The sequence below is a fragment of the Hordeum vulgare genome, chromosome 1H (assembly GCF_904849725.1).
Source record: "Hordeum vulgare subsp. vulgare chromosome 1H, MorexV3_pseudomolecules_assembly, whole genome shotgun sequence".
Lineage (NCBI taxonomy): Eukaryota > Viridiplantae > Streptophyta > Magnoliopsida > Poales > Poaceae > Hordeum > Hordeum vulgare.
This window is the reverse complement of record NC_058518.1, coordinates 219055255-219127343: the sequence shown is the minus strand read 5'-3', so window position 1 is coordinate 219127343 and position 72089 is coordinate 219055255.

The window sequence follows — 72089 nt, the reverse complement described above, 5'->3', positions numbered from 1 at the left end:
GCGGTGGCCGGAATCAACGCCGGCGACGAGCTTGGCGGCGACCAAGTTCGGCCATCGTCGAAGCCATCGAATACGGGGTCAAAACGCTCGGGCTGGGCACCTAACGCATCTACATGACGTCCTGAGGCTGTTGGTAGCCTCAGACGGAACAAAACATCACCGGAGGGCTACCGGCGACGAGCTGCAGCGGCGGTCCTCGACGGGCTCCGATGGAACTAAGCCTAGAGGAGGGGATCGACAGGGAGAGCTTAGGGGAGATGAGCGCATGCTCACAGGGAGTGCAGAGCAGGGCTTAGACGGCTTGGGGAAGGGCTGAGGGCGACGAATCGAGCAAAGCTCGCCGGCGGCCGAAGGTTGAAGACGACGGTGCTGTGGGCGTTGCAGGGCTCGGTGAGGCTTCGGCTTCTGCAGGGAGGACCAGATCGACGAGGCGGAGCTAACGGTGCACTCAGAGAGGGGATCCTATGGCTAGGGGCACGGGCAGCTCGAGCTTTGCTCGGGCTCCAATGGCGGCAGAAGGAGGGAGGAGAGATCCGAGAGGAGGGGGGATCTGGCGCTGGGAATGGACAGCCACGAGCTCGGGGAGCTTATCCCCGGCCTTGCCAGCGCGAGGCGGCGGCCAGGCAGGCGCACAGGTGCGTGGCCGCGCCGGAGTACGCGGCGGCCACCTCCTGCTCCTACTCGCGAGGTGGGAGACGACTGGAGGAGATGGGCTGGGCCGGCTAGGCGACGGGTAACTTCTTTTCTCTTTTTTTTTCTGTTTTTGTTTCTGTTTTGCTATTTCACTGATTTTCTATTTATTTCAACTCCCAAATAAATTGTAAAAACTATGTTGAGCACCCTAGAATATTTGTTGGAATAATTCCAACCATTCCTAAAGTTTTCAACATTTTTGAAAGTTTAAAGTTTCTGTTTTCAAATTTAAAACTTGAAACCAGTAGCTTTTTGCATTTATTTGAAATGCTTAAAGTGTCAAGAAAAAGGTTTTCTTCATTGCTTATATACTTTCATGATTTACCAGAAAGTTTGAACTTTTCTTGAGGCGATTTTGGATTCATTGATTTTAACTAGTTTGAGATTTCCTTTATTTAAACAAGTGGCTAGGGTTTTGAGTTTTCCTTCACCACTTTCTTTGTTCTTGTTGAAAATTTCTTAGATGCAATGCAATAGAACACATGAGCACAAGACTAACTTGCTTAAGGTGTCAGGGATGTGACAACTCACCCCCACTCAAAAGAATGTCGTCCCGAGATTTAGAAGTCGTCGGGAATAACGCAGGATACTCAAGTCGGAGACGATCCTCTCTTTCCCAAGTTGCCTCCTTTTCAGAATGATTTGACCATTGAACTTTAAGAAACTTGAGGTTTCGACGTCGAGTGGTACGCTCAGCTTGATCAAGAATACGCACGGGGTATTCTCGGTATGAAAGGTTATCTTGGAGATCAAGCGTTTCGTGGTCCACTTCACGGATAGGATCCGAAAAGCAACGCCTGAGTTGCGAGACGTGGAAAACATCATGAACCTTGGAAATATGTGGAGGAAGTTCTAACTGGTAGGCAACTTCTCTTCGTTTGGCAAGAATGTGAAAAGGACCAATGTAACGAGGAGCCAACTTGCCCTTGATACCGAATCGATGGGTACCCTTCAAAGGTGTAACCCGAAGGTAATCCTTCTCGTCAACTTCAAAGGTCACAGCCTTATGATGACGATCATATTGGCTCTTTTGACGAGACTGGGCTGTTTTCAACTTTTCACGAATAATACGAACCTGCTCTTCTGCATCCTGGATCATATCCGTCCAAAGAGTTGCCTCTCTCCGGTTTCTGACCAATTAAGAGGTGTTCGACATCTTCGTCCATAGAGAACTTCAAAAGGGGCTTTGCCGAAGCTTGATTGATAACTATTGTTATAAGCGAATTCGGCGAATGGAAGGCACTTCTCCCAATTCATACCGAACGATATAACACAAGCTCGGAGCATATCTTCTAGGATTTGATTCACTCTTTCTACTTGACCACTTGATTGGGGATGGAAAGCAGTGCTAAAAGATAAGTGAGTCCCCATGGCATTCTGAAAACTTTCCCAGAAGCGAGAAGTAAAGATACTTCCACGGTCTGAGTTAATCTCCAAGGGGACACCATGAAGAGACACTATTCGGGAGATATATAACTCTGCTAGCTGGCTAGCTATTATACTCTCACGAACAGGAAGAAAATGAGCCACTTTAGAAAGACGGTCAATGACCACAAAGATAGCATTATTTCCTTTCTTGGTCTTGGGAAATCCAGTAATGAAATCCATGCTAACTTTATCCCATTTCCATTCAGTAATAGCTAGAGGTTGAAGGGTGCGAGCAAGCCTTTGATTATCTGCCTTAACCCGACGACAGACGTCGAAGTGGGCAACGAACTCAGCAATTTCTCTCTTCATCCTAGTCCACCAGAACCTCTGGCGTAGGTCCTGATACATCTTAGTACTACCGGGATGAATGGTGAGAGGAGAATCATGAGCCTCCTTAAGGATCAATGCCGCAGACGTTTGGTCTTGGGAACCACTAAACGGTTCTGAAAGAACACAACACCTTTCTCATTGATGGAGAAATCCCTAGCGTTGCCGCTAGCGATATTCTCCTTGATCCGGGATATACCCTTATCATAGGCCTGCACGGCTATAATTTTATCCCTAAGAGCAGGCTTCGCCACCAGGGTAGAAAGGAATCCTTGAGGAACAATATGAAGATTCAACTTCCGAAAGTCCTCATGGAGATGTGGTTGACTTTGTTGTAGCATCAAATTGTTACAATAAGATTTACGACTTAGTGCATCGGCCATAACATTGGCCTTCCCCGGGGTGTAAGTTATCCCTAAGTCGTAATACGAGATCAACTCAACCCACCGTCTTTGCCTGAGAGTAAAATCCGGCTGGGTGAAGATATATTTCAGACTTTGGTGATTAGTGAATATTTCGCAACGATTACCCAGAAGGTAATGTCATCAGGTTTTTAGTGCATGGACCACAGCTGCAAGCTCAAGGTCATGTGTGGGATAATTATCCTCATGTGGACGCAACTTTCGAGATGCGTATGCGATCACATGACGATGTTGCATGAGAATGCAACCTAATCCTTGTCGCGAGGCGTCGCAATAGATAACAAAGTCCTTAGAAAAATCTGGTGGTAGGAACACAGGTGCGGAAGTCAGGCGTCTTTTCAGTTCGTGAAAACTATGCTCACACTGTGGTGTCCACTCGAACTTTTTATCCTTCTTGAGGAGTTCAGTTAGAGGCTTTGCAACCTTGGAGAAATTCTCGACAAAGCGGCGACAATAGCTCGCTAGACCAAGAAAACTCCTAACTTGCTTAACCGATTCAGGTTGAGTCCAATCAAGGACAGCTTGAACTCTCTCGAGATTGACAGCAATACCCTTACCAGAGATTACGTGTCCTAGATAGGTCACTTCTGGTAACCAGAATTCACATTTTGAAAACTTGGCATAAAGGCGATGCTCTCGAAGTTTCATCAATACCAGCCTTAGATTCTCGGCATGTTCTTGTTTGTTCTTCGAGTAGATGAGAATATCATCGAGGTATACCACGACGAATTTATCCAAATACTCCATGAAGATTGAATTCATCAGATGAGAGAAGGTGGCTGGGGCATTGGTTAACCCGAAGGACATGACGGTGTACTCGTATTGGCCATAACGAGTAACAAAAGCCGTTTTTGGAATGTCCCCATTCTTGATCTTGATTTGATGGTATCCCAACCTAAATCCATTTTGGAGAAGATTGAGGATCCAGCGAGCTGATCATACAGGTCGTTGATCCTGGGGAGCGGATACTTCTTCTTTATGGTGACCAGATTAACTGGTCGGTAATCTACAACCATCCGATCCGTTCCGTCTTTCTTCTTGACGAAGAGGACGGGACAAGCCCAAGGGGAAGAGCTAGGACGAATGAAACCGTTATTCAAGGCCTCATCTAGTTGCTTCTTAAGTTCGGCTAGCTCCAGGGGTGCCATCTTATAAGGTCTTTTGGCTATTGGGACAGTTCCTGGAAAAAGATCTATCACGAACTCTACATCTCCGTCAGGTGGAAATCCTAGCAGTTCCTCTGGAAAGACATCCGGGAAGTCACGGACTACTGGAATGTCTTCAAGTTCCGGAAGAGAGTTGGCATTTAAGGAATAGAGTTGGCATTTGGCAACTCGAGTAGAGACATTTACTATCTCACCCGAGGGATGGGTAAGCTGGACATTTCTGGAATGAGTATCGATCTTGGCATAGTGAGCTGACATCCAGTCCATGCCCAAGATGATATTAATATCTGAAGATTTCAATGCTATCAATGAGGCTAGAAAAACTAGCCTGTCTACTAAAATTTCATCGTCATAGGTTATCCTAGAGGTTTGCCATTTACTACCAGGAGTTTGGACAACCAATGGGATTGGCATATCACAAAAAGACATGTTATGCAACTGTGCATAACTTTCTGAAATGAAAGAATGAGAAGACCCAGTGTCATTGAGAATGGACGCTGGGTGATGATTAACAAGAAGCGTACCCAGCATGACGTCGGGATCCTCTGCAGCTTCTTCTGCCGACACATAGTTCACACGGCCACGTGCAGGAGTTGGCTTCACATAGTAAGGTTTGCCCGACTTGGCTTGCCCGACGGACTTTCCGGTTTGCTTGGCACCCACATTCTGAGGACACTCACGGGAATAGTGCCCTGGTTCTCCACACTTGTAGCATATCACTTGGTTGGCACGTGGTGCAGCATTGCTAGCTGGACCACCATAAGCTTTTGCTGGAGGGTTGGCCTGATTCGTCTGAGGCACCACGTAGGATGGCCTCGGAGTGTATCTTGGCGGCAGAGAACTGTTTGGAACCCACAGCTTGCGTTTTGGAAACGCGGAACCAGAAGACGATCCAAAGTCACGGGAGTGCGTCCTTGTGGCTTCGAAGTCGGTATGACCAGTCTCGGCACTGATCGCTTTGTTGACCAGGGCTTGAAAGCTTGCACACTCATGGAGGCGCAGATCACGACGAAGCTCAGGGCTCAGACCCTTACGGAATCTTGCTTGCTTCTTGGTGTCAGTAGACACCTCCTCTGTTGCATAGCGAGCGAGATTACCGAACTCGCGGCTATAGGCATCCACAGTCAATTTGCCCTGAGTGAAGGCACAGAACTCTTCTCTCTTTCTGTCCATCAGGCCCTCTGGAAATGGTGCAGACGAAAGGCTGCACTGAAGTCTGCCCATGTGGCTGCTGGTTCAGCGGGACGCATAGCTTCAAAGTTCTCCCACCACAGGTTGGTGGGTCCTTCTAGGAAATACGCCGCAAAGGTCACCTTGTCGGCCTGAGACACATTCGCAAAGCGAATCTTGCGTGAGATGCTGCACAGCCAGTCATCAGCGTCGAGGGGATCGATGGAATGATGAAACTTTGGAGGATTCAGCTTCACAAAGTCGTTGAGGGACATTGCAGCATTCCTAGGCTAACGAGCCGTATTCTGCTCAATACGCTCTAACAGTCGGTTGGTATCCCTTTTGTTTCTCTCTGCCTCAAGCATCACTTCCGCCAGAGAGGGCGGGTGAGGCAGGTCTTCCTGTGATGCTTGACTACCCTCACCTTGCTCATGACCAGGGGCACGGTTCAACCTGGTGAGCACCATCCTGACAAACAAACTCACAGCTTAGACCAATATCATATCAATACTAGCTATGGATTAAGAATGTATTGAACATACGGAATGCGGAAATGAATATCCGAACAGCATGGTAACAAGCAACTGCTATATATACACCATGGTTCATACACACCCTTACATAGTTCAGTACAACCTTATCCGAAGAGCAAACTACTGAAATTATGAAACTACTCATCAGAGGCTTACAAGCTTCCTATACATTATTTATCTAGGCCTCCGAAATTCATTTCACATTACAGGCATACTTCACAAGTCACGCAGGACTGTGAACGTACGGCTACTACCATACTATCCTTCCGCTCACAGCTCAGGCATCCGCATAGAATATCTCATAGAGATTACCTCCATGACCTCGAAGCTCAACCCGCGGATGAGGAAACACTCTAGCCTGAGATCCCTGGGATCCATAAGGACACGGATGTGGCCTTGGTCCCCTGACTGGTGGTAAGAGGGGTCCCCGAAGAGGTGTGACTCCTCCTATAGCTGGCCAGTCAACATGGGCCGGAAGATGGGTCCTAACAGGGTTCAGCATCTCCATATCTCCGTACCCTGTCTGGACTACCGGTGCCAGCTGCGTCAAAGCCATCCACAGACGGGCACGGGTAGCATAAAGCTCCATGCGGAGAGCACGAGCATCCCTGTCTCTGTTCTCTAGCATCTCAACAGTGGACTGCAGTAGTGGATCCTCCATAGAAGAATCAAAATAGACTCCCCTGAGGTATCCCTCTTCACCAGGCTGAGAGGCCGGAACATAGCAGAACTCTGAATTCTGTAGTAGTGCATGTCTCGCTCTCATAATGGTCAGCATTGAATAGGCAGCATCTTGTACTGCCATGTCAATAGTGACTCCCAACCCATAGGACCAATGGATTGGCTCCTCAGCTCCAGGGTAGTCTGGAAATACCCTAACAGTGCAGATATACTGGCTCTGGTTGAAGTCTCGGTACTGTTCCTCCACTGTGTACTCGGGGTACCAGCGGTAACCGCACACCGACATCACCCTGACCAGCATTGCCGTATGACCCGGTACATCAATGCACCTGGTCAGACGTACCACCTGACGAGAAGGACGGCCAGGCATCTATAAATAGAGAGTAATGCAAAAGCATTAGAGCTCTGAATGCAAAATTGGGCAGCATAACGGCTGTAAATGCTCAAAAACAAATTTTGAGACAACCCAAAATGGAATAGCGTAACCACTCAACTATCAAGTTCAACTCTCTGATCATCAGACTTACTTCCTTTTTCCTAGGAATGAAAGAAACCCAATATCTCTTGACCCGTAGTCCTATAATCGACCGATCAGAAACACGAGCCTAGAAGAAGATGAGTAACCTAGTCCTTAATTCCCGCAGAAAAGACGAGGATGACCAGAATAGAATAACTTGAGAAGAGAACAAGAGTCTTACGTTCCCTTCCACAAACAATTCCCTTATGTATAACTAAAGCAATTCTAGACTCAACTTCGACTAGTTTGGCTTAGTAATCCTACAGTCAGTCAGGCTCTGATACCAACGCTGTCGGGACCCCGATCCTAAGCCATAGGAATCCAGCCTATAACACATCGCATCCCTTTGCGGTCTCACACACGGTTAACTCCACGGCTGCAGCCTTACCTTAGCCGGGACCGTTTGCGTCTTTTGACTCACGTTTGCAATAGTGTCGCTAGCATTCCAATGTCAAAGAACCCGGATTGACATGTCTAGTCATAAACCAAAGTGGCAGTACCGCACAAGGACAGGCATACATGACCCAACAAAGCAGGTGTCGGTCACCAGCGAGTGTAGACGAGTCGTAGCAAGCTACAAGGACTCCATTACATCGCGTGACATTTCCCCAAAGGGGACAGACACAACAGCTAAGAAGGACACATGCCGGTCAACCAATGTGTCCGGAGCAGTAGCGAACTACCAAGGCTCGTTGGATCACAAAGGGGCATTTCCTTGTAAGGAGTGCTACTAAAGTTCACGACTAGGTAATCAAACCCCATACATATCAAGTACGACACACGTACGCATGGCATACCGATACGTATAGATACATCGATGGCATCACAACATAACCATAAACATACAAGCTTTATTTAAGAGGCTCGGAAGAGCCACACACATAATATTACACATTAAGGGTCTCACGACCCATAGTAGCAGTCATTCAGTTACAAGCCAGCGGAAGAGTTTAAACTGTCTGAGTACAGACAGGGCAACTAGAAGGCACATGGCCTGACTATACTACAGACCCAACATAGGGCCAGATCGTAGCCGGGACACAAGCTACTCGTCATCGTCGATGTCTACGAAGAACCCTCCATTAGGGTCAATAGAAACCTCTGCAACATTTATAAAGGAAACATGAGTACGAAGGTACTCAGCAAGACTTTAGGATAACTATCTACACATGCAATGTATCAATAAGGTATTGTGGGGTTTCATGCGGAAAGCCAGCATTTGACTCGTGGCTAGACAACTTGCATTTTTAAATAATTTTGACAACTTGATTTCTCGCACACGAGTCCACTAACACCACAACAATACACCATCGTGGAATCATTCCGTCTCCATTCGGAATTGCCGTCCACGACACTCACGCTTATCTTGACAATTTTATGAGTAGCCATTAATTTTATCTATGAACAACATATGTCTCCAAGTAGTCCATATCCGCGGACGCGGCTATTCGAATAGATCATAACCCTGCAGGGGTGTACTTCGTCACACACGCTCTCGCCACTTATCGCCATGTGCACGTCATGCACCTCGGCAACCTTCAAGCGGAAGCCCAGCGAGGGAGTCGGCCACGACCGTTAACCACACTAGTACCTAGTCCAGGTTTATTGCCTATTTGAGAGTAATCCGTACGAAAGTCCGGCCGGGATTTCCGCCACGGCCTCAAATGATGTGCGCAGGGTTCCCAAGCTCACCATCCGGGTGCCACTTGGTACACCGTGCCACTGCCTACCGCGTCACGGCCCACCTCTCAGGTCAGCACCATGCACGGCCTCCAGCATGACTATAAACACCAGAAACTACTTGCAACTCCTGGACCGAGTACTAAGCGATTAATAAGTCGAGAGGGTCAATTAAGTATAACAACGTGTGGTAGTATCTAGTCTTGGATTACATACACGGAACTCAGTTCCTAAGGACGGTTCCAATGAATCAACCCGCCATGTACTCCTACACGGCCTTTCACCGGTATTGTTGGGGATATTGCCTGTTAAAGTGACCCGCCGAATATGGGCCGGGTTACTGTTAAGGCGATTCATCCTTTAAGGCTAGTTGGGCCTCAGCCTGGGCGGTTCGAAGTTGCAGGATGGTTATGATTTATGGAAGGACTCTGGGTTTGGCAAGACGGCGACTTAGAGACCGCAGTGGTCACGATTTGTAAAAAGGAAGGGACTCTTGTAAACCCTAAGGCTTCGACCTATATATAAAGGCGAGTCTGGAGGGGGAGAGGTAGGTTAGAAATCATCGAGTGCTAGGTTTAGGCGAGTTACGCCTTCCTTGTAATCGAATCCACATCAATACACACAAAGCAGGACGTAGGCTATTACCTCTTCTCGAGGGGCCGAACCTGGGTAAATCGCCGTGTCTCTCCCGCTTAACCCCTTTGAGTCGCCACCAAGGTGCGATGGCTCGAGTACTAAGTCCTTTCACGAGGACATCTGCCGTGACAAAACCACGACAGTTGGCGCCCACCGTGGGGCCTGCGCACGGTGGAGTTGAGTTCTCAAAGGGAGCCCTACCAGGGTCTGGGAGTTATGCGGCGGCGCTCATGACTTGGAGCCGACGCGGCATAGCCTACATCGACAACTGGCGATGGGGACCTGAAGCAAATTCCCTCGAATCAGGCTACAGGGTCCCCTTCGGCAAGATCAACGTCTTCATTGGCATGATCGGGTCATCCGTTCCTGAGCCGGACATCTCCTCCGACATCGTCGAGCCGGCCAGGTACGTTCATCCCGTCATAACCCGGAATCTGACCCGCCCGGTCTTTGTGGGTTTCACACAGGGGTCGGAGGAGCCAGAGCACGCGGCGGCTCAGGAGGTTACCCCCATCAACTCTGACGACGAGTCATCCATGGGCGATTCCGATTCCATCCAGTCCCTCCACGGAGACGGTCTTGGGGGCTTGTCATTGGCCAGGGACCCGGAAATCCTCGATCGAACCCGCCGCCAGATTGCCATCAACATGGCTGGGGCGACTCAACCCGCACAAAACCCCGCCGGAGGCGATGGAACCGGCGGGACGTCCAAAAGTGCGTCAGCAGTCCTGGTGGATTTAGCGGCGGAAATCACAAGACTAATGTCAACCCCCCTCACGCCAGAGAACCAAAAAGAGATAAATGCGGAGTTAGCAAAACTGAGGGAGGCGGTGGCAAAGGCCCATCAGGATGCTGAGACGGAGTCCGCCAGGATGGAAACTCGACAGGCCCAGATTACGGCCGAAAGGATGCGGTCGAACACCGACAATTGGCTGCTTGAAAGACAGCAGCGCGCATCCGACGCCGTCCATCAGCGGAGGCACCAGGGACGCCTGCCCCATGACCTCAATCCGACTCGCCTGTTCGACACTCCCCAAACACCCGGGATTGGAGCCGCTCCAGCAGGAGGGATGGGCCGCCCTCCTAACCCGCCGATTCAGCCGACTGAGGGTCAAATTCCTCGTTTCCTTACCCCCCGAGGCCACTTCTCTAACCCGGTGGATAACGTGCTTACTGCAACTCGCCATCTGGAGTCTCTCCCGATCCACGGCAACACCCCAGCTGAGATCGAAGCAAGGAACGCCATCGAGATGTTGAAAACGGCGGTGGTCCAAAACGCGCAGTTCTCACACAGCCCCGAGCGATTGCACTCCACCCCCCAGGCGAGCTATACCAGGGGTTGGCCGGAGGATCAGCCAGCCGTAAACAGCGCCCCGCGACACCTCCCGCAGGACAACCCGCCCGAGCGGGACCCGCCGGGCAGAGGTCCACCCAACACTCAAGAGGCTCAGACTCCTCCCGCGGGGACCGGAGGGCGAGTTGGGGTGCCCTGCTTGTCCCTGGCCCTTCGAAACGAAAGAATGCCCAAGGATTTCAAAGGACCAAGAAAGGTGCCTAATTACACACCAGATCTCGAACCAACATCTTGGATCGAGGGCTATGAGATCGCCATGGACATGCTCGACGTAAACGAGGCGGTTTGCGCCAGATATTTCACCATGATGCTCGAGGGATCGGCACACACTTGGTTGAAAAACTTACCCCCCAATTCTATCCAGTCCTGGGCTGAGTTAAAGGAGCGTTTCATCAAAAACTTCCGGGGAACCTGTAAACGACCGATGACAATCGTCGACTTGCAACACTGCGTACAACGCCCGGATGAGTCGGCGCATCATTGGTCGCAGCGAGTCACGGAAATTATCCATTCATCGGATGGCATCACGGCAGCGCAAGCTGTGCTTATCCTCGAGCACAACTGCCACTACGAACCGCTGGTCCAGAAGCTGGGGCGACTCAAACGGAAAGTTCAGGATATGGTCGAGCTGATGGATACCCTCACTAGGTACGCCGAAGCCGATGATACCAAGGATCCCGGCGAGGATGGTAAGGGTAACTCGCCCAAGAAGGGCGATTCAACGAATAAGCATACCCGCCTCCAAGGCCGCAACCGTCATAACCAGGGGACCAACGGCAACGTAGGCCGCACGAGGAGCCCTCAGATCTGGTTGCCAACACCAACGCCAATGACGGCAAAAATAAGAATCGAGGCTTCAGTGGGAAAAGACCGCGTAACTACGAAGAGCTGCTCAAAGGCCCTTGCCCGCACCATGCCACGGCCGATGGCCCGGCGGGCCACTCCTGGAAGAACTGCTTCGTGATGCGGGAATTTCGGGCCGAGGCAATCAAGAAGAGCCAGAGCGAAGACCCGAACCGTCACCAAGACCAACTCGCCGCGCCCAACCAAAGGCACAACCCTTTCGGCGGTTTTCCCGAACAAGAGGCTCAGGGGGGGCCGCAGCCAGGCGGCGGCCAGTACCCGGTGCACCACCACCGGCGGTACAACCCGCCGGGAGTCTTCCAGCAGCCGCCCCCACAGGGGGCTCCGCAGGACCAGGATGACCATGGGGGCTTCCGCAACAATCCTAAACAGCTAAGTAACGGGCAATATCATGTTTTCACCACTAATGCTTGCAGACATGATAAAAAGGTAAATCACCGGGCGTACAGCGTAATTGAGCCGGCAGTTCCCAGATATCTCCACTGGTCCGAACAGACCATAACGTGCAGCAGAGAGGATCACCCGCCGAGAATAGATAACCCGGGCGACCTGGCCTTGGTCGTGGCTCCCCAAGTGGCGGGTTACACTCTATCGAAAGTACTAATGGATGGCGGCAGCAGCATTAATATCCTATACTTCGACACCTTCCGGAGGATGAATCTATTAGAGAAAGACTTGATGCCTTCAACCACGGTCTTCCACGGCATCGTCCCGGGCAAATCAGCTTATCCGATTGGCCGGGTCAGGCTCTCAGTAGCGTTTGGAACTGCACAGAACTACAGGTCGGAGTCTCTGGTCTTCGAGGTGGTCAAATTAAAAAGCCCGTACCATGCGCTGTTCGGGCGACCGGCTTACGCTCGCTTCATGGCCCGCCCGTGCTACGTCTACCTCAAGCTCAAAATGCCTGGTCCTAAAGGGCCCATCACGGTCGACGGAGATAGAAGAATTGCAAAGGAGTGTGAGGAAGGAGACGCGGCCTACGCGGCAGTCGCCTGCGCGGCGAAAGAGCTCAAAAACCACCGGGCCAATGTTGACCCGGTAGACATGTCACCACTCAAGAAACCGACTACAGATTCCGAGTCGCCCCTCAAGTTTAAACCGACGGATGACACGAAGACAGTCGACTTCGTCCCTGGCGATTCATCCAAGCAGTTTACCATTGGAACGGGTCTGGACCCCAAATAGGAAAGCGCGCTCATCGAATTCATCCGTGAGAATCGGGACATCTTCGCATGGAAACCCTCTGACATGCCGGGTGTACCGAGAGAATTCGCTGAGCACCATCTTAATATTGACCCAAAATGCAAACCTGTCCAACAATACCTCCGCAGGTTTAACGAGGAGCGACGGAAGGCGACTGGAGAGGAAGTCACCCGTCTTTTAGCCGCCGGGTTCATCGTGGAAGTCTTTCACCCCAAATGGCTAGCTAACCCGGTGTTAGTACTCAAGAAGAATGGCACGTTCCGTATGTGTATTGACTATACGGACCTCAACAGACCTTGCCCCAAGGATCCTTTCGCTCTTCCCCGCATCGACCAAATCATTGTGCTTTTTCGACGCTTATTCAGGTTATCACCAGATCAAAATGGCTGTGGAAGATCAAGAGAAGACTGCCTTCATAACCCCCTTCGGGGCCTTTTGCTATGTGTCCATGCCGTTCGGGCTCAAGAGCGCAGGAGCGACTTACCAACGCTGCATCCAGAATTGTCTTCATAGCCAAATTGGCCGCAACGTCCATGCTTATGTTGACGACATTGTGATCAAGACCCGCCGGGAGGAGACACTTCTGGAAGACCTTAAGGAAACCTTTGATAATTTACGGGTATATCAGATGAAGCTAAATCCTACCAAGTGCGTTTTCGCCGTACCTGCGGGAAAACTACTGGGTTTCTTGGTATCGGAGCGCGGCATCGAGGCTAACCCGGACAAAATTGAAGCGGTTACCTCCCTCGGCAAGCCGACGAATGTTAACCAAGTTCAGCGATTGTTGGGTCGCATTGCGGCTCTCAGTCGTTTTGTAAGTCGCCTCGGAGAAAAGGCGATTCCTCTTTATCAATTGTTGAGGAAGTCTGACCGATTCGTGTGGACAGAGGAGGCTGACGAGGCACTTCAGGCATTGAAACATCAATTGGTTAACCCGCCGGTCCTGGCGGCCCCGACTGAAAAGGAGCCTATGCTCCTGTATATCGCCACGAATTCCAAAGCGGTCAGCGTGGCTGTGGTCGTCGAAAGAAAGGAGGAAGGAAAGGAATACCCGGTACAACGCCTGGTGTACTTTATCAGTGAGGTGTTAACTCTTTCCAAACAGCGATACCCACATTGGCAGAAACACCCAATCACCGTGGTCAGTTCCGCGCCCCTCGGCGACGTCATCCAAAACCGCGAGGCAACAGGGCGAATCGCCAAATGGGCAATAGAACTTGGGTCACATCACATTCAGTATACCCCCCGCACGGCCATCAAGTCCCAGGCACTAGTTGATTTCGTCAATGATTGGACGGAGCTTCAGGCTCCGGAAGATCGCCCTGACCTTACCTATTGGACTATTTATTTTGATGGATCCAGGCAGCTGGAGGGGTCGGGGGCGGGTGTGGTGTTGATATCCCCTCAAGGAGATAAGTTCTGCTACGTCCTCCGGCTCATGTTCCCTTGTACAAATAATGCAGCAGAGTATGAAGCTCTGCTTCACGGTTTGCGATTAGCAAAAGAGATGAACCTAACCCGAGTCAGATGTTTTGGGGACTCAGATCTGGTGGCGCAACAGGTTTCGGGCACCTAGGACTCTCGAGATCCTAGGATGGCGGCTTACAGGCGAGCCGTATCTGACGTGGCGGGCTATTTTCATGGGTACCAGCTTGATCATGTTGATCGGCGACTCAACGAAGCAGCTGATGCCCTCTCGCGACTCGGCTCACAGAGAAAACCGGCCCCCCTAATGTCTTCTTGGATGTCCTGCATAAACCATCCGTAACTGTACCCACGGAGGAGGAATTGGCGATACCAGATCCCGAGTCTCAGCTTGTGGCGGCTCTCCATGTCGCTCCGGATTGGGCTCTTCCTTATCTAGCTTATCTTGCTCGTGGCGAGTTACCCACTGACGAAGTTTTGGCTCCCCAGATTGTTCGGCGTAGCAAGTCCATGGTCATCATTAATGGCGAGCTATATAAACGAAGTGCTTCAGGGGTCTTTCAGCGGTGCGTTTCCTCCGAGGAAGGATGCATAATCTTGAATGACATCCATTCTGGAGACTGCGGACATCACGCCGGGTCACGTTCTTTGGTATCAAAAGCCTTTCGACACGGTTTCTTCTGGTTGACGGCTCACGCAGATGCAGAAGATATAGTACGGCGGTGTGAGGGGTGCCAACGATATGGGAGACAGGCTCATGTGCCGGCTCAAGAATTGAGGATGATCCCCATTACTTGGCCTTTCGCGGTCTGGGGGCTGGACATGGTCGGTCCCTTTAAGATGTCCTCCAACAAGAAAACTCACTTATTGGTGGCGGTTGATAAATTCACTAAATGGATTGAGGCGGAGCCTGTTGGGACTTGCGATGCGGAGAGTGCGGTAAAATTTCTGAAGAAGCCGATTTTCCGTTTTGGATATCCACACAGTATCATTACAGACAATGGTACTAACTTGTCCCAAGGAGCGATGCTGGATTTCTGTCGCCGTGAACATATCCGGCTTGATATCTCTGCAGTTGCTCACCCACAGTCAAACGGACAGGCCGAGCGGGCGAATCAGGAAGTTTTGCGAGGGATCAAACCTCGGCTCATAATTCCCCTGGAAAGAACTCCAGGATGTTGGGTGGAGGAGTTACCTTCGGTATTATGGAGCATCCGGACCACCCCGAATCGGTCCACGGGGTTCACCCCTTTCTTCTTGGTCTATGGTGCAGAGGTCGTCCTCCCTACCGACATAAGGCATGATTCTCTTAGAGTCGCCGCATATGTGGAGCAAGACAACGAGCTGGCGCGTCAGGACTCTTTGGATGCCTTGGAAGAGGCACGCGACTTAGCAGCGGCTCATTCAGCGATCTATCAGCAAGATCTGCGGCGTTATCATAGTCGCCGGGTGAAGAGTCGGACCTTCCAGGAAGGCGATTTGGTGCTTCGACTGATACAAGATCGGGCAGGCATGCACAAGCTTTCGCCCCCTTGGGAGGGACCTTTCGTTGTCAGCAAGAACCTCCGCAATGGTTCTTACTACTTGATGGATCTTCGGCCTGATCGACCAACTACGGGGGCTGAGTCAATTCGCCCTTGGAATATTGCCCATTTGCGGCCTTATTACACTTGAGTTCTTAAAACTCCATGCTTTGTAAGTTTTTCAGTTTTCATTATGGAATAATATAATGTTTCCCTGACTCGGGGGCTTCTTCTTTAAGAAAAAGAGAGAGCAATTTCATCCTGTTGCGACCTTATGAGCCGACAGAACATGCATTAAGGGTGGGTGCACGAGCTTTCTGACTCGCCTCCCCCTGTCGCGACCGTATGAGCCGATGAAACCTGCATTAAGGGTGGGTGCACGAGCTTTCTGACTCGCCTCCCCCTGTCGCGACCGTATGAGCCGACGAAACCTGCATTAAGGGTGGGTGCACGAGCTTTCTGACTCGCCTCCCCCTGTCGCGACCGTATGAGCCGACGAAACCTGCATTAAGGGTGGGTGCACGAGCTTTCCGACTCGCCTCCCCCTGTCGCGACCGTATGAGCCGACGAAACCTGCATTAAGGGTGGGTGCACGAGCTTTCTGACTCGCCTCCCCCTGTCGCGACCGTATGAGCCGACGAAACCTGCATTAAGGGTGGGTGCACGAGCTTTCTGACTCGCCTCCCCCTGTCGCGACCGTATGAGCCGACGAAACCTGCATTAAGGGTGGGTGCACGAGCTTTCTGACTCGCCTCCCCCTGTCGTGACCGTATGAGCCGACGAAACCTGCATTAAGGGTGGGTGCACGAGCTTTCTGACTCGCCTCCTCCTGTCGCGACCGTATGAGCCGACAAAATTACTCGTGTTATGATTTGACCTTGGAGATTTTTGTCCTCACTGCTTATTCGTTGAAACTGTTTGTAGTTCTTTTATTTTCACAGATAATGTGCTCAAGGTTTTCACCCTTGGCGGATTGAGCATTTCAGGCGATTCTGATAAGGATTAACAAAATATTTTAAACCGCCTCAAAAGCGGTATAAGGGTTTTTTGCAGAATATGTCATCAAAAGATAGTACTAACTATTACATGGCTCTTGGGCCAAATTCAAGGAAAATCTATTCCGCTAAGTCTTGGCGTGAGCTCTGACCAGCTTCGATTTGTAAATCGCCCAAGACCCAATTGCATCTGGACAAAGAGGCAAAATCGTCTTCATCGGTCAAGATTGATGCCAGGTCTGTTTCCCAGTCGAAGGGATTCTTGGGTCGCCGAGGGATAAGGTTGGTCACCACGAAGGTTGGCGGGCTGATTTTCTTATTCTTGTCATCATAAGCCGCCTGATATTTTGTCAAGTCAAGGCTGGCGGCGAGTTGAGTCGCGGCCAGTCGAGAATCCTTGACAACCTTCTGGTAGTCTTCTTCCACGAACTCCGAGCCGTCATCTTTAAGCTGAGGAAAGCCGGCAGCTACTTCTTCCAAATTAATTTCTGGAGCATATGCCAGGCAGCGACTCAGAGCCGTCAGGACACCCTTCCGGGCGGCTGATCGGGTTAACTCGCCGATCTGGGGAGGCAGTGTGGATAGATATCCAAGCACCTTCTTGATGGAAGTTATGGGCTCCTTTGCACCTATCACAGCTTTGACGGTCAGCACACTGCCTGTGTACAGTTGTTCCGTCAGTGTATAGATCGCCTTCAGCATCAACACGCTGTCGTCTTGCAAATTGGCGACTCTCGAGCCTGTGATTAAATAACCGGTAAGTTAAACATTAAGGAGTTTGCCCAAGGAAGAGGACAAGATTGGAGAGTTAGGTAAAGCTTACCAAAGATGGCTTGTGTCATGTTGGAAATATGGCGCTTTAAGCCGGATAGCTCTTGCTGCACAGTTGCCAGCTTTGCTTCTGCTTTTTCGGCTCTCGTCAAAACCGCGCTGTGGTCAGCCTGAGTTCTTTCTAACTCGGCTTTGAGCTTTTCCAGTTCAACCAGAGCCAACTTACATTTGTCTTCCGACTGAGTTCGGGCATCTTGTTGGTCAGCCAAGTTTTTCCTTAAGTCGCCCAGAGCTAGTTCGGTCTGGGCAAGGCTTTCCTGTTCAAAATTTAAAACAAAGACAAGTCTCAGAATTATTGCAAGGCAATACCCCTGACACTTGGGGGCTAATGTATAATTTCTCAAGGGAAATTATACAGAAATCAAGACCCGGCTCATCATTTTACTGATGACCTGGCCCTTGGGGGTTACTGGTCACAAAGCTTTTAAAAGACCCGGCTCATCATTTTACTGATGACCCGGCCCTTGGGGGTTACTGGCCGCGAAGATTTTAAGAAGACCCGGCTCATCATTTTACTGATGACCCGGCCCTTGGGGGTTACTGGGAATAATATAGAGTATAAATTTTACCTCATGCTTGTTATTTAACATCTTTAGCAGATTCTTTTCCATCTCGTAACTCGCTTCCAGGCGACTTGCGAAGCCAGAACAGAGTTCTTCAAACTCCAGACCTGCATAGTCAGAAAGTTTCGCCTTGGAAGGCCCAGACTCGGGAATTGATGGAGAAGGGGATGCTATATGTTTGGAGAGGATTGTCGCTGCCGGCTTGGAGAAACCAAAACCAGTAATGACCACAACATCTGGGTCATCAGCTGTCGCCATTACGACCGGTGATCTAGGAACATCCGTTGATCCTTTGGGCGACTCAGGAGGATTTGCTTGAATTGTCGGCTCGTTTTGACTCGGATCTTCTTGTGTCGGAGTTGTTTTCCTTGGAGGTTCAGAAGTGGCATCAGGGATTGATCGACTGGTTTTCCTCTTTTTGGCTTGCGCCCTAATAAATGAGATAGGCGTGTTAGAAAATTAAAAAGAGTGCTATTCTCAAGGATCAGGACAAGAAACTTACCCCGGGACTCGGATCATTGGTGGAAGGGTCGACATCACTGAGTCGCCAGAAGTAGGGGGAGAATCCTGTAAAATTTGTACACCAATAATAACAGGCGGGTTATGACTGTGATCCAAAGCAACACGAACAATGGTTGCTCAAATAAAAAAAAGGAGGTACCTCGCTTGGTTTTCTTTTGTTCGTTGTTGGCAAGCCAGGTGTTAGGTCGCCAGAATGACTTCGCGTTTTCCGTCTCGAGGCGTGCTGCGTTTTCTTCAGTAAGAAATTTCGGTCCAAATGGGCATTTGGATGTGAGAGAGGTACTTTTCCACATATTCGCCGGGCCGGCTTAGGTGGAGAAGGAGATGAATCGGAGGAGACGGAAATTACCTCGACAGAGTCTTCCTGGCTTTCGTTATCTTCATTCTATTATGGGAGGAGGGAGAGATAAATAGAAGTTAAAAGGTAATAGGTGGCGAGTGAAAAAGAGGACAAATTGGTACCTCGGAGAGTGCGTCGCCAGCTTGAGATTCGTCGACTTCAGATGGCTCGGCCGCAGCCGATTTACCTTTGCCTTTGTTTTTCTTGGAAGGCGGCTTAGCACTCTTCATGGCTTGTTTCTTAGGTCTCTGAGACCAGAACTTGTCGCCTTTCTGGAAAGGGATGTGGCATGAAGTCACGATGACAGTAAAACAGATGGAATAAAAATTGAGGGCGAGTTAGTCTTGGTTACCTTGGGCGCCGGGTTAATCTTGCAGAAGGGCTTAAGGCCGATTTGGCCGCACTTTGCTGTAGGCTCGCCGGTCAGCTTCTTGATGATGGCGACGATGTCTTTTTCTGTTAATGCTGTGTGAAAGTAGCATTGGGGATGATCCAGAGTACCGTCAAATTCGCACATCAAGCCTTCTCGGCGGCTCAGAGGAAGGATCCGCCATTCGACCCAGCAGCGGATCAGGTCAACCCCGGTGAGACCGTTGTTAGTCAAGGATCTCAGTTCGGACAGAATTGGGACGAATTCCGACTCTTCTTCCTCGGTGAGCTTGTCAGGGAGCTTGAAGTCGACCGGAAGGCGGCTTGGCCTGTAGCCCTGAAGTTTGTTCTCGCCGGCAGGGGATGTTTCTTTGTAGTAAAACCAAGATTCACCCCAGCCTTTGGGATGGCTGGGCATAGTGAGTGCAGGAAACGAACTGTCCCTGCGACGCTGGACGTTGACCCCGCCGAGTTCCAAACTGGGGCCATTGTGGAATTCTGTCTGGCGATTCAAGTGGAAAAAGTACCAAAACAGGGGGACGGAAGGCTCGATCTGCAAATAAGCTTCGCAAAGGACTTGGAATTGACTCAGGTTGCTTATGGAATTGGGTCCCAAATCCTGGAGTAGGACGTTCATAAAATTCAGGGCGTCTCTAAGGAATTTAGATCCGGGCGGCTTAAAACCCCGTTCTAAGTGTTCCACAAAAACTACTATCTCCCCTTCCTTGGGGTTGGGTAGGTCTTCTCCTAACCCGGTGCGCCATCCAATGACGTCTTGAGGATCCAAGCAGCCCGCTTTCACGTAATTCGCCAAAACAGCATCATCGACTTTGGTGGGAAGCCAATCGCTCTTGAAAACGGCACCCATGCTACAAATAGGCAAGAAAATGGTATTACATGTCTCGAACATTTACTATGTGAGCCGGGACTAGCTTCTGCTTAACCCGCCGGATTGGGAGGCCGGGTTGGGCTGATGTGGCGACCTATCGGAGCAGGGCTATTCTCAGAAGCGACGCCACTGTGGGTGCTAAAATTTATTCTTTCCGAAACACTAAGGGAAGGACGAGGTTTCCAAACAGTTTTTTGCAAACAGTGAAAGAGGAATGGATCTATTCAACAGATATAAAAGCTTACGGACATGGCCAAAACATGAACGATGTGCGATCAGGATGGTGCCTCGTGTTTGAAAAGACTAGTCTATTTAGAAAATTCGCAAGGGCACAGATGGATAGGATTGTTCGAAGCACTAGGTGCCCTAATGGCGCTTGGACTAATCAGTTCGACAGTTAAGATGGTGACGAGCATAGAGCTTCGGAGCTATGGCAATGGCGGCGGCAAGAACAAGAACTAAATCTACCCTTGAAGAAGGAAACAGTGGCCTAACCTGAAGATCTTGGTCGAAGAATATTGGTGATGATGGAGGCTGTTAGAGAATGAGGGGACCCTCGGCGGCGGTGGAGCCTGGCGACGGCGACGACGTGCGGGCGGCGCTGGAGTTCCTCGAACGGCGCCAGAGCTCTTCGAACGGCAGCGGCTTGCGGGCGGCGCCGGAGCTCTTCGAACGGCAGCGGCTTGCGGGCGGCGCCGGAGCTCCTCGAACGGCGACGGCTTGCGGGCGGCGCCGGAGCTTCTCGAACGGCAACGGCCTGCGGGCAGCACTGGAGTTCTTCGGACGGGGGTGGAGTTTGCGGCCGGCGGCGAAGCCTTCGGGATGCGGAGCGTTTTATTCTCGCTGAGATGATGGTGGAGGTATTGACGGGACTGGTAGGTGGCCGGTGTCAGCCCTGTCCCTTCCGCCTATTTATCAGGACGGGCGCTGGGATCGAGGCGCTATGAGCGGGAACCGTCGAGGAAGGAAAGATTCGCCATGATGGCGCCCGAAAATTTCAGGATAATGACGCACCAAAAGATCCGTTGGGATTGTGTTGGACTTCCCGAAAATCGAGGGCTAAGGAAAGTACTGATGGGAAATGCGTTGGCGGCTCAGAGACTTTTGCCGGTACCAGTTGGCGAGTTAAGATTTCTGGTGTACGGAGGAACACAGAGGAGTGAATCGCCTTCGACTAAAATGGAAGCATTGGCGTGAAGATTCAAGTCAATTTGGGGCCTAATGTTGGGGATATTGCCTGTTAAAGTGACCCGCCGAATATGGGCCGGGTTACTGTTAAGGCGATTCATCCTTTAAGGCTAGCTGGGCCTCAGCCTGGGCGGTTCGAAGTTGCAGGATGGTTATGATTTATGGAAGGACTCTGGGTTTGGCAAGACGGCGACTTAGAGACCGCGGTGGTCACGATTTGTAAAAAGGAAGGGACTCTTGTAAAGCCTAAGGCTTCGACCTATATATAAAGGCGAGTCTGGAGGGGGAGAGGTAGGTTAGAAATCATCGAGTGCTAGGTTTAGGCGAGTTACGCCTTCCTTGTAATCGAATCCACATCAATACACACAAAGCAGGACGTAGGCTATTACCTCTTCTCGAGGGGCCGAACCTGGGTAAATCGCCGTGTCTCTCCCGCTTAACCCCTTTGAGTCGCCACCAAGGTGCGATGGCTCCAATACTAAGTCCTTTCACGAGGACATCTGCCGTGACAAAACCACGACAGGTACCTTTACCAAATCAAGTTCAACACACAACCTTTGCTTACCAAACACATTTTCACAATTCTGCACATCTCCTAGATGACAGACCATACACAACTCTAAGCATAGCATGCATAGCAGGATAAGACACATCATGGCTCAAGCAACTACCAGGTATGCTAGGTTGCAAGGTTCGGCTATTTACTGTGACAAAGATAGGTCATGCAAAGGAAGTGGGTTCAACTAGCGTGGCAAAAGCAGTTGAAGCATTTGATCCTAATGCCATAAGTAAGTGCAGGAGCAAGAACATGGGATTTATCGGGATGATCAAAATGGGTGCTTGCCTTGTTGCTCAGAGGAGGGACAATATCCGTCAGACGGATATTCGGTGGAATCCGGGGGTGCGGAGCCTACCGAAATGAATGGCAACAATCAATAACAATCATATGCAAATAGGATGATGCATGAGCATGGCATGAGAATGCAAGGTGATATATTAATGTAATCAACATGTATTAGGTTTGAAGTTGATTTGAATCACATTCAAATATCAATTCAAACGAGGTATTCTCTGATACCGATTTAATTGATTTGACCTGATGCTCAGATCAACTTGATGTTAGCATGCATGAGATGTCATGTTAAGGTACTGGTTTGTTATTCGAACAATGTTTGATCATGTCAAACAAAAAGAAATTTAAATACTTTTCATCTTCCATTTATAAAGTATTTATAAGAATTGAATTATTCATTAATCTACATGTTTGGGTTCTGTAACTTTTTCAAACATGATTGAAAATAGCATATTCAGATTCCTTGAATTTTCCTGATAGTTTTTCATATATAAATTATTTTCATTGGAGTTACACATTAATTTCTATGAATTTTTGGAGTTTTAAACATTTTTGGAATTATTTTTATACTGGAAAATCCTTTTACTGCATCAGCATGACATCAGCAGGTCCATCTGGCCGTTGAAAGTCAAACCTGACCAGTGGGACCCACTGGTCAGTGTCTCTGGCAATTTTTAGATTAGGATTAATCTGATTTAGTTTATTAAACTCACTGGACCTACATGTTAGTGTCTTATTAATTTATCTGATTTATTTTTATTATTCTAAACGGTCCAGAGGCTGGCCCGACACGTCAGTGGCTCAGGCCAGCTGAGATCCACCGGCGGCGAGGTCGTCCTCGCCGGCGGGGAGCCTCCGGCGACCACCAGAACGTCGAGGGGGGGGGGGCTCGGAAATGGCGCACAGAGGGCCAAACTCGGCGCGGGGAGCACCAGAGGAACGGCCACTCGATGGCGCGCATGATGGGACAAGCCCCAGGGGCTGGGGTGGCCGGAATCAACGCCGGCGACGAGCTTGGCGACGACCAAGTTCAGCCATCGTCGAAGACATCGAATACGGGGTCAAAACGCTCGGGGCTGGGCACCTAACACATCTACATGACGTCCTGAGGCTGTTGGTAGCCTCAGACGGACCAGCACATCACCGGAGGGCTACCGGCGACGAGCTGCAGCGGCGGTCCTCGACGGGCTCCGATGGACTAAGCCTAGAGGAAGGGATCGACGGGGAGAGCTTAGGGGAAATGACCGGATGCTCACGGGGAGTGCAGAGCAGGGCTTAGACGGCTCGGGGAAGGGCTGAGGGCGACGAATCGAGCAGAGCTCGCCGGCGGCCGAAGGTTGAAGACGACAGTGCCGTGGGCGTTGCAGGGCTCGGGAAGGCTTCGCCTTCTGCAGGGAGGACCAGATCGACGAGGCGGAGCTAACGACGCACTCAGAGAGGGGATCCTATGGCTAGGGGAATAGGCAGCTCGAGCTTTGCTCGGGCTCCAATGGCGGCAGAAGGAGGGAGGAGAGATCCGAGAGGAGGGGGTGATCTGGCGCTGGGAATGGATAGCCACGGGCTCGGGGAGCTTATCCCCGGCCTTGCCAGCGCGAGGCGGCGGCCAGGCAGGCGCACAGGTGCGTGGCCGCGCCGGAGTACACGGTGGCCACCTCCTGCTCCTACTAGCGAGGTGGGAGACGACTGGAGGAGATGGGCTGGGCCGGCTAGGCGACCGGTAACTTCTTTTCTCTATTTTTTCTGTTTTTGATTCTGTTTTGCTATTTCACTGATTTTCTATTTATTTCAACTCCCAAATAAATTGTAATAACTATGTTGAGCACCCTAGAATATTTGTTGGAATAATTCCAACCATTCCTAAAGTTTTCAACATTTTTGAAAGTTTAAAGTTTCTGTTTTCAAATTTAAAACTTGAAACCAGTAGCTTTTTGCATTTATTTAAAATGCTTAAAGTGTCAAGAATTTTTTTTTCTTCATTGGTTATATACTTTCATGATTTATCAGAAAGTTTGAACTTTTCTTGAGGCCATTTTGGATTCATTGATTTTAACTAGTTTGAGATTTCCTTTATTTAAAGAAGTGGCTAGGGTTTTGAGTTTTCCTTCACCACTTTCTTTGTTCTTGTTGAAAATTTCTTAGATGCAATGCCATAGAAGACATGAGCACAAGACTAACTTGCTTAAGGTGTCAGGGATGTGACAATCTTGGTTTTAAATGATGCCTTGGTATGCTAGGGACTCTCTACAAAGAGGTAGGGGCTTTGTCTTAAGCAGAAGTGGGACAAGAGAGGTAAAAATGGTGATCCAAGGGTAAAAATGAGAAGTAGTTACATGGAGCCTCTCTCCAATAATTGAACAGAGGTCATGAAAATGTTACCGGAGGTAAAATGTAACTATATGGAGCTGTGGTATAAAGTTGAGCTCAAGGGTAAAAGTGGAAGGGGTCAAAGAAGCCAATTTGGTGAGTGCACACAAGGTGTTTGATGAGTGTCAAAGCTACCAGATGGACTTCAATTGAGATGAAACTTAACAGGATCAAATAATAGATGAAAATAAGCTTAGACACATAATTTGTGATTCGGTGGAGAGGGTTTCCAATGTAGACTTGGAAAACCAATGAAATGGGCAGAAATGGCTTTCTGCTTACAAAACCATGCAAATCAATTCCCACAAATCCAATATTTGGTGTCGGGTCATTATTTGAGCATTAAGGTATGTCCAAAAAGTTTGGGGTCACATGGAGAAACTTTGTAATGGAAAGTTTCCCAAAGCCAGAAATCAACAAAGAGGTTTTTGAGGGGCTTGGGACAAGTTCTTCTATTCTCCTTGATGCACCACTTGGTTTGGATGCATTATTGGAGTATCAAAACATGTCCACCAAATTTGAGCACAATTGGAGACACTTGACAATGTAGGGTTGCTCAAGTTTTGTTCTGGACAGATAGGGTTTTAGAATAATTAGGGGAATCAAATCAACTTGGATTCAGATCAAACTTGGCAAGATGATCACACATATCATATGTGACATACTAGAATTTTACAGGAATTTAGTGAGAATATTTCTTATAGAAATATTACAAAATCTTGAAATAGGCAGGAAGGGTTTTGAAGGGGTTTGCCCAATATTTTGAACATGACCATGTATTGAAACTCATATATATGAAATATATATGCCCACTGAGTTTCCCTAAATTTTCTCAAATATTTTTAAAACAATAAAAATAGCTTTCCTTCATAAGAGACCATTTCTGGTCTCAAAGGAAGGCATTTAAATAAAATAGTAAAACAACCTTTAAAATAATAATATTGTGGTTTTGGGAAGCCATTTTGATAATGGGTTTTAAATAAAGTAATTGCTGCAAAATAAATTCCCTAATTTGAGGATTTGTAGTACAAATCCCATCTTAGGGGTTTTGAAAGCTTAATTCAAAGAAATCCTTTTTGGTGAAAATAATATTTGGTAAAAATAGTTTCTGGTCCTAAACACATTGCATGATCATTAGGCAGGAGTTCTGGGCTAAGGAGGTGAGTCTCGAGAGTAACAGGAATTATAGGGAGTTAACCAGAGACATAAAAGCAAGCAAGCAAACAACAGTCACTTCAAGCATCACAAGCATTCACAAAATTTTTAATCGGTCCTAATTTTTGAAATAAGTTAGTTAGTCAGGAAAGCTAAACACAGGGTGTTACAATATGTCTCCAAAAATATTTAAATTTTTTCTCCCCTAAATGAATGTGAGTATGTAGGATTTCCTCTCCGCCTGAATCAGAACATGTATATATTGGGAGTAGGTAGGGTGAGACAAGTTCAATCCGAAGTATGAAAAAAAACTCAAACAAAACTTTCTCCTTTTATATCTCCCTCCTTAATGGTATATCTCCCTCTGAATGTGCAGGGTTTGATATATCTCTCCCTTTGGCAAATCTTTCCATTGGTAGATCTCCCATTTTGGTATAAACCTTAGAAGCTTTGATATATCTCCCCCTGTGGCATTAATTTCAAAAAAAGGCCATAGGGTAAGGGTTCATTGAGAGTAAGGTATCCTTGATTCTTCTCTCTTTGATAAGGGTTCCTTGATCTTCTCTATGGGGATCCCGACTTGTAGGCCGAGATCGCCGAATACATGTGTACAATGATCCTAGAGATCAATGCTCACTCAACACATAGATACTGAATAACAAGAGTCTTACATCCATAAATAACGTATGGTACATATAGGGCCATTATGGCCAAGTCATTACATAAATATGGCTTCGAAAGCCGACACACCATCATACTACTAAAATGCGGATAACTTGGAGGATAATGTGAACCCATGCCATCCGCCTTAACCTACACCCATTCTGACTGAGAAGCATCCTAGATCGCATGCCCGTCTCCGACGACGAACTCTTCCTCGTACTCCGGTTCTTCCATGCCTGGCCAATTAGATAACCAATGGCAAGCCAATGAGTACATTGAATGTACTCGCAAGCAACCCATGATGCGGACAAGGCAAAATGAAGCATGATATGATTCTAGTATACAACCTTTGCGAAAAGCAAGTTTTTCCCTAATTGCAGTAACATGATCAAGTGCTTGCATGAACATGCATCATAAGGTAAATGGTAACCACATGAACATGTTACATATATCAACATTTTAAACCGGCGGCTGAACACCTCATGTTCGCCTCCATGCCAAGTCATCTGACTTGACTCAAGTAACATCTTTCTTATTCAACACCTTTATCGCACACATGCACAATTTGTTTATGCGTAAACCACTAGACGTAGTTTAAGAAGTGCCACCCAACTGTCCTTGACCATGGAAATGGCTATTCGAATAGTTTTACACTCTGCAGAGGTTGCACGCTATACCCACGAGACTCGGGAAACTTACATGTCATCCACGACTCACGGTATATAACATACACGAGGTAAGCACCCGAACAACGCCTTTCCCTTGAGGACACTAAACAAAGAGTCCACTCGATTGGTAGCCAGCCTACATGATGCACATATTACGTGGCTCGCTCTAGATCATATCATCCATGTAGGGACCAACGATGTGCCCAGAACCTATAAAATTAGCATAGTCGTCCTACCTGGTACGACCCCGTCCTGAGAGTGACCATGTCACTCCCGTCACTTGTAATGCGAGCTCTTTGCTAGCATCGACCAAAGTAATCAACAAAGCCCAGTCCCATAAGAGGTATTGTGGTCACACATGTAAGGTTGGGACGGTCGACAAATCTTAAATATAATCCTATTTCCGAAACCACACACACAAAAACTTCTTCCGGTACGCCACTTCTTTCTCAAGTGGTCACCATCTCAACACCATCACCCTTGGGCATTAGTGGCACCCGACGGGGTTTTCAAAAAGATTTTGAAATGACCCCCGTGTTACCATCACCATGCATCTGCTAATCCTATGTGTAGCACTACTATCAACCTATCTACTTTTTATCTGCGTGGCCCACATAGATTGTAGGGTCAGGTTCAAATGCAAGTGTTATAAAGGAACCATCGGAAACACCATACCGAAGGGTTTACCGATTCAATCATGATCACATGCATCATAATGAAATAATAAACATGGCATGCATGAAAATATTTTTCTAACACATGGTCAAAGGCTGCTTGCCTTGGTCAGCAAAATCTCCGGGGGTTTCGAGGTCTTCGGGTCCAAGTCCTTCGTCAACCACGTGACCTATCGTCGCGATAGTAATAAAAATAATAAGAATCACAGCAAAAAAAAGCACACAATCCACTTCTAAAATGTTGCTCTACTTTGTAAAATACTAACTTCACTTGAAAAAATATTTGCTTATGGTTTTGGAGTGAAAAAGGTTTTTAAAACCATTTTAACAAAAGCTGAAATTACCCTATACTAGGTTTTAAAATAAACATATACATAAAAGTTTCTGTAAAAATTACACAGATAGTTTTATTAAATTCCTCATATTTGTACAAGATTTATGGTGGAAAAATATTTGGATTTGGATGCATTTTTAATCTTGTGGAATTGTAGAAAAAACAGAAAAATGAAAAAGAAAAAGGGCTCTGTGCCCAGGCCAGAGCTAGCTAGCCCAGGTGCGCGCGCGTCGTCAGGTTTGAACCTGACGTGCGGGGCCCTGCGACCAGTGACTAGAAGGGGGATGAGAGAGAGAGAGAGAGAGACAAACAGACACTGACAGGTGGGGCTCTGCTACCAAGTCGTCTTCTACCTCAGGACAGAGAGAAAGAAGGCTCACCGGCGGCATCTCAGGCGAAGGTCATGAAGGAAGAGTGTAGGAATGGATCCCCTGCACTCCCGCATTTCGGATGGAGGTTGAGGGAGAGGCTGAGGTGGCTGGAGTCGCCGGCGACGAGGTGTCCATGGCGAAGTCTTTCAGGAGGTGGCTCGTGACGATGTTCAGAGTGGGGAGAAGGTCGAGGAAGAGGGAGAGACTAAGAAAGAGTCGTCTGCGGTCATGAAAGAGGCGAAATGAGCGCCAAAGCAGGCCTGTGTCCCGAGATTGACTAAGCCCCGATGCGTCGGCTCCTCGGTCGATCTCGAGCACAGGGGCTCTAATAACTCGCTCGGGAGGTTGGGGATGTCGATTGGAGGTGTGACTGAGGTCCCAGAGGGTCGGAGAGGAGCCGGGGTGGTCTATTTATAGGGGGCCATGGTCCACCGAGAGGTCGTGCACCGGCGCGGTTGTAGCAATGGCTAGCGAGGGAGAGAAGGTCCAGGGGCATGTTTGGGGCCTTCGTGGGTGCCGTCGATACGAGCTCGAAGGGTCCAACGGGAGCATGGCTGCTCCTTGACATGCCGTGGTGGTAAGCTCCACCTGACGAATTCGGCCGCGCGTGGGCACCCATCGCCACGGCAGGAGACGATGAAAGAGGAGGGGCCTTGTGCCGTGCTGGAGCCGACCGTTGATGCAATCACTGCTAGACATGCTTCGGGGGAGAGGCTTGGCTCGGGCTGGCTTCCCCTGATCTAGGTTCGTCTGTGGCACATTCAGAGTATAGCATTGGCACGCTGGTGCGCTCGAGCGTGTCTACGCCATGTCTAGCAGTGCCTGGGGGTTGGGGAGATGCTCTTTGGATGCTTTGAAGCCGAGGAGAACACTGGTGGTCAAAGAGGGAGAGAAAAAGGTGCTGCCAGAATGATTCCAACGAGTAAATTGAGGTTTTTGTATTCCTCTCATTGAACTGGAGTTGACGCTCTCGGTTGTACGTGTGGGGCTACATAGGAAACGTGTGACATTCATTTGGAGTGAAGGAGCGGGGTGGAAGGCGTGCTAGTTGCTGATTTTCAAAATCATCAAAAGGTGTTTGATGCTGATTTGGAGAACTTAACCTACTCCAAAAGCATTGAAATTTAACAGGATTGGATGATGGGCAGGAACTATAGGATTTACCAAGTTTGATCTCATTTGAGCAATGTTGACAATTTAGACTTGGAAAAACACAAAAATGGGCAGAATTTCAATTCTGTGGGCAAGTGTGATCAGATCAACACTCACAAATGCAAAACTTGGTATGCCCTCCTCATTTGGGGTTTTCAACACTCCTGCAAAGTTTGGGATCAATTGGACAAACTTAGCAATGTAGAGTTGTTCAAACTTGGTTCTGGACAGAAGTTTTTTTTGACTTATTAGGTGAACCAAACCATCTTGGATGGAGATTAAACTTGGTATTGTCATCAATTATAATATGTGGGACATACTGGAATATTGCTGGAATTTATTGAGAATATTTCCTTTGGAAATATTTCAGAAGATCAGAATAGGCAGAAATGAGTTTTAAGGGATTTGCCCATTATTTTGAACATGACCATGGGTTGAAACTCACATATATGGAAAATATATGTTTCCTGAGTTTCCCTAAATTACCTAAATTTTTTATAAAGTAGGAAAATAATTTTCCCTATGAAATACCATTTCTAGCCTCAAAAAAGGTCATTTAAATAAAATAGGATAATAACTTCTAAAATAATTGTTTTATGGTTTGGTAAGTTATTTTCATAATATAATCAAGACAAAATATTTTGGGCAAAACATTTCCCTTAAACTAGGGATTTGTAGTGCAAATCCCTATCCAGGGGTTTTGGAAATTAAAATAAATAAAAGGGTTTTTTCTAGATTAATATTTTATAAAAATGGTTCCTGATTCTATACCCATGGCATGATCATTGGGCAGGGTTTTGGGGTCAAAGGTAGAAGTTGTTAGAAGGAAAGTTGTTTTGGTGAGCTAAATCACAAGTAAGCACACAAGCAAGTTGCAATCAAAAAAATCATAACAATCACTCACAAGTTTTTAATTAACTCCAAATTTGAAAAAGAAAACATAAGCAACAGAGTGGTACAAACACAGGATGTGGCATTCTCCCCCTTTAGTATGGATAATGATTCATTGAAATTTCTCCCCCTTTCAGTATGGATAAGGGTTCCTTCAAATTTCCCTCGGAGTGTTTGTTAGGGATCCTAGATGATTCTCCCCCTTGTATTATGTGGTCATTTGTAGTATCTTCCCCTTGAAAATTTAGGGATAACAAGATTATGTCCCGCTTTGGCATCAATCTAGTAAAATTCTCTAGGTTCTCATGTAGTACAAAAACTCAAAGTCTTCGGGGCAATGTGCTTTAGTAGAACCAAGTTGGAAGTTTTAGCCTCTGGGAGAAATCGGTAGGATCGATTTGCCCAAATCGGAGAAACCGAGTTGCAATGAAAAATCAACTTCTCAACTAAAATAGGCCGAACATATCTAAAACTTTTGAAAAATAAAAGAGAATTCGATGGTTCCAGGAAAGCATGCAACAAAAATATGAACCACACAAGAATTTTCATCTAGATGTTGGGCGGTGACTACGTCACCTATATTATTGTATATTGACTTGAGGAGTCAAGCAAGAATGCTTGATCATGTGTCATACTCATAGTTAAGCTCCAAAGTGGGTTACCATTGTTTGATTAAGCATTTTAATGTCTTCATATCACTTAATTTGCGTTACCTCATGACTTGGTGTAAATCCTTATCAAGGATATCAGTACATACCTTCAAATGGTGTTGATGAAGTGGCATGTAGGTAAACTTGTTGTGGATGCTCAATGTTGACGAAGATCATCTTGATTTGGAAGCTATCTTTGTTGTTTTGTTTCACTTTCACCTATGTTGGTTAGTCATGCAAGGAAGAACATAACATATCCAAATGACAAGAGTGAATTTGTTCATCAAATAGTTGTGAAGGATATGATTTTGTTGTCTTCTTCCTTCATCTCCAAAGAAACGGTTGTCGATACTTGGCCATGAATAGATTGGTTTTGATGTGAGTTGATGTAAATCTTGTGGACTGTAGTTCTTCCAAGTACCTACAAACGATTAGATGCAATAAAAGGGAACATAGCTTTCCAATTTATAAGATAGTGCCATATTAATAGCATCATGGAATAATCAAATATGCTCATGCCCTTGCATGCATCCAAGTGAGTCTAGCTCAAGTTTGAAGCATCAATGATGTTCAACTCACTCCTCAAATGCCAAAATACTTTCTTATCAAGTGGCTTGGTAAATATACCAGCCAATAGTTTGTCGGTACGAACATGCTTGAGATTAATATCTCCTTTACCAACATTACGACGAATGAAATGATGTCGCACTTGAATATGTTTAGTTCTAGAATGTTGCACGGGATTATATGCAATTTTATTAGCACTTTGATTGTGGCACAACAATGGAACATGTTCCACATGAATGCCAGAATCCTTAAGGGTTTGCGTCACCCATAGTAATTGCACAGAACATGATCCAATGGCAATGTATTCCACTTCAGCAGTAGATAAAGATACCGAGTATTCTTTCTTGGATGACCAAGACACAAGATATATCCCAAGAAATTGACATGTACTTGAGGTGTATTTTCTAAGAAGCTTGTCTCCGGCATAGTCTGAGACGGAATAGCCAACAAGATTAAAAGTAGATCCCTTGGGATACAATATGCTAAAATTTGGTGTATGTATCAAGTATCTCATAATTCTTTTAACAACCTTTAGATGACACTCATTGGGTTCCTCTTGATATCGGGCACACATGCAAACAATCAACATGATATTGGGATGGGAGGCACATAGATATAGCAATGAACCGATCATTGATCAATAAATCTTATGATCAACCAATTTGTCCTCCTTGGTGAGATCAACATGTCCCCTAGTAGGCGTGGGAGTTTTCATACCTTTGGACTCTTGCATGTTGAACTTCTTGATCAACTCCTTGGTGTACTTGGTTTGAGAGATGAATGTACCTTCTCTCGTTTGTTTGATTTCCAAACCAAGGAAGAATTTTACCTCACACATCATGAACATCTCATACTTCTTGGACATCAACCTTCCAAAGTTCTCATTAAAATGTGTGTTAGTAGATCCAAACATAATATCATCCACATATATTTGTCACACAAATAATTCGCCATTAACTCTTTTAGTGCATAAGGTTGCGTCAATTTTACCAATCGCAAAACCCTTTTCAATGATAAACTTCATTAGGTATTTGTTCCAAGCACGAGGGGCTTGTTTAAGACCATATAAAGCTTTAATAAGTTTGTAAACATGATTAGGTTTCTCAGGGTTCACAAAGCTGGGAGGTTGTTTGACACAAAATTCCTCCTCTATTTCACTATTCACAAAAGCACTTTTGATATCCATTTGGTAAAGAGTAATATCATGGTGATTGGCATAAGCGAGAAGGATTTGAATGACTTCAAATCTAGCAATGGGGGCATAGGTCTCACTATAGTCCATACCTTCGACTTGCGTGCAACCTTAATCTACGAGACGTGCCTTGTTGCGTACAACTTGACGATCTTCATCTTGCTTGTTCCGAAACACCCATTTTGTATCAATGATGTTGTACTCGTCCTTGCGCTTTTCCATGAGTGTCCAAACTTCATTCCTCTAAAATTTGTGTACCTCTTCGTGCATGGCATTCACCCAATCCGTGTCTCGAAGTTCTTCTTCTCCCTTCATAGGCTCAATGCTAGAGATAAATGAGTAATTCTCATAGAAGTTAGCAAAATGATTTTTAGAGCGAGTGATTCTCCCGGTTTATATGTGATCGAAGATTTGATTTAGCGGATGATCCTTGGACACTCTTGCTCTAACTCATGAAAGCTTTTTCCTATTGGATGGTTTAGCTTCCTCATCATCTTTTTTTCTTCGTTGTCGTTGAAGGTGTCATCTCCTTGAGGTGGTGGCGAAGAGGGTTGAGGTGGATCATCACAATGTACTTCATCCCTCTCTTCATGATGTAGTGTACCACTTGTGGATACCTGCATGTCATTTTGCGGTTCACCTTGACGCAAAGTAGGCTCTTTCACGTGTGTTGATGAAGTACTTTCCTTCATCTCCATGGGACGAATCTTGCCGATGGGTAGATCTTGGATGGCTTCCGAAGGTTCCTTATCCCCTACATCATTTGGCAATTGTTCGACTGGCGAACCATTAGATTCATCAAACTTCACATCTACCGTATCTTCAACTTTTCGAGTGAAGTTGTTGTAGACACGATAAGTGTGAGAGTTTGATCTGTAACCAAGTAGGAAACCTTCATGAGAATTAGGAGCAAATTTAGAACGATGATGCTTATCTGGAATGTAGCACTTAGAGCTGAATACTCGAAAATATCCAACTTGGGGTTTGTTACCGGTGAGTAGCTCGTATGTCGTTTTACTAAGTAGAGTGTGTAAGTAGAGTCAATTTCTCGCATGACAAGCTATTTCCATGGCTTCACCCCAAAAGTGTCTTGGTGTCTTGTATTCTTCAAGCATCATTCTGGCCACTCTATGAGAATACAATTCTTCCTCTCAACAACTCCAGTTTATTGAGGTGTGTACGTCGCCGAGAACTCATGTGAGATACCCTCTTCTTCAAGAAAATTACCCACATTTGTGTTCTTTAACTCCAATCTTTTATTGCTCCGAACTGTCTTGATCTTCACTTCAAACTAATTTTGGGATTTTCAAGCAAAGTTCTTGTAGCTCTTTTGTAACTCTGACTTGTCACCAAGAAAGAATACCCATGTAAATCTGAAAAAATGATCAACACTAATTAGACCAAAAGAATTTCCATAGTGGTTCTTGTATGCATTGGGACTAAATAATTTATGTGAAGCAGCTAGAGTGGCCTTCTAGTAGTCGTGCTTTTCTTCACGGGATGACTTCCACCGACTTGTTTTCCTGCTTGACAAGGACTACAAGGTCTACCTTTGTCAAAGATAACATCTTTAACACCGATAATATGATGACCTTTGATAAACCTGTCAAGATTGCACATACCAACATGTCCTAGCCTTCTATGCCATAACCTACCGTTAGAAGATTTTGCAATAAGAGATATAAGAGGCATGTATTTTTAGTGAGATCGACAATGTATAGATCACCTCTATGAAAGCCAGTAAATACCATGTTATGATTGTCGCTACGAAACACTTGGCAGTCAACTTTCATAAATAACACATTGAAACCAAAGTTTCCTAGTCTAGATACAGAAATAATATTGTAGCCAAGGGATTCTACAAGCATGCCATTTTGAATAGAACTATGATGATATATGGCCACCTTACCGAGGACAAGTGCCTTACCCTTGGAGTTGTCTCCAAAGGTCACATACCTTCATGGTCCATGGTTTGATGTGAACTCAGGAAACATGTCTCTATCTTCGGTCATGTGATCGGTGAAGCCACTGTCAAGTATGCACTCCTTTCCTCTGGCCATGTAGTCTCTAAGGTTTGCCATAAGACTAAGGCTCCTCATGGTCTTCTCATACTCGATGTCAAGCTTCTCGTCTTCATCATAGTAGCCATGCTCCACATTGTCATCGTCAGATGGAATGTGATTGTCACAAGAATCAAAAGATTCATCAGAATTTCGACTATGCCAATGTTCATTTTATGCATGCGGATGACTTAAACAATGATGTTATTAACGATAATGCATCTCCTTTAGGACAAATGAGGTCACGAAGCTCAAATGTAAATTTATCAAAGTTAGGATCATTGGGCTTTATCTTTTTAAAGGCAATAGATTTTTGGAAAATGATATCAAGATTTTTCAAGGAGTAATCGAGATACCTTTTCTCCAAATCTTTCCACAAAGTATAAGCACACTCGAAGTTCTTAACTTGACTAAGCACATTTCTTGGCAAAGCTCTAATGATGAGATTAACAGTTTTAAGATTACCATGCATATTAACTTCTTCGTCATGAGAAGGATGTAGGGGATCAATGGGAGGCACATAGGGATATTCAACATACTTGATCAAATGGAATTCATCAAATATATCAAGGATTTCACCTTTCCATTGTCTATAATACTCCCCATTTAGAAGAGGCACTCTACAACTGAGATTCCCCAAACTAGACCCATCTATCTTCCTCCAATGGTGATTCAACCAAGGCTATGGAGACCAAAGCTCTCATACCAATTGTGGATCACTAGAAGGGATGTCTAGAGGGGGGGTGAATAGTCTACTTCCATAAATTAAAACCTAGCATTTTCGCAATTTTAATTGTTGGCAGATTTTAGCAATTCTACCAAGTCTAGTGTACCCTACACATTCTAGTCAACATATATGGAAAAGGATAGTAAATACATTCCACATGTAAGTAAGGAGAAGAGTTTAGGAGTATCAAACACAAAGATGGAGATGGTGATTTTTGGCGTTGTTCTGATAGGTGGTACTATCGTATGTCCACGTTAGTGGAGACTTCAACACACGAAGGGTAACGGGTGCGAGAGTCTATGAAGGGCTCCATCCATAAGGGGTATGCAAACAAGCGACCTTTGTTATTCCACCATGGCTTGCATCACGAAGGACTAGCCTCCTCGAGGTAGATCGTCACAAAGTAGGTGATCTCCTTGCCTCTACAAACTTCTTGGCGCAAATGCACAACACGAAGTAGGAGGCTCCCAAGTGACACCTAACGAATCTAGGAGGCCCCACCCTCCAAAAGGTAATAGATATAGCAATGAACCGTCATTGACCAATAAACGAATACCGGTCACACATGCAAACACTCAGCATGATATCGGGACGGGAGGCACATAGATATAGCAATGAACCGATCATTGATCGATAAACCTTTTGATGAATCGGTTTCTCGTCCTTAGTGATGTCAACGTGTCCACTAGTAGAGATGGGACTTTTCATACCTTTGCATTCTTTATTGTTGAACTTCTTGATCAAGTCTTTGGTGTACTTGGTTTGAGAGATAAACGTACCTTCTCTCGTTTGTTTGATTTGGAAACTAAAGAAGAATTTCAGCTCACACATCATGGACATCTCATACTTCTCGGACATCAACTTACCAAACTTCTCACTAGAATGTGGGTTAGTACATCCAAGGATAATATCATCCACATATATTTGGCACAAAATAGTACACCATTAACTCTTTTAGTGAATAAGGCTGAGTCAGTTTTATCAATCTCAAAACCCCCTTCAATGAGAAACTTTATTAGGCATTTGTACCTAGCTCGAGGGGCTTGTTTAAGACCATATAAAGCTTTACAAAGTTTGTAAACATGATTACGTTTCTTAGCTTTCACAAAGCCAGGAGGTTGTTTGACATAAATTTCCTCCTCAATTTCACCATTTAGAAAAGCACCTTTGATACTCATTTGGTAAAGAGTAATATCATGGTGATTGGCATAAGGGAGAAGAATACGAATGGCTTCAAGTATAGAAACGGGGGCATAGGTCTCACCATAGTCCATACCTTCGACTTGTGTGTATCCTTGGGTTACTATTCACGCCTTGTTGTTTACAAGTTGACCATCTTGCTTCTTCCGAAACACCCATTTTGTACCAATTATGTTGTGATTGTCCTTGGGCTTTTCCACGAGTGTCCAAACTTCGTTCCTCTGGAAGTTGTGTTTCTCATTGTGCATGAGATTCACCCAATCCGGGTTTTGAAGTATTTCTTCTACCTTCATAGGATCAATGCTAGAGATAAATGAGTAATGCTCACAAAAGTTAGCTAAACAAGTTTTAGAGCGAGTGATTCTCCCAGTTTGTGTGTCACCGAAGATTTTATTCAGCGGATGATCCTTGTACACTCTTGCTCGAAATCGTGACAACTTTTTCTTGTTGGATGGTGGAGCTTCCTCATCTTGTTCTTATTCGTCATTTTAGAAGGTGTCATCTACTTGAGGTGGTGGTGAATAAGGTTGAGTTGGATCTTTATGATGTGCTTCTTCCTCCTCTTCATCATGTCGTGTGTCGCTTGTGGATGCCTTCATGTCATTTTGTGTTTTGCATTGACACAAAGTAGGGGTTTCCACTTGTGTTGATGAAGTGATTTCCTTCACCTCCATGGAACGAATCTTGCCGATGGGCAAGTCTTGGATGTCATCTCAAGGTTCCTAATCTCTACATCATTTGGCAATTGTTTGACTTGCAAACCATTAGATTCATAAAACTTCACATTGCCACACCCTATGTTTAGGCTCTCCTCGCTATATAAACTTATCTTAAAAATTAGGACCAATTAATTTTTGTTGTGAGTGCTTGTGATGCTTCATGTGATTGTTGCTTACTTGCTGGTTTGCTTGTGTTTTAAATCACACGGTTCATAGTATTATATAGACTCACCTCCTTGCTCAAACCTTATTCCAGTGAGTGTACCATGTGTATAGGACCAAAAACTATTTTTACCCAAATCTTATTTTCACCAAAAAGCATTTATTTTATTTAAGATTTCAAAAACCCCCGAGTTGGGATTTGTACTACAACTCCTCAAATTAGGGAAGTTGTTTTGCCCCAAATATTTTATTTGGATCCCATTATCAAAAAGACTTCCCAAAACCACAAGATTATTACTTTAAAATCTATTTTACTATTTTATTTAAATAAATGTTTTGAGGCCAGAAATGGTATTTTATGAAGAAAGGTTATTTTCCCCACATTTAAAGTATTCGAGAAAATTATAGGAAACTCAGTGGACATATATATTCAATATTTTAGAGTTTAGACGCATGGTCATGTTCAAAATGTTGGACAAAACCGTTGAAAATCCTTTCTGCCTATTTCAAGCTTTTGGAATATTTCCAGAAAAAATATTCTCAACAAATTCCAATAAGTTTCTAGCATGTCACACATGCTATATGTGCTGATCTTGCCAAGTTTCATCTCAATCCAAGTTGATTTGATTCACCTAAATATTCCAAAACCCTATCTGTCCAGAACCAAATTTGAGCAACTCTACATTGCCAAGTGTCTCCATTGTGCTCAAAGTTTATGGACATGTTCTAATGCTCTAGTAATGCATCCACACAAAGTGGCGCATCAAGGAGAACAAAGTAACTTGCCCCAAGACCCTCAAAACAACTCGTGCTTATTTCTAGAATTTGGAAACTTTACATTTTGAAGTTTCTCCAATTGAACCCAAATTTTTTGGGCATGCTCTAATACCCTAATACCGTCACCACACCAAGTGGTGCATTAGTGGAGATATATTTGCATTGTTTTATCTGCACAAAGACATTTCTGCCCATTTCTTTGGGTTTTCAAGTATACATTGGAAACTTTCTCCAACAAATCCTAAATTTGGTGTCGAATCTTATTTTCACCTATCATTTGACCCTCTTAATTTTCATAGCAATTGGAATCCATTTGCTAGCCATAACACCCATCAAACACCTTCTGCTCACTTACCAAACTAGCTTCTTTAGCCCCTTTCCACCAGTCTCCTTGCGCTCAACATTCTACCACAGTATCCTCTCACCCTATTTTACCTCCACTAACTTTTCCATGGCCCCTCGTCAATTATTGGGGGCTGACTCCCTCTCTTTGCCTCTCCTTTTTACCATGCCAGCCCCTCTTTTACCCTCTTTTAATAGTTCTGTTCAAGCCAATACCCCCACATCTTTCCAAAACACCTCTAGTATGCTAATGCACTATTTCAAGAAAATATATGACATGCTCATGTGGAAAATATGAGCACACCTTCTAAAACTTGATTTTTGGTAGAAATGTGGCCTTGAACTGCAAGTGCTAGCTACACTCCTCTCCTTGATCTCAAACTTGGCAGTCTTGTAGTCCATCCCTGCCTATGACTACTAGACAAGGTTTAATTTCAAAAGCCTCCCAGTAAGAACACCTTTTGCTAGCCCCGAGTTTGCTGCTACAAACTAAATCAGAGGTGAAACCTAACCCAACATACTCCATCTAGGTCCAAATTGTACCTTGCATGCTGGACACCTTGGCCTCGCCAAAGGGTGCACCTTGTCCTCATGCTGCAGCTTGTGTCCAGCTGTGGTAGCATGTCCCAGCGTGCCAGAAGACCCCCCTTGACCATTCGTGCCCCTGCGAGACGTCAACAAGCTTCCAAGGTGGCCCTGAAGCATGTGCTCGCCGCACCCGAAGCACATCCGAGGCCACCGAGCTCCCCCTTTGGGGCCTCCTCCATATACCCCTCTCCCCGAGCACCCTAAACCCTTTGGTCCACCCCACTCCCTCCTAATCGCTTCTCGGACAACCCCACGACACTCCCCAACCTCTCTCTCTCCTCCCGCATCTCTGCCTCGGTGCTGCCGCCTTGGCCCCCACTCGATTCCGGGCACTCCCAACTCCCCCCAGGGTGCCCTGCATCTCCACCGATCCCTCCCTGCACCCTATTTTCTTTTTTCCGTGCCCTCATGGCCATGCCCCGCAACACCCGCTGCAGCCCCCGCCCTGGCCTCGGCAATTGTCGCCACCGACCATCCCCCGGGGCCAAGGGGCACCCAGGCGTGTGTGGTAGGCCGCCCCGATCCCACCGATGGCCAGAGTGCTGCCGAAGGTGGCCGGAGCCACCAGAGTAGCCACTAGTACCGGCTCGTCCAGCCTCCCCTGCCCTCCTCTGTTTTGAGTGGGAGGAGGAGGATGGAGCTGACGAGCAAGCCCCGCCTGTAAGTGGCTCACCAGCGGGTCCCTAGCGTTTGAGTGGAGGCAGATCCGCCTGAGTCATCTCCCCGCGACGAACACGGCTTCTACCCAATGCGCCTTCAGCGTGGCCCTTGTCTAGTGCAACGGTGGTGCTCGGTCGACCCAACCACTCCACTCTGTTATACTGCGCCCTGTGCACCGAATAGCCCATTGGGTAAAGCCTCTTTCCCATTTTGATTTCTCCACAATCTTTTAAAATCCATGATTAAGTCATATGAACTCCAAATTAATTGATTCAAATTTCCAGGAGTTCCTTAAATCCTTGCCTATCCAAATATGTGCATTGTGCATTTTCCAAAGAAATTTTCTGTAGTATTAATATTCAAATACAAATTTGAGTATTTGAAACTCCGCCTTTACAAATTCTTGTAGCACTCAAATCAACTCCAAATGGAAATCAACTCCAGAAACCTAGACTATCATGCACTATTTTTCTGGAATTAGTCAACATTTTTCTTTGCCATATTTGTGTTGCATCAAATAAATAGCACCTAATTTTATTTATTCCTTGTTAGAAAAAACCATAGGAAATTCATACCAATTCCAAATCCAGTGAGACCACTTCCTAAATATTTCCAAAATCATGTCGTATTAAATGAGTGCCTCCACTCATTTTTAACAGAATATTTTCTGTATACTTCTTGTGGGGCCAGTGATGCCTCCATTTCAACCATTCAAAAATCTGTAGTGATCCAAATCCCTTAGATCCACTTTAGTCATTTTTGTTATGGCCAGAGATGTCCAACAGTAATAAAACTCCTATTTATAGAGCACCTTGTGTTTCTGTTTGTTGTGTGGTTTATCGTTGTTGTTTTCGACGACAGTTGGGGAAATAAACGAAGTACTCGGAGTTGGACCGGAGACCCCCCCTTGTTGGGTTGCCCCTGAAGAACACCTTGTTGGAACCTGCATTTGGGCATGATCCTACCACCTATGAGGGTTGTGCATATGGGATGTAGTTAGTTGCTAGTAGTTGCTACACAAGAAGGGATGGTAATATGCATGGTGCTAATGAAGGGAAAGTTTGGAAAGGCTTTTCAAAAAACCCGTCAGGTGGCACTAATGCCCGAGGGTGATGGTGTTGACAAGGATGACCACCTGACAAAGAAGTGATGTACCAAGAAAGGTTTTGGAAACGGGATTAGATTTAAGATTTGTCGACTATCCCAACCTTACATGTGCGACCACGATACCACTTATGGGACGAGGCTTTGTTGATTACTTTGGTCGGTACTAGCAGACAACCTGCATTAGTAGTGGTTGACTGACGTGGTCACTCTCATGACAGGGTCGTGCCAGGTTTGGAGACCATGCTGTTTTTACAGGTTTCGGGCACACTGTTGCGTTCCCTCATGGATGGTACGATCTAGAGCAAGGCTCGTATGATGTTCATCATGAGAGATGGCAACAACGAGTGGACTCTATGTTTAGTGTCTCCATGGGAAAGGCATTGTTTGGGTGCTTACCTCAGGTGAAAGGATCGATATGATTGACTAGAGGGGGGGGGGTGAATAGGCAACTACCAATTTTTAGCTTGTCTTAACAAATTAGCGTTAGCAACAAAAGGTTCTCTATGTGAACAACTAGGTGAGCAACCTATATGATGCTATTCCCAAGGATAACAAGTGCAAGCAAGGCATACACCACAACAATAACAAGTACAAAGTAAAGGTAAGAGATAACCGCAAGTGGAACCGGTGGAGACGAGGATGTGTTACCGAAGTTCCTTCCCTTTGACACGAAGTACGTCTCCCTTGGAGCAGTGTGGAGGAAAAATGCTCCCCAAGAAGCCACTAGGGCCACCATATTATCCTCACACCCTCACACAATGCGAGATGTCATGATTCCACTATTGGTGCTCTTGAAGACGGCGACCGGACCTTTACAAACAAGGTTGGGGTTATCTCCACACAAAGCTTGGAGGCTGCCAACAAGACCACAAAGCTTCACCACAATGGAATGTGGCTCCGAGGTGACCTCAACCATCTAGGGTGCTCAAACACTCATGAGTAACGAGATCCGCAAGCGATTAGTGGGGGAATCAAATATCTCTTGGTGGAAGTGTAGATCAAGGCCCTCTCAAGCAATCCCTAGGAAATCAACAAGTTTGATTGGCTAGGGAGAGAGAGATCGGGCAAGATAAGCTTTTGGAGCAACAATGGAGCTTGGGGAGATAAAAGGTGATCTTTTAGAGGAAGAAGACACCTATATATAGTGGGGCGGGGGACAATCCAACTGTTACCCCCACCAACTGCCATAGCCAAGCGGTACAGCCACTCTAGGAGCGGTATTACCGCCCTGCAGCTCACCAAGCACGGTAGTAAGAAAATACTACCGTGCCTACTATTGTGAGGGGAAAAGGATGCGCAAAAAGTCCGATGGAGTGGTATTAAAAAACTACTACCGCCCCGAGGGCGGTAGTATCGCTCATGGAGCAGTAGCAAAAAAGTACTACCGCTCCTAGAGCGGTACTACCATTGTGCCAGCGATACTACCGCTAGCACCAGGGGTACTACCGCTCGCCCTTTTGCATAAGCATGAAATATAAGGATGGAGCTCCATTGTAGCAAGGGAAAGGTGGTGCACTAAATGTGTACATGATGATTCCACCCCAACCTTTCCGATGCAGACCCCCACTTAATAATACGGCTTTCCTATGACACCAAAGAGAAACGTAGAAAGCAACCGTCTTCAAGAGATTCCAAGGGGCATCGAATTGTCTTGTGCCTAGACATGAATTATCTGAAATGCTCAATGCACACGATTAATCCGCACAGGCATTGTCATCATTCACTAAAGGCACTTAGGGAGAAATATGCCCTAACAATCTCCCTGTTTTTGGTGGTTTGTTGACAATACAGGATTTGCACAAAAAGGATATAGAGAAAGCATATGCAAACCCAAAATCTATAAACTAGAGACAAGCTCCCCCTGGATATGTGCATACCAACACACAACCAAAGAAAAGAACCCCCCTAGATTTTATAGACCAAGCAATCCTTGCAACATTATAGAATAAACATTATGCGTGGAAGCAAGGTATAGCATGTGAGCATGAAGACAAGGGAACAAGATAATAAGACTCACAAGCTACTAATAAACTAGATAATAATGAGCCAAAGACGATGGATAAGAGATAGCATATGTCTCACACCATATGATAAAGTATGACGTCTCATAGTCTCACTCACAAAACAAAGACAACTAGCAAAGCAACTAAAGTTCAACAAATAAAGCAACAACGAAAAGAAGGAAACTCACAAATACTACACTCTCTCCCCCTTTGGCACCGGGACACCAAAAAGGCAGAGTGGACACCTACAACACATGTGGTAGCTCGAACTGGGGAGAACTCAGCCATCAGACTCCTGCACATATTCCTCATCTGTCTCGTCTTCGGTCTCCTCCTCAGATTCCTTGTCAGACGCAACCCACTTAAGATTGTTCTTTTGCATCCACTCAGCCTCAGGGGTGATCTCACGCTCAGAACCACTGGAGATGTGCACATCAAGATTCCTCATAATCAACTTGTCACGCTAACGGCTCTCCTTCTGAGCAACATGCGTCATGTACTACCCCTTCGCCTGCATGCAGAACAAGGTCTTCATCCTGTCTGTGAGCTTCTTGGCCCACGATGGCCCGGCAGAGGAAGGCACACGTGACTCTGGAACTGCCTCATCCTCATCAGAATCCCTAGTGGCAGTAGGTGTAGTTGTGGTGTTGGCCCATTTGTCCTTCTATCGCAGCTTTATAGGCTCATGTCGAATCCGCATAGGAGCATGTAACTCAATAGCTGGAAAGGCCTTGGCCCACGTCATCTTCATCAGGTAAAACAGATAAGGGTCGTAGATTGGGACCTTATGGCTTAAGGCTGCCGAGTAAAGCTCGCTCCACATAACATGAGAAACATCCAGTGATCCAAAGGAGCGAGTCTGCCCTTTATGACACATGATAAGCATATCTACCAAGTTTGAGTGTACCTGGTCCTTGTTGCCAACTCGTGGAAACGGTGTGTTGTGAAAAATACAGTGCATGACATCCAGAAAAGGGTTCATAACGTAGGAGATCTCACCAGATGGGAATTCATTCACAATATAGTATCGCAACAACTTCTCCTTAGCTAGAGCACTAGGCTTAGCGTGTGGGCGCAAGCCAACTAGGTGCTCAAGCCCCTGATCCTGAACATTCAGTAGGTCCACGAAGTCCTTCCACTTAGAAGACAGTAACTCCCCATTTGTCAGATAGGTCATGGTGCGGTCGTCATCAGTGGGAAAGTAAACAATAGCGAAGAAATAGTCCACTACCTCATAATTAAAATCTTGATGAAAAGTGATGAGCTCCTCAATCTCAAGCTGTTCCACCATGGACAGAGCATCACCAAAGTATGCAGGGTCTTTCTTCTGATGGTTCATATCAATCCACTACACATGAACATACACATTCTTCTTCGTTTTGATGATGTCTTCATAAATAATAAACCGATCCTTAGTCCAGAACATGTCACCTCCGAGGAACTGAACCCTATTGCCGGTATAAGGGTTGACCTTTCGGTGAAGCTGAAACTATGCAAGTAGCATGGCATCCCAATCAACTCTCTTCTTGATCTTCTGAGCAGTCTTCTTAAAATTGTGCTTTGGAGCTTGAGAACCCTCTGGGACATCTGAAGAGCAAGGACGCTTGGAACTGGCATCCCGAGGTGAATTAGAGCGCCTGGAGCCACCACCTATGACACGCAAAAAGCAAACATAGCACAGGAGACACAAGCGAGAAAATCCCAAATAAGAGAGGGTATGACGTGTGTGTTAGGGGAATGGCGGTAGTACCGCCGCTGGAGGGGTAGTAAAATTTGACTACCGCTCTGGCAGCGGTAGTAAATTTTTTACTACTGCTCTAATAGCGGTAGTACCGCTCCACAACGGTAGTACCGCTCAAGGAGGAGCGATAGTACCGCACGGGAGACAGAGTGCCAGATCTGACAATGGAACTATCAGATCCGGTACTACCGGAGACCCAAACACACATAAGTCACCCTACACATGAAAGATCTACCAACCAAGAACTCCCCAATCCTTCTAGCATGAGGATATGGTGCCATGACAGACAGAACACATACATGCCCCCAACCCTAGATTCAACAAAAACGAGGCAAAAACAAAGGGAACGAGGGGCAGTACCGAGGTCCATGGCACAAGGGAGAGGAACCCACCAAACGGAATCAGAGAAGGGTGGCCGGAAAAGGAGATCCGACGAGTCCCTTGGGCAGAAACTTTTGAGAGGAGAGAGAGGAAAAGAAGAAGGCCACAAGATGAATGGATAGGGGGAGAAAAGAACTGCCCCCTGCCCTAAAATAACCCCCTACGGTCGTGGCGGCTTGGTAGTACTGCAGTCATCGTGGTAGTACCGCTTGGGCAATGGTAGTACCGCTGGCTGAGCAGTAGTACCGCTCTCCCAGCGGTAGTAAAAAATTACTACAATGCTGGGGGCGGTAGTATCGTGGTCCTGTTGACAAAACAACCCGCAAATCTTGCTCCACTCTCCTTGACAATAGAATGGACTTGACCTTTGCCAGTGAACAAGGAAAAAGCACAGAAAAACCCAAATGAAGATAAGAAGACACACATACGCACTCGAACATAGAACCGAATCTTCTGACGAAGAGATGGCGGTGGCCGAAGCGACCAATGTTTGAGAAAAATGGTATGACATCGCGAAGAATTATCCTTGGGTTCATGACCACAACTCGTCTTGAAGCACAAGTGCCATCAACAATGGCTAATGTGAAAGACTTGATCAATTTATGCATAATGGGGGGAGGGGAAGTTCATTGAGAGAACAACACTCCCCCTGTATCCATGCCTACACCTAGAGCCAAATATAATGATGAGTGAGGTGCGGTGTTCATAGTTTCAATCTACATTACTTGAATCAATGATATTTAGCTCATACCTTAACTCCTGAAACCTTGCTTCATCTAGAGGTTTGGTGAAAATATCTGCAAGTTGCTCTCGAGTGTTGATGAAGATGACCTCAATATATCCTTGCTTGATACGATCTCGAATGAAATGATGATGTATATCAATATGCTTGGTCTTGCTATGTTGCACCAGATTAAGAGATATCTTGATGGCACTCACATTGTCACACAGAAGAGGCAATTTGTCACAAGTGACACCGTAATCCTTTAAAGTTTTCCTCATTCATAATAATTGAGCACAACAACTTGCGACGGCTACATACTCAACCTCGGTGGAAGAAAGTGACACATAGTTTTGCTTCTTCGAAGACTAACTTACCAAAGAACGATCAAGGAATTGACATCCTACAGAGGTAGACTTCCTTCCTACACAGTCTCCAGCCCAATCTGAGTCAGAGTAACCTACTAAACTAAAGCTTGCACCTTTGGGGTACCATAAGCCAAAGTTTGGGGTATGAGCCAAATATCGAAATAATCGTTTGACTAAAGCATAGTGGCTTTCCTTTAGTGTGGATTGAAACCATGCATAGATTCCCACACTTAGCATGATATAGGGTCTAAATGCACAAAGGTAAAGCAAGGATTCAATCATGGAGAGATATACCTTTTGATCCACGACTTTACCATTGGGATCACTGTCGAGCTTGCATTTGGTTGGCATGGGAAAATTGACTGGCTTGACGTCCTTGATCTTGAACCTCTTGAGCATGTCTTGAGTGTACTTGGCTTGTTTGATGAAGGTTCCTTCTCTTCCTTGTTTGATTTCAAACCCGGGAAAGAACTTCAAATCTCCCATCATCGACATCTCAAACCTCTCGGTCATTAGTGCAACAAACTCTTCATTGAAAGATTCGTTAGGAGAACCAAAAATAATATCATCAACATATAGTTGACATATGAACAAATCCCCTTTAACCTTCTTGGTAAAAAGAGTGGGATCAATTTTCCCAATCTCAAACCCACGATCTTGCAACAACTTAGTAAGGTACTCATACCACGCACGTGGGGCTTGTTTAAGACTGTAGCCTACCTTCTTGAGTTTGTATAGATGAGTGGGGAACTTGGGATCCATGAATCCCGGGGGTTGTTTAACATATACCAACTCATTTAATGGACCTTTAAGAAAAGCACTCTTCACATCTATTTATTGCAATTTAAAGTCATGATGAGAAGCAAAAACAAGTAACATGCGCATAGATTCAAGACGAGCAACATGAGCAAAGGTTTCACCGTAGTCGATACCCTCGACTTGGGAGTAGCCTTGTGCCACAAGTCTTGCCTTGTTTCGAATGACAACCCCATTTGGATCCTATTGTTCTTGAAGATCCATTTGGTTCCAATAACATTATGTTCCTCCGTTCTCCTTGGCACTAATTCCCAAACTTGATTGCGCTCAAAGTTGTTAAGTTCATCATGCATAGCTTCAAGATAATCCTCATCATCGAGCACATCATGTACCTTTGGGGTTCAACACACGAAAAAACGTGTGATGCATACAAAAGTTCCATAAATGTCGACGAGTGGTTACTCCTCTATTGAAGCTACCAAGCAAATTCTTGAAGATATTTTGCCGAACTCGGAGCCTTTTGGCTATCGTGGCAGCACGACGCTTCAAGACTTCCCTACTTGACAATTTAGGGGTTTCTGCTTGAACACTTTGAGCACTGTTTTGAGCTTGCTCACTAGATTACCCTTGATCTTGTGGTTTCACTTGATCTTGAGCAGGCTCGGAATCTGGAGCCTGATCTTGGACATCATTTCATGCGACACCATCTTTATGAGGTTGATCTTGTCCTTGATCAGGTTCGTCGGATTGAGGGCCTTCACTTTGTTCTTTGGAAGTGTGTGGGTCTAGCGAGGGTGATGGATCCACTTGACTAGAGCATTGTCCTTCTCCTTCAGCCACAAGGGGTTCCTTAATGGGGAGTATTTGACCAATCCCCATTCTTCTTATGGCTTGACGAGGAATTTCATCACCTACACCACAAAGACCACTTTGCTCCACTTGGGAGCCATTATTTTCATCAAACTCCACGTTACACGTCTCCTCAATGAGTTCGGTGGACTAGTTGAGAACACAGTAAGCATGAGATTTTGTAGCGTAACCAACAAATATGCCCTATTGAGATCTAGCTTCAAATTCACACAAACGAACACTTTTCTTGAGTATGAAACACTTACAACCGAACACCCGGAAGTACTTGAGATTGGGATTGTTCCTGGTAAGAATATCATACTGGGTCTTGTTCAAGCCTTTGCGGAGGTAGAGCCGATTGGATGCATGACATGATGTGCTAATGGCCTCGGCCCAAAAGTTGTACGGAGATTGGAATTTCGCCATCAGGGTTCTTGCCGCGTGCATCAACGTCTGGTTCTTCCTTTCTGCCACACCGTTCTGTTGGGGGGTATAGGGTGCTGTATATTGATGCTTGATCCACTCTTCACTAAGGAACTCATTTAAGGTGTAGTTCTTGAACTCAGTGTCGTTGTCACTTCTAATCATCTATATCTTTGCTTCATGTTTACGTTGAGCTTCATTAGCAAAGTCGATAACAGTTAGTTGAGTCTCACTCTTCCTCTTGAAGAAATATACCCAAGTGTATCTTGAGTAGTCATCCACAATTACCAAGCAATAATGACTTCCCCTAAGACTATGAAAAGAAGGAGGACCAAAGAGATCCATATGAAGGAGCTCCAATGGCCTTTTAGAGTAGATGATAGTTGTGGGACAGTGAGTTGTTTCATGAAGCTTTCCTTCAATACAAGCACCGCAAGCACGGTCTCTGGAAAAACTCACATTTGTTAGTCCACGAACATGGTCCCCTTTGAAGAGACTTTGCAAATATCTCATATTGACATGAGCTATCTGGCGATGCCATAGCCAACCCACATCAACCTTAGCCATTAGACAAGTCACGATCTTAGTAGGTCGCTCCAAAAATTTCAGTACATAGAGACCGTTCTCGACATGTCCAACAAAGTCTACTTTAAGAGTCTTACTCCACTAAAAGGGCCATGGTATCAAGATTGAAGAATGTGTCAAAGCCCATAATTGCAAGATGACGAACGGAAAGCAAATTGTATGCAAGGGACTCAACAAGCATGACCTTCTCTATAGATAAATATTGAGAGATGACCACCTTACCAGATGCCATTACCTTAGATGTTAAAGCATCAACAAACTGGACATGGGTGGACATAGATGGTATTGGATGCACATCCACCACCAAGTCCTTGCTTCCGGGCATATGATTTGTTCCTCCACTATCGAGAAACCATGACACTCCACCGGAAGCAAACTCCTGCAACAGATCAATGCTTGGATTTAGGTACCCATTTTTTAATGGGTCCTTTGATGTTATAAACAAGGGTCTTAGGAACCCAAATAGCCCACTCAATGTACTCATCATAGGAACCAACAAATTTGGCATAAACATGCCCATCACTAGCACGACATAAAACATAAGAGGGGTTAAAATCGCCAACAGTGTTGGGGCAGGTGGTTTTGCCCTTATTGGCATTGTCACCCCTTCCTTGTCCTTCATCTTCTTATGAGTACTCTCACCCTCTTTGACAAAGATGTCCTTGAGAGAGGAAGATAGCTTGGTCTTGTTTTTCTTTTTCTTCTTAGACTTGGGTGGAAACCCAAGTCCTTTATTTCCTGCAACTTCCTTTTGATTACTCAAAAGATCATTTAGATTCTTCTCGCATTGGATGCACGTCCAAAGGCCCTTTTCAAGTTGTTATTTCAACTTGGCATTCTCCTGCACGAGATGCACATGCTCACAACAAGGGTTAGTAGCACAAGCATTATCAATTAAAACAAAAGGAGGACAAGTAGAAATCTCCGTGGTTAGTTTTACTTGGAATCGATCATGAGACTCCTTAAGAGAGGAATGAGCACATTTAAAGACATTGTGGGCCTTGTCAAGTATGTCAAACTCTTCCTTGAGTTTATCATGGCCAACCCGAAGTGCAACCTTCTCCGATTTAAGCACATGAGTAAGAACACTAGCATGATCAAGATCTTTTTGTAATTTAGCATGATCAACGTTGTGTGACTCCTCAAGAGCCAAACGAAGACCACTCTTCTTTTAGAGCAATGGATAGTTCTGCTATCTCATCGGCGTAATCACGACTATGTTCTTGCAACTTGGAGATAGTATCCTCATGAGTCGCAATGAGATCATTGTCTTCACCAAGTTGTTCCAAAAGAGCAACAAAGTGTCTTTTGGTTTCACCTTTGATCTTACACAGGAATTTATCAAACTAATTTTCATCAAGTTCCACTACCTCACTATTATCAAAACAGTCTAACAAAGAAGGAGAGGTAGTGAGAGTGATCTTGATGCTGGGGGTTACCTTATTGATACCTTTAGCCATGAGACACTTGGCGATACGGTTCTCGTTGGTGGCGCTGAAGAGAGATACCTTGGGGAGGAAGTGGCAATGGCCACGGTAGCCGTTGCCATCCCCTCACGGACTGTATCGTCATCGTCATCATTGGAGGTGTACTCTTCATGGGCCACCAAGCCCCTTGGATGAGTCTTCTTGGTGAAGGTGTTCTTGCTAGGGAAATACTTGGGTCTGTCCTTGCGAATGAGCTTGCCCCCGTTGTCTTCCCGCTTCTCATAAGGACAATCTTCCACAAAGTGACTCACATTGCGCAGTTGTAGCATGTCCGTACTCGTTGCTTGTTCTTGGACCCACTTGAGTTGTCCTTGGAGAAGTTGGGCCTTGAGTTTCTTTTGTTTCCATAAAACTGCCTTGAAGCAAGTGCCATGTGCTCATGATAAGCGTATTTTGTGTTTTGGGGGCAGTCATCTTCTTCCTCTTCTTCTTCATCAACAATGGCCTTGGTTCTTAAGGCAAGGTTGGGTGATGCTGTCTTTGACCGGACACGAGCAAGAGCATTGTCGGCGGTTTGGTTCATAATATCCATAGCAATGAACTCATCCAACACTTCCCGTGAGGTCAAGGAGTGGAAATCTGGTCTTTGCCGAATGACGAAGGACATGGCTTTGTTGAAAGGCATGATGGCCTTGAGAAACTTGTGCTTGATCCAAGTTTCATCCGTATATTTGCTCCCATGGTCTTGGAGAGCAACAACGAGGGCAGTCACCCTTCGGTAGAGATCACGGGGGTCCTCATCTTCTAGCATCACAAACTCATCGACCTGATCAAGGACCACTTCAAAGTTAGACCGTTGAATGCTTGAGCTCCCCTTGTACAACACCGTGATGTGCTCCCAACAATCCTTTGCACGAGTAAAGGGGCGCATGTAACGACTAAGATGCGGTCTTTTCCGATTTAGGGAACGAGGCCCCAAAATGGAAAGAAGCGCATCTAAGCGTTTTGCAAGCAAGATAAACATAGCACATACATAATATAAGAATGACAACTATGGAATCGTTTGCCATCTCCATAGATAATATTAGAGTTTACATCCACACATTTATTCAGACAAGGTAGTTCCTCTACGGACTACATAACATAAGAAACGGCTATGCTATCCCGCATTCTTGCCCACGATCACGACCATGCCTCAGTCTTCTGGATAGTTCATGTACAGGCGGTCGTTCTCCTCATCGTACTGCCACGCCAGCTGCGCGCCATCGGGGTCACCTGTGTCGGGCATACCTGTTGGGGTGTTGAAGTAATCTGTGAGCCACAGGGACTCAACAATCTATGACCTCGGTACCGAAACTAGTCAAGTTATTAGGTGAGGAAGGTTCAGTATTTAGGTTGCAGCATCCTAAGCATTTATGGTGGCTAACTTACGTAGAACAAGATTATAGATGTGGTGGTCTATGCGATCGGTCGAAGACTAGGTGATCACTAAGTGATCGTGAACACCTACTTACGTCAATCATAACCCCACCGTGTTCTCGATCGAAGAGAGGTCTTCGAAGGGGACAATCACGGATACGCACACATTTGGCAGTTTTATTAGAATTAGTTTAAGTTATCTAGAACCGGATGTTAACAAATATTCCAAGTTGACACATAACCGTGGGCACGGCTTTCCGAAAGATCAAACCCTGCAGGGGTGCTCCAACTAGTCCATCACAAACGGTCACGGGCCGCAAAGTAATCCTCTATCTAGAAACTCGTGCGTCGGATTCCTTAGAGGAAAACCTCAACTCTGGGGAGAACCAAAGCTTCACCGGGATTCCTATATGCAAGATATATCGCTAAGGTAAGACAAGACTAGCAGGACCTCCCGTCGTGTCGACGACCCCGATAAGAGCCGTGTATCTGAGTCCCAGGACATGACGGATGAGTCACAGTACAGGTTATACCAAACCTCAGGTTGCCCTGTGGTGGCCCCATAGTCTGCTCAATTTGGACCAACACTCATGAGGAGCCCTGGCCCGGGTTGTTGATTAATTCCTCGGGGTAGCTATTCCCTATGCAGATTTCTATTAGGTGATTAGCAAATTAAAACCAATGTTGGGTCCTGCCGGACAAGTCTTAACACTACACGATTTATCAATGGGGTCCCCATAAGAACCCCGAATGTGGTAGGAGCGATCAGTTATGGAATTAAACACCGGTAGCCGGAAACAAAACACCCGGCAAGAGGCTAGGCCTTTCGTCATTTACCAAGTATATAGGTGCATTAATTAAATAACATACTTAAACGTAATGCTATCAAAACTCATGTTATCACATGAAACAATTGCACCTGCAACTAGCAACGCTAACATTAGAAGCTGAGCAAGCCTACTTAGCCATTCAATATTAGATAGGAGGGGAAAGTGTTTCGGTTTCATGGCAATATCAGGAGGCAATTACTTCAGTGGTAGGCAGCGAGCATATGATGAAGGAAACGTGAATCTAGGCATAACAAAGCTAGAGACGATATCAAGGTCATGGTCATCTTGCCTGTGATGTCTTCAGCTTGGAACTGCTCTTGTTCGTCCTGCACGTACTCTCCCGAATCCACGTACTCGCTCTCCGATCCCGGTGCTACCCAATATAAAATAACAGCCAATGAACAATGACACAACATGATGCCACAAACACATGATGCATGAGATGAGAATGTAGCATGCATCTCTATTCTAGTCACTTGCACATGCATGAGAAGAAAAGACAAACTTCTGGATAGAACTTCACCTAAGCTATCTCCACATGCATGAAGATGACATGAACAGGTGCTCCATGAGAAAACGATGCAAAAACATATAAAGAACATTGAGAACGGAGCTACGGATCAACCGGAAACTACGAAACAAGAAATGGAGTCCTACAGATCAAATCTACCATAAGCACTCTCCAATGGCATACTTCTGGTATTCCCAGGTTGCCACATGATCAAACAAACAAGTATAGGTGGGGCGGTGCAAAGAAACTCACCACACCATCAACTATGCACTCACAAGCTTGAAAACAACAAAACTATGCATTCTGTCCTAAACAGCATCATAGCAGTTTGAGAGCAACATGCAAAGCACCTACAACCACCCAAATGTGCCAAACAAGATATGTGGCAAAAGATATTTAAAAGCTCTACAAGCATGAGCAAAAATATAATACAAAGGAGTTACACACAGAAAGATCTACAGGTGGTAACTTGGACAAAAAATATCAGTTTTCAGGGACTTGGTGAAAATCTCAGATTCTCACGAGCTGTTTATGCTCTGAAGCATTTTGACAACCCCCAAAACAATATCTACAGGAAGTGAAAGTGCATGAAAATTGAAAGAGAGCTAGAGAAACACAAAAGCTCCAACTCCGTAGTTGATTGCAAGGGCTGATTCCCAACACATGAACTTTTGCAACCACAACTACAAGGGAAGAAAATAACACTAGTTTTCTCAGACTTAGTGAAAATCACAGATTTTCACTAAACTGACAATTTCAGCCACATGCCTACTTTGACAAGACACAACTTGCACATACAAACTCCAAAGCATAAAACTAAACCACCATGCTGTAGAGGGGTTCACCCACTACTGCCAGAACAAGGAGTCATCCTCTTAGGCTCATCACATCTCATGGTACCAAGGTCTAAACATAGGTCAAAACAGAAAAATGACATCTCCAGAAAGTGTTCCAAAGGGAAATCTGATTCCACCAATGGATTCCTGGGATGATTCTACCCCACAAACATATATAATACCTAGGTACTTGCATAGAACAAATAGGCACAAAGTTGAAAGGAAAAACAACATGGAATCACATAGATGCAATAGTGCCATATCACACGTGTTTGTCACTAGATCATCACCTACACATGCGCTTGCACACACTCACAACTCCAATGGTGACATGAGGGTTTAGACCTAATGTATGTGTCCCCTAGAACTTCACCATACACACTCACATACCAACAAGCATGCACTCACTAGCACCTACACATGCTATTCTAAAACACACCCAAATACATGCTTGCACTAAGTGCTCACTAAGGTCAACCATGGCTTGGGTATGTGGGTGTCACACACACACATGCACCACATGGATACATACACACACCACATGTAAGTTGCACCATATGATCACCTACACATACACACAAGCACATGGGTGCTTGCACACTCACAAGGACACCTCATGCACATGCACTAGTGCACATATGCACAAGCACACACACAAATACACATAGGAACATACATCTACACAATCTCTTGGGTGCTTGCACCACACAAGCACACATACACATGCCAACACTAACTCTACACAGACACATACATAAGCATCACTAATCTACACATGCACACTAACTAAAACAAATGGTGAAAACCTACTGGCATAGATATTAGGCAACAGATATGGCTGCCCAAGCAAACTACAACAAAAAAACTAACAAGCAATATGAAACAGCAAAAGGAAATGACAAAAAATAAAAGGGGGCTTGGGGGGGGGGTCGAACCCTCAACCTGCTGGTTTAACACACAGCAACAAGCCACTGCACTATCACCTCTTGCTCGACAGAACAGAGGGAGTAACCAGGTTATGCTATTCCCTGCTGCTACTGTGCCAGGAAATAAATCAACAAAAAGGGGTGGTGCTGCGGGCTCGAACCCACGACCTGCCGATAAGCAAAACCCACTGCTACCGCAGCGCTATGTTATCGAGTGTTGACAGAGAGGAGGGCTCTGCTCTTTTGAGCAACCCCCGCTGGATCTATCACAACCCGATGGTGGCCGGAACAGGGGAGGTCACCGCTGGCGATACGCGTCAAATTGAGCAACGGCTCGTTGCTGGGAGGAAGAGGGATCCTTCCCGGTTCCATTCCACACCTATCTCTACGTGAGAAGCCCTACCGCTACTGCTCCACGACACGCGGCGGCGCCGGTGACACAGAGATGCACGACGGCGATGATACGGCCCTACACGCAATATCTAGCTACCGGGGAAGGGGGAGGAGTGCATACGCTCACCTACTGGTCGAGGAGGACAAGCCTGTCGGAGAGGAAGCAGGGGACGTCGTGGAAGAAGGGGAAGCAGGGGTGGTCGTCGGAGCGGAAGAAGGCCGTCGTCGAAGTAGGGGAAGCAGGGGCGATCGTCGACGGCTAGCTGCGGGAACGGACTCCCTTGAGGTCCCGCATGCTCGTGGGCTGCTCGGAGAGGACGGAGATACACGGCAACGACGGCGACCAACTCCTCATGGATCGGCCATGGCGGAGGAGGAACTCGGCCCTCCTACTGCCGATCTGGGGACAGGGAGGAGGAAGAGGAACCCTAGCCCACTGCCCGGACGCCAAGGGTTAAATAGAGGGGTGAGGAAGGCCACCTCGACGTCCATGAGCATGGCGTCGCTCTCTGTCTCGCGCTGTCTGACGAAATTGAGGGAAAGGAGGGGGAAGAAGAAGACGCCGTCAACAGGAGCGGGCTGCTGCGCGAGGAGGAACTGGGCCAGCGAGGGGGAGGATGCCCACTCAGATGCGCCAGGTAAGAAAAAGAAAACCCACTGGGGTTTTTCTATTTACAAACAAACAGAGACAAAAAGAAATACACACGCCACATTGTTGACTCTAAAATAAAACAAAAATGCCCATGGTCATATGGGAATGATGACCTATTTAAATAAAATGAAAAGGGAATTTTTGGAGCATTCAAATATTTAAAAAACATAATTTGAATAACCTGTTTTGTGAATATTTACCCCACTTAAACAAAATTTTAAAATCATAATAAACCTAGCACCACATCCACCACAAATCCACTCTAAAATATCTACATATTTGAACCAAGGTTAGAGCAAGTCAAACTTGAGCTTGAGAAATATAGAGAGGGAGGGTTTTGAATCCTAATTGACAAACTACCATAGATGCACCCCACTTTCAAATGCACCACTTCATGACGTCACATATCATCATCACATATCACATCCATGGAACCACAACAACAACAAACACAACAAGGCATGAATGGAATGAATGCATGAATGCAAACGGAAGACAAAGTAACATCACATGAAATAACACATGCATATATCTCACATGGCAATGACATGATGGACCCACATACATGAAGGTTCCAAATATGGCAAGTTACACTCTGGGGCATTACATCGGAGGTGTGTGAGATCTTCTCGAGGAACCGCGGATTGAAGGATGAACAACGCGGAATGATTGTATTGGTTGTCCGCCTCTTTTCTTGGAGTAAGGTTCCTTGGATCATGAGTGTAATAGCCTTGTTCAATGATTCTCCAAAGATTTGTTGAGCTGTGATTCAAATGAGACTAGATGGAAAAAACCAACTAGAGAAATCACCTTTAACAAGTTTAGGAGGAGGACCTAGGTTATTAATATGCGGTGTAGGGACGACTCCTCCGTAGACCGGGGGAGGGGGAACCGAGGCAAAAGTCCCCGTCCCATTGTTGTCATGAGGGGAGGAAGTTGGAGTACCTTTAGCCGCTTCCTTGTAGGAATTGGCCTCCGACTACGATGATGTGGGTTTAACCACAAGCAATGGGTCGAGAGAATTCTTCATCCCCTCAAGTAATTCTTTAAGCATGGATTTGACTTCGGTCATCACAGACGTCTTGAGTGAATCCATGACCCCATTCAAGTCGTCCCGTGTGCCGAAACCAACTCCACGGCCTCGGACCCTTCGGGTCGAACCTCACCATCATCAACCATACTCTTCGGGTAGTGAAACCGTTAATAAAGAGATATGGTTGTGATACCAATTGAAAGGATCGATATGGTTGACTAGAAGGGGGTGTATAAACAACTGCCAATTTTAGCTTTCCTTAACAAATTAGCGTTAGGAACAAAAGGTTCTCTATAGGAACAACTAGGTGAGCAACCTATATGATGCTAACGACAAGGATAACAAGTTCAAGCAAGGAATACACCACAACAATAATAAGTACAAAGTAAAGGTAATACATAACCGCAAGTGGAATCAGTGGAGACGAGGATGTGTTACCGAAGTTCCTTCCCTTTGACAGGAAGTACGTCTCCGTTGGAGTAGTGTGGAGGTATAATGCTCCACAAGAAGCCAATAGGGCCACCGTATTCTCCTCACACCCTCACGCAATGCGAGATGCCGTGATTCCACTATTGGTGCCCTTGAAGGCGGCGAACGAACCTTTACAAACAAGATTGGGGCTATCTCCACACAAAGCTTGCAGGCTCCCAACAAGAGCATGAAGCTTCACCATAATGGAATGTGGCTCCAAGGTGACCTCAACCGTCTAGGGTTCTCAAACACCCAAGAGTAACAAGATCTGCAAGGGATTAGTGGGAGGAATCAAATATCTCTTGGTGGAAGTTTAGATCAAGGCCCTGTCAAGCAATCCCTAGGAAATCAACAAGTTTGATTGGCTAGGCAGAGAGATCGGGCAAGAATAAGCTTTTGGAGCAACAATGGAGCTTGGGAGGTAAAAGGTGAGCTTCTAGAGGAAGAAGACACCTATATATAGTGGGGGGGGGGACAATCCAACCGTTACCCCCCACCAACTTCCATAGCCAAGCGGTACTACCACTCTAGGAGCGGTACTACCCCTCCTAAGAGCGGTACTACCGCCATGCAGCTCACCAACCACGATAGTAAGAAAATACTATCGTGTGTACTATTGTAGGCGGGGTAAAGGATGCACAAAAAGTCCGGTGGAGCGGTAGTAAAATACTACTACCGCCTCAAGGGCGGTACTAAAAAGTTACTACCGCTGGCGCCAGTTGAACTACCGCTGGCCCTTTTGCATAAGCATGAAAGATAAGGATGGAGATCCATTGTAGCAATGGAAAGGTGGTGCACTAAATGTGTACGTGATGATTCCACCCAAACCTTTCTGACGCGGACCCCCTCTTAATAGTACGGCTTTCCTAGGACTCAAATCCACCAATGAGAAACATAGAAAGCAACCGTGTTTGAGAGATTCCGAGGGGCATCGAATCGTCTTGTGCCTAGACATGAATTATCTGAAATGCTCACTGCACAAGATTAGTCCGCACAGGCATTGTCATCGATCACTAAAACCACTTAGGGAGAAATACGCCCTAACATCAGGTATGTTGTATACCGCGAGTCGTGGATGAAATGGAAGTTCCTCGAGTCTCATGGGTACAACGTGCAACCTCTACAGAGTGTAAAACTTTCCTAATAGACGTGTACTCAGTCAAGGATAGTTGGGCGGTTCTTCTTAAACTAGGTCTAGTGGTTTTCGCATAAACCAAGTGTGTGTGTGGGAAAGTATGAGAAAAAGATGGTGATATGGAAAAGATGATGCTTGAACAAAGTCAGGAGACGTGGCATGATGGGTGAACGTGGGACATTCAACCCTCAGTTGATATTGATATGTGTAACCTGTTCATTGGGTTACCACTATGCCTTGTTATCCATGTCGCACGAGAATTTGATCATGTTATTGCACTAAGGAAAAATCTGCTTTCTGCACAAATAGGAAACCCGTGCTATATCATGTTTCATTATTGCCTTGTTCCACAACATGGGTTGATCGCAAGTACATTGAAGGTACTCATTGGCTTGCCACTGGTTATTTCATTGACCAGGTAAGAGAGAACATGAGATGGTGAAGAATACCTTGGTGTCGTTCCTGCGAGCTAGGACGCTTCCCTGTCAGAATGCGTGTAGGGTTGAGGCAAATGGCATGGGTTCACGCTATCCTTGAATATTTCCGTGGAAATGTACTTGAATACATGGCCATAATGGCCATATCCGAGCTAAATGGTATGTATGGATATAAGACTCTTGTTATACAGTTTGTGTGTGTTTAGTGAGCATTGATATCTAGGATCACTGTACACGTGCATTCGGCGATTTCGACCTGCAAGTCGGGGTCCCCACAGAGCTCGTATCAGAGCCATCCTGACTCTAGGAAGCCCTTAGTTAGCACGGATGTTACTTAGGACAAAACTGTTTTCGAGACCCTTCAAAATCACTTGCAAAACCTCTATATTTTCACCTCTCCTAAATCTTCGAAGGAACCGAAGGTTTTACCATACAACTCCCACCCTTGTTCCTTTAACTCTCCTCTTCTGCCTTTCGAAACTAGCAAACGGTCGCTAGCACCCTTATGGCCCTCATCCCTGGATTACTTAAATCCTCGTGGGCAACCTGGAAGGAAGCGACCTTTCCACGTGATCACCCATGTACCTGGAAGACAAGGTTGGCAATGGTGCGAAAAGACGACACCAACAAAAGCTACCTTCTCGAGGAATGATGACGTCGAGATGGTGACACACTCGACCGTGTTATAGAGTGATGCAACCTCGGCCTGCGATGACTAGTACATAAGATATGCAAGATCGTGATATGCATCGCTAATAGAGCGAACGTGTCATCACCGACATTGAGTCGACCATCACCGGTGGATGAGGACCTCGCTATTTGGTCTGCCTCACCTTGGTGACCAAGAAAACGGTTCTCTCCATACCCACTCTTGGTGTCGATATTGTCATCAAGATAACCGACATGTCGAAACTCTATCATCCCTTGCTGAAGACATCGCGTAAAGGATTTTCCATCTGGAACATTTGACGCCTTGGAAGGCAAGAAGACACTCACATGATGACGATACCAACAGAAGACTACGTCGATGACAGCCATGAGGAACCACCTTCGCCGACAACTCACTAGATGAGAAGTCGTCAAAGACTCATTCCAGATCAACCTGAATCATTTCGGCAAACAACAACAAGATACATAGCAATATCATAAGAAGACCCATAAGACTAAGCGGACTCTTCTCCAAAGCACAAAGCAAGCACGACTATTGAGTCTGAGGACCCCTAGAGTAGGATGAGACGTGAACCCCCCATGCGAAGTCGAGTCCCTGAAATGGTTTGAATGGGACCATATTGTGTGTTTCTTGTTTTACTTGTTTATGCATTGATATACGTCACACTTTTCCCTAGGCAACGAGTATGCGACTATACCACCTACCCCATCTTGATGTTTGTGTTGGACTTTCGGCACTTGTTTGATTGCACTTGCATTATGCCACCCCTTAGGCACTCCGCTCTATGCTACTATTCTCTCTCTCACCTTTCTCGACAATTGAAGACCAGCAAGACAAGATGCCCCAAGGATCCACCCCGACAAACAACTCGCACCGAAGATTCCGACTACAACGTTCTCAACCAGACGCAACCCCATATCATTATGTTTCTCCATCAATATTGGAAACCCATCCCTAGACCAACCTAGACCTCACAAGATTCCCCATCTCAAACTTCTGGTGACGTGTCTAATACACAGATTTGCCAGAGCACCTGTTGAGCTCCAATAACCCATGCTTAGCACTGGGTCCATTATGGAACAAGTGATCACAGTGAACAGGTACCCTTCATTCTTAAGCTAGCACCAGAACCCTAATGCCATAGGAAGGATCGTTCTGGATTAAATTATTTGTGGACAATGGGTTGTTGTGATGATAATAGGTGTCTTGAGGATCTAACTAGACTATCTTGGTGGATCATAAGACCCTTATGATGGTTGGTGGACTTAGTGGAACGAGTTGATAAAGTAGCATAACCTACATATTCCTCGAGTAAGTTTGGATTAAGCGGGACAATTATGATCACGAGCTAAAATTCTTGGTGGTACATAAAATGACTTTGTCAAGTAGTAGCCATGTTTTGATGATGTTACCATAATGACTCGGAGTGATATGTAGGAATTGTGAATCAGATTTGAATAGGTAACCCTACTAGAGTATCAGCGATGAATGAGGCCACATGGTTTGGAACAAATTGGATTTAGTCCGATGATCTTGATGATGATACCATGTTTCTAGGTGGGTAACAAGTAGAAGTAATGGGAATAGTCGAATTCATTTACGAATTTATATAAACCTGACCTTGGGGATTAGTTGGCCATGATATTGGAAGATTGTGGATATACTATGGCATAGTCCTAGCAATGATATGAGGATTTTGAGTACTCTACGTGATCATGTAGAACCCCATCAATGTGGATTTGTAGGAGTGATGGGTCGAGTGATGGTTGAAAGATTGATGGACAACTTGATTGGATTCACATGAAGGAAACAAGGCCTTGGATTGGTACACTACGTGTTCCCTTAAACATAGGAATGCAGTACCTTTTCCATTGGATGATCTAGCTGAAAAATTGGATTTGTAGTATCTTAATTCAAGGTTAGCAACTTGTATGCCTTCTCGAGGTTTCTTACAAAGGAGTACATGTGCCAGTTAGATATAACATACTTATGATGTTTTAGTTTAGTCCTTCTCTCAACCCTGGTGCTCACTAGCACGAGTGATGTGGCGTTGACTTATGTGAGATGGCACCTTCGATGATATAGGGCGACTTTTTCCAAATATAGAGGCTAGACTGTTGGCATCTAAGGAATGTGCTTAAGGATAAGATGATAGACAATAACTCACATCCTAAGTTCATTGGAACTCCAAATCTTCACCAAGCCATAAAATGGTCGGATTATGACCATAGGAAACGACTCTAAGTCGTTAGACTATGACAAGTACTCCACCCCGACCACCACCAATCATGTCTATGAGGAGCGTGGACATGAAGGACTAGACTATGTTGGACCACAAACACCCGCTCCGCTCACCTATCTCATGAGTAGTGTGCTTATGTGATGCTTGGGGAAGTACATCGTTATCCTCATGTATGACATACTTATTCACCCAATAAAAGGAGGAACACCTTATTCATGTTTGGACAAGCCCCAGGAACACCGATCGCCATGCCCCTCAGGGGTAAGGCATTAACTTGAGAAAATGGACTCCTCAAAGCAATCTCCAACCAGCAGAAGTAAATCCTACCCAAGACGAGGCAAAGAACCGCCATGGTTGGGAAAGCACAACAACAAAGAAGAAGGAGTATGAGTGTACCACCGCCCCTTTGCCGACTACATCAACTATGCCAAGAAGCATCGACGTTCAAGTCGATGAAGCCTTTGGACATCAAGGGAAACAAAGAGCCCTTCCTGCTCCAAATCAGGGACGTGAGTCCTAACTAGGCATGCTGAAGCCCCTGTCGAAGGGAAGTTCACCCCGCTCGCCAAGCCGCACACCGTAGGGATTGGATGACTGGTCTATACTTCCGGGTAGCCAACTCATCTAGGACCCCTCAAGCACTCTCCTAGGTGATAGGACCCGTTCTAAAGCCGTGCCCTTAAGTTTAGTCTTAAGGACGAGGCCCAACCCAGGCCTTTTCACGAGAAGCTACAAAGAGCCTAGAAGACCAAACATCTGAAGACACACCATAAGCATGCGTCCATGATGACACCGACAAATAGCCGGAGAAGAATGAGGAACATACACGGGTAACTTACTCAAGGAGAAGATCTCGGCGAAAAGCCTATGATGAAACCTTCTATTCTAACCCGAGACATCTAGGTGTGACTAACCAACGTGCGCAGCCCCAGGACCAACACCGTGACACAATACCTTACCACGTATTCCGACCTTGGAGTACACATGCAAGCCAGACCCTTGCGAGAACTTAGTTCACTAAGTCCTTGACACTTAGTCAAGCCTAGCTTATTGCTAGAACCCCTTTCACGATCAGGCGAAGATGAGTGGAGCATTTCAAGTTGTATCATCAAGCACTTCAAGACCCACATGAGCAACATGGGAACGTGAAGACTGCCTCTGACCCAAAGTTTTGTATCTCTCCAACGCCTAGCCTAGGAATCTTTGAGACGAGATTATTGTAAGGGGGATAGGTCTGTCACACCCTGAGTTTTGGCTCTCCTGGATAAATAAACTTATCTAAAAAATTAGGACCAGTTAAAAAAATTGTGAGTGTTGTGATGCTTGATGTGACTGTTGCTTGCTTGCTGGTTTGCTTGTGTTTTAAATCACAAGGTTCCTACTATTCTCTAGACTCACCTCCTTGACCCAAAACATTGTCCAATGACCATACCATGTGTATAGGACCAAAAAGTATTGTCACCAAAAAGCATTTATTTAATTTCAGCTTTCAAAAACCCTTGAGTTGGGATTTGTACCGCAAGTCCTCAAATTAGGGAAGTTGTTTTGCCCGAAATATTTTATTTGGATCCCATTATCAAAAAGACTTCGCAAAACCACAAGATTATTATTTTAAAAGCTATTTTATTTAAATACATTTTTCTGAGGCCACAAATGGTCTTTTAGGAATAAAGGTTATTTTTCCTGCATTCAAAATATTTGAAAAAATTCAGGGAAACTTAGTGGACATATATATTCCACATATAACAGTTTAAACACATGGTCATATTCAAAATATTGGACAAACCCTTCCAAATCCTTTCTGGCTATTTCAAGATTTTGGAATATTTCCATAAGAAATGTTCTCAATAAATTCCAATAAAATTCTAGCATGTCACACATGCTATGATGATCCTGCCAAGTTTCATCTCAATCCAAGTTGATTTGATTCACCTAAATATTCCAAAACCCTATCTGTCCAGAATCAAATTTGAGCAACTCTACATTGCCAAGTGCCTCCAACTGTTCTCAAAATTTATGGACATGTTCTAATGCTCAAATAATGCATCCACACCAAGTGGTGCATCAAGGATAACAAAGGAACTTGCCCCAAGATCCTCAAAACCACCCGTGCTGATTTCTAGAATTGGGAAACTTTACATCATGAAGTTTTTCCAATTGATCCCAAACTCTTTGGGCATGCTCTAATACCCTAATAATGTCATCATGCCAAGTGGTGCATTAGTGGGGATTTATTTGCATGGTTTTATTTCCAGAAAGCCATTTCTGTCAATTTCTTGGGTTTTTCAAGTCTACATTGTAAACTTTCTCTAACAAATCATAAATTTGGTGTCCAATCTTATTTTCACCTATCATGTGATCCTGTTAAGTTTCATAGCAATTGGAATCCATTTGCTATCCCTAACACCCATCAAACACCTTCCACTCACTTACAAAACTTGCTTCTTTGCCCCTTCCACTATTCTCCTGGAGCTCAAAATTCTACCACGATATCCTGTGACCCTATTTTACCTCCAGTAACTTTTCCATGGCCCCTCATCAAGTACTAGGGGGTGACTCCATCTGTTTACCTCTCCTTTTTACCATGGCAGCCCCTCTTCCACCCTCTTTCAATATTTTCTGTTCAAGCCAATGCCCCCACATCTTTCAAAAACACCTCTAGTATGCTAATGCACTATTTGAAGTAAAGATATGGCATGCTCATGTAGAAAATATGAGCAGCCCTTCTGAAACTTGATTTTTGGCAAAAATGTGGCCTTAAACTGTAAGTGCTAGCTACATTCCTCTCCTTGATCTGAAACTTGGCAGTCTTGTAGTCCCTCCATGCCTATGACTACTAGACAAGGTTTAATTTCAAAAGCCTCTGAGTAAGAACACCTTTTGCTAGCTCCAAGTTTGTTGCTGCAAACTGAATCAGAGGTGAAACCTAACCCATCCTAGTCCACTCAGGTCTAAATTGCACCAGTGCCCTCTCGCATGCATGCCTTGCATGCTGGACACCTTGGGCTAGCTAAAGGGTTGTCCTGGACAAGCTTTAGCATGGTGACCATGCTGACTGCATGCAGTAATGGTGCTCTGCACTTTGTCCTCGTGCAACAGCTTGTGTTTGGCTGTGGCAGCATGTCCCAGCATGGCAGAAGACCCCCTCGAACACCCGTGCCTCTCTGTGATGCCAGCAAGCTTCCAAGGTGGCGCTGACGCGTGTGCTCGCCGCGCCCGAAGTGCATCTCAGGCCACCGAGCTCCCCCTTCAGCACCTCCTCCTTATACCCCTCTCCCCGAGCACCCTGACCCCCTGGTCCACCCTCTCCCTCCTAATCACCTCCCGGGCAACCCCAGGGCACTCCTCGTGCTCTCTCTCCTCCTGCAGGCGGTGATGCCAACTCGGACCCCGCTCGGTTCCGGGCACTCCCAAGCCGCTCCACTCCACATGACTCCTCAGGGCACCCTACATTTCCACCGATTTCTCCCCGCACCCTATTTTCCTTTTTCTCTGCCCGCATGGCCATGCCCCATAACACCCGCGGCAGCCCCTGCCGTGGCCTCAGCCATTGTCTCCCTCGACCATCCCCGGGGCCAAGGGACACCTAGGCATGTATGTTAGGCCACCCCGAGCCCGTCCGTGGTCGGAGCATCACCGGAGGTGGCCGGAGCCACCAGAGCGGGCACCAACACCATCTCGGCCAGCCTCCCCTGCCCACCTCTGTTTCGAGCGGGAGGAGGATGATGGAGGTGACGAGCGGGCTGCACCCATAAGTGGCTCACCAACCGGCCCCCTCGTTTGAGTGGAGGCGGATCCGCCCGAGTTATCTCCCCGCTGCGAACACGACTTCTACCCAATGCGCCTTCAGCGTGGCCCTTGGCTAGTGCAGCGGTGCTGCTGGGCTGGCCCAGCCACTCCACTCTGCAATACTTCACCCTGTGCGCCGAAGTGCCCATTTGGAAAAGCCCCTTTTCCCATTTTCGATTTCTCCAGAATCTTGTAAAATCCATGATTAAATCATATGAACTCCAAATTAATTGAGTTAAATTTCTAGGAGTTTCTTAAATCCTTGCCTATCCAAATATATGCATTGCACATTTTTAGGAAGAAATTTTCTGTAGTATTAATATTAAAATACAGGTTTGAATATTTGAAACTCTAACTTCATAAATTCTCGCAACACTCAAATCAACTCCAAGTGGAGTGATTCCAATTTCGAGAAACGTAGAATAGCATGCACTATTTTTCTAGAACTAGTCAACATTTTTCTATGCCATATTTCTGTTGCATAAAATAAATAGCACCTATTTCTATTTATTCCATGTTATGAAAAACCATAGGAAATTCATAACAACTCCAAATCCAGTGAAACCACTTCCTAAATATTTCCAATATCATGCCCTATTAATTGAGTGCCTCCACTCATTTTTAACAGAATATTTTTTGTAGACTTCTTGGGGGGCCAGTGATGCCTCCATTTCCATCATTTTCTTGTGACGATAGATGTCCAAGAGTAATAAAACTCCTATTTATAGAGCACCTTGTGTTTTTGCTTGTTGTGTGGCTTATCATTGTTGTTTTCGACGATAGTTGGCGAAATAAACAGAGTACTTGGAGTTGGACCGGAAGACCTCAAAGACCCCGGGGACCTATTTGGGCAAGGCAAGCAGCCCTTTTACCATGCCTAAGATACTTTTGCTTGCATGTCATATGGTACCTTACTTATGCTTATATGCATGTTGGATCGGAGACCCCCCTTGTTGGGTTGTCCCCGAAGAACACCTCATTGATAACCTGCATTTGGGCATGACCCTACCACATATGACGTTTGTGCATGTGGGATGTATTTAGTTGCTAGTAGTTGCTACGCAAGAAGGGATGGGAATATGCATGGTGACGATGAAGGGAATGTTTACAAAGGCTTTTCAAACACCCCGTGAGGTGCCACTAATGCCCGAGGGTGATGGTGTTGAGGTGGACGACCACTTGAGAAAGAAGTGGTGTTCCAAGAAAGGTTTTCTGTGTGTGGTTTCGGAAACGGGATTAGATTTAAGATTTGTCGACTGTCCGAACCTTACATGTGCGACCATGATACCCCTTATGGGATGGGGCTTTGTTGATTACTTTGGTTGTTACTAGCAGAGAGCCCGCATTACTAGTGGCGGAGTGACGTGGTCTTGCCAGGTATGGCGATCATGCTGTTTTTACAGGTTCCGGGCACACTGTTCTGTGCCCTCATGGATGTTACGATCTAGCGCGAGGCTTGTATGATGCACATCATGAGGGACGGCAGTAGCGAATGGACCCTTTGTTTAGTGTCGCCATATGAAAGGCATTTTTCGGGTGCTTACCTCGGGTATGTTATATACCACGAGTCGTAGATGACACAGAAGTTCCTCGAGTCTCGTGGGTACAGTGTGCAACCTTTGTAGAGTGTAAAAGTATTTGAATAGCTGTGTCCACGGTCAAGGACAATTGGGTGGTGCTGTTTAAACTATGTCTGGTGGTTTCTGTATAAACCTAGTGTGTGTGTGTGTGGGAAAGTATTATAAAAAGATGGTGATATGGAAAACATGATGCTTGAGCTAAGTCACTGACTTGGTATGATGGGTGAACATGGGACGTTCAACCCTCAGTTGATATTGATATCTGTAACCAGTTCACTGAGTTACCGACATGTCTTGTGATGCATGGTTCACGAGAATTTGATCATGTTATTGCACTTGGGAAAAATCTACTTTCCGCAAAAATAGAAAACTAGTGCTATATCATGTTTCATTATTGCCTTGTTCCACAACTTGGGTTGCTCGCGAGTACATTCAAAGTACTCATTTTCTTGCCACTTGTTATATCATTGACCAGGTAAGAGAGAACAGGAGATGCTGAAGAATACCTTGGCGACATTCCTGCGAGCTAGGACGCTTCCCTGACAGAATGCCAGTAGGGTTAAGGCAGATGGAATGGGTTCACGCTATCCTTATAGATTTCCGTTGAAATTTACTTGAAGACTTGGCCATAATGACCATATACGAGCTAAATGGTATGTATGGATGTAAGACTCTTGTTATTCAGTTTGTTTGTGTTCAGTGAGCATTGATTTCTGGGATCACTGTACACGTGCATTTGGCTATATCGACCTACAAGTTGGGGACCCCACACACATCAACCATGTCTTCAACTTGTCGAGTGGAGTTGCTGTATAACACGGTAAGTGTGAGAGTTTGATCCGTAACCAAGTAGGAAACCTTCATGAGATTTAGGAGCAAATTTAGAACTATGATGCTTATCAAGAATGTAGCACTTAGAGACAAATACTTGAAAGTATCCAACTTGGGGCTTATTACCCGTGAGTATCTCATATTTTGTTTCACCGAGAAGCGTGTGTACGCAGTGTTAGTTTGTGGCATGAAAAGCTATTTCCACGGCTTTAGCCCAAAAGTGTCTTGGTGTCTAGTACTCGTCAAGCATCGTTCTAGCCATCTCTATGAGAATCCAATTCTTCCTCTCAACATAACCATTTTGTTGATATGTGTACATCACCGAAAACTCATGTGAGATATCTTCTTTGTTAAGAAAAGTATTCATATTTGTGTTCTTTCATTCCGATTTGTTGTCACCGAACTTTGTTGATCTTGACTTCAAACTAATTTAGGGATTTCTGAGAGAAGTTCTTGAAGATCTTAGGTACCTGTGATTTCTCATCAAGAAAGAATACCCACCCAAATTTGGAAAAATCATCAACAATAACTCAACCATAAGATTTTCCACCAAGGCTCTTGTAAGCATTGGGACCTAAGAGATCCATGTGAAGCAGCTCGAGTGGCCTTCTCATAGTCATGCTGTTCTTCACGAGATGACTTTCACCGACTTGTTTTTGTGCTTGACAAGCACTACAAAGTATATCTTTGTCAAAGATAACATCTTTAACACCAAAAATATGATCACCTTCCATAAGCTTGTCAAGATTACGCATACCAAGATGTCCTAGCCTTCTATGCCATAACCAAACTTTAGAAGATTTTGCAATAAAAGTTGTACGGGGTTTGGATCCTTTAGTGAAATCAAAATGTATAGGTCACCTCTACGGAAACTGGTAAAGACCATGATGATTGTCACTACAAAACACTTGGCACTCAAGTTTCATAAATAACACAATGAAACCAAAGTGTGCTAGTCTATACATGGAAAGAAGATTCTAGCCAAGGGATTCAACCAACATGACATTCTAAATGGAACTATCATTAGATATGGCCACCTTACCGAGACCGAGTACCTTACCCTTGGAGTTGTCCCTAAAAGTCACATATCGTTGTGCTCTATGGTTTGGTGCAATCTCATGAAACATGTCCCTATCTCCGGTCTTGTGATCGGTGCATCCACTATCAAGTGTCCAATCCTTTTCTCCGGCCATGTAGATTCTAAGGTTTTCCATAAGACTGAGGCTCCTCATGGTCTTCTCATACTCAATGTCAAGCTCTTTGTCTTCTATGTAGTAGCGATCCTCCATGTTGTCATCGTCAGAGGGAATATTTGTTGGGGATCGTAGTAATAATTCAAAAAAATTCCTACGTTACACCTAGATCATCTAGGAGAAACCAGCAACGAGTGAGGTAGAGCATTTTCATACCGTTGAAGATCGCAAAGCGGAAGCATTACTATGAACGCAGTTGATGGAGTCGTACTTGCGGCGATCCGATCCAAACACCGAACGTTCGGTGTCTCCGCATTCAACACACCTATAGCCCGGGGATGTATTCTCCTCCTTGATCCAGCAAGAAGGGAGGAGAAGTTGAGGGAGAACTCCGGCAGCACGATGGCGTGGTGGCGATGGAGTGTGTGGCTTTCCGGCAGGGCTTCGCCAAGCACCGTGGATGAGGAGAGGTGGAGAGGTAGGGTTGCACCGAGGCAGATCGAATCAGGTGTGTGCAGCCCTCCCAAGTCCTCCACTATATATAGGAGGGAGGGAGAGGGGGTGCGCCACCCCTAGGGAAACACTAGGAGGTGCGGCAGCCCTAGATGGAGGAGGGGTCGGCGCCTTAGGGGGTGGCTTGCCACCCAAGGCAGCCACCACGCCCTAGGGTTTGGCCTCCTTCACCTCTTTTGTGCGCCTTGGGCCTCCTCCTTGTCTCGCACCAGCCCACTAGGGGCTGGTGCCCTTCTCCTATCAGCCCATGTAGCCCTCCGGGATAGGTGGACCTTCCCGGTGGACCCCCGGTACCCTTTCGGTGGTCCCCGTACAATACCAATAGACCCCAAAACTTTTCTAGCGATCGAAACTGGAGTTCCCATATATAAATCTTTACCTCTGGACCATCCCGGAACTCCTCGTGACGTTCGGTATCTCATCCGAGACTCCGAACAACCTTCGGTAACCACATATACGGTTCCCAGAACAACTCTAGAGTCACCGAACCTTAAGTGTGTAGACCCTACGGGTTCGAGAACCATGTAGACATGACCGAGACATCTCTCTGGCCAATAACTAACAACATGGTCTGGATATCCATGTTGGCTCCCACATGTTCCACGATGATCTCATCGGATGAACCACGATGTCGAGGATTCACTCAATCCTGTATGCAATTCCCTTTGTCTACTGGTATGACACTTGCCCGAGATTCGATCGTCGGTATCCCTATACCTTGTTCGATCTCATTACCGACAAGTCTATTTACTCGTTTCGTAACACATAATCTCGTGGTTAACTCCTTAGTCACATTGAACTACTTATGATGATGCATTACCGAGTGGGGCCGGAGATACCTCTCCGTCACACGGAGCGACAAATCCCAGTCTCGATTCGTACCAACCAAACAGACACTTTCGGAGATACCTGTAGTGCACCTTTATAATCACCCAGTTAAGTTGTGACGTTTGATACACCCAAAGCACTCCTATGTTATCCGGGAGTTGCACAATATCATGGTCTAAGGAAATGATACTTGACATTATAAAAGCTCTAGCAGACGAATTGCATGATCTTGTGCTATGCTTAGGATAGGGTCTTGTTCATCACATCATTCTCCTAACGATGTGATCCTGTTATCAATGACATCCAATGACCATGGTCAAGAAGCCATGACCATCTATTGATCAAAGAGCTAGCCAACTAGAGGCCCACTAGGGACATGTTGTGGTCTATGTATTCATACATGTATTACGGTTTCCGTTTAATACAATTATAGCATGAACAATAGACAATTATCATGCATAATGAAATATAATAATAACCAATTTATTATTGCCTCTAGGGATTATTTCCAATAGTCTCCCACTTGCACTAGAGTCAGTAATCTAGTTCACCTCACTATGTGATTGTAATGAATCTAACACCCATGGAGTTTGATCATATCTTGCTTGTGAGAGAGGTTTTTAGTCAACAGGTCTGAAACTTTCAGATCCGTGTGTGCTTTACAAATCTGTATATCATCCTATAGATGTTGCTACCACGCGCCATTTGGAACCATTCCAAATGACTGCTCCACTATACGAATCCGGTTTACTACTTAGGGTCATCCGGATTAGTGACAAAGCTTGCATCGTCGTAATCCTTTACGACGAACTCTTTTTAGCACCTCCATAATAGAGAAGAATTCCTTAGTCCACTAGTTACTAAGGATAACTTTGATTGTTGTCCAGTGATCCATTCCTGGATCACTCTTGTATGCCTTGACTGACCCATGGCAAGGCACACTTCAGGTGCGGTACATAGCATAGCATACTATAGAGCCTATGGCTAATGCATAGGGGACGCCCTTCGTCCTTTCTTTCTCTTCTGCCGTGGTTAGGTTTTAAGTCTCACTTAATATTCACACCTTATAACACAACCAAGAACTCTTTCTTTTCTGATCTATTTTGAACCCCTTCAAAATATTGTCACGGTATGTATTCATTGAAGTTACTATCAAGCGTTTTGATCTATCTTTATAGATCTTCATGCTCAATGTTCATGTAGCTCAATCCAGGTTTTCCTTTGAAAAACACTTTTCAAACAACCCTATATGCTTTCCAGAAAATGTACTTGATTTCCGATCAACTCATCACAAATTATATAGTGCTCCCACTCACTTCTTTGGAAATACAAGTTTCTCATAAACTTTGTA